The following is a 72089-nucleotide window of genomic DNA, read 5'->3' as shown; positions in this document are numbered from 1 at the left end:
GGTCTGGCCTCAAATGGTAAAAGTCGCACAAAAGCAAACACTACCTTTTTCAGAAAGTACGACGAGTTACTGTGTAGGAGTGAGTGAGAACCGTGCAAGCAGCTTGTTAATTTATCCATCCCTGCCTCGGAATTCGTGATGATTCACCCCTTGCCTAATAATGTATCCTTCCACTGTGTGTTTACACACATGCAGTCTCTTCTATAGAGTAACAATATGCATGCCCTAGTCGGAAAGGAAGAGTAATCAAGTGACTGATATATACATGTCCTCTTATCTATATACTGATCACCGCAGTTGAAGTTGTTGTCAAGATTACTGGGCACACGGGGAAATCCAAGTTCTTCCCCTGTGCCAGAGTGACACTCCGCATGCATGTTGCTAAAGCACAAGGGGAACACAAAATTGTACCTTGTGTTTTATCATTCAGTGGATAGCGAAAATTCACTCAAAATTTATTTTTTTAAACTAATGACAAACTAAAACCCATGTGTATATATTTATATGAATCTACATATATGCATATATGTATATATATATAGGTATATATATTTATATATCGAGCTAAGTATATCAAATTCACCTCAAATTCAAATTTTTGAAATTAAAAACCATGCATTTAGATTGAGCGTATGCATTTCTAGTTGTATTGGTCTTTTTGGTTCTTTGAGTGTTGATTTGAATCTGAATATTCTTCAAATTCAAATCAAATCCCTATCCTAAACCCTAATCAATTCCCATTCAAATTCAAATCTAAAACTCAGATCCAATTCCACAAAATTCAAAACCAAAAATTGAATCAATTCTTAAATATATTCCCTTCTCTCATTTTCCCTCGGGCCAAGTCCCTTTTCTAATCTAACCCAACCCAATCTCTCTCGCTCTCCCTTCTTCCTATACTACTAACCCAACCGACCAGCTGCCTTAGGCCTCCGTGAAGCGACGACAGCCTAGTAGGCCCGATTCTGCCACCCATTGGCTCTCCTTATGCTGTGATGCTCCCCCCCCCCCCCAAGGCCCTTCTGGCGTGAGGCCGCACCGACCCGGTGCATGCCCTCATCTTTAACCCCGCGCCTCCCCCAAATTAGCCATCAAATCTTATCCCGCAAGGCGGTTGCAGCCATTCACGTGAGTGCTTGTTCCTGTGGCCCCATGACCACCTCAAGTTCCCCCTCCTCTCTCACTATTGCACCTCGACTACCGCTCCGCTACCACCTTAGGGAGAAGCAATTCAAATCTTGCCCACCCAAGATCTACCACCGCTTGTGCTCAAGTCAAGATCCCAAACCCTAGCATGACCTCTGTTGGGTAACGGGTAGGCTACGCTAGCACAAAATAAATTTTCTCTACTGCATTCAACCAGGAAGCCATGCGAGTACGGGATCATGAATCGTTACCACTTGACGAGCAGTGCAGCGGAAGAAGAGTTGGAGCAGACCAATCCAACGTCGTGCGCGTCAAGTAGTCGATCGTCAACCTCGTCTCGAGCACGTCCCGAGCACCTTCCGAGTACTCGCGAGTACGTCCCGAGTACTCCGAGCATATCCCGAGTACCCCCGAGCAGGACCCGAGTACCCCCGAGCACGTCCCGAGTACCCCCGAGCACGACCCGAGTACCCCCGAGTATGTCCCGAGTACCCCGAGCACGACCCGAGCACCCCCGAGCACGTCCCGAGTACCCCGAGCACGTCCCGAGTACTCCCGAGCAGATCAGCACCGCAATAGTAGCAGCGCCTCTATGGTATCCACACGTACAAGGATGGAATCGCCGTGCGCCGGTGTGCTAGCACCGCGCGCCCGGCTAGGGTTTCGAAGGGAGTTCGGGAATAGGAGGCGGCCAGGGTTTTTGGTGGCAAGATCAGTTTTTCGGAAAAACTCAATGCGCCTTGGCCCCTGCCTATTCTTATATAGAGCACGCTAATGGGCCTTTAATCAACATTAAAGCCTATTATGACTCTAAACTCTAATAGACCTTTAATCAACATTAAAGCCCATTAGCAGATCCAATCCGTAAACTCGATCGCCTCTAGGGCATATCACCAACAACCTCACCCTCCATAAATGGGGGACTAGCTCGTTCTGCTCTCCTTCCCATCAAATCCCCACTCTAGATGCCTTAGATCCAAAATGAAAACCACCTCCCTCCTCTTACCTCGGTGAACGTCATTGCCCATGGTCTTCACCAAGGGTAGCAGGAAGGGAAGAAGGATGCCAGTCGGGTAGATCACCAACCCACCTCTTATATGCATCCCTCCACCTCTTTGCAAAGGAGAAATTGGGAGAATCTCGAGGTCAAAACTCGAGGAGAAGTTGCCACCACCGCTCGTCTGCTTCATCGTTGGTAGCACTTCTTCTCCTTCCAAGCGTCGGTACAATTTCCCCCTACTTCCTTCTACCGTTCTAGAGAGCTAGCAAGCTTTCACTCTCTCTACTTCGCATGTTTCACCACTAAGAACATGTTATGTGTTGTTGTATAAGTTCTCCCTACCGTCCATCCTCATTGGCTTCATGAGGTTGTAGAAAGCTTAGTAGAGTGCCAAGGACTGCGTAGGATCCATCTCATATGGAAATTGGGCTCAGGTGGTGTTGCATGTGTGTTGAGCCGTCTCCACCACCATCAACCCCTCCAATGATGATCTGGTGCTACTCTGGCAAGCTACCGACAATGTGGACCCCTTAAGCAAGTTTGTCTTCTTCTGCAGATCACGGGCATGGGCTCCTTGTCGAAGTCTAGCCACGCTTGCGTTATTCTAGCAAACAACTATCAAATCGCTGCCATGGGTGAAGCCCTTTTAGTATTGTGCTGCATCTTGCCTCCGATCATCCTACGTGGCTGCCACGTGTGTGCCATGCGACTACCACATCGATGTGACCGTTGACACGGCACAAGCCGACCCACATTAGGACAGCATAGTAAGTTAGTCGGTTGTGAGCTCTCGGTCCACTCTAGGTCAGGCCTTTTGGCTAGGACCGCTTTGTCCCATAGACCTTAGTCTATGATGGGCTGGGATTGATCCACAGGCTGGTTTGACCGGATTTGTGACTGTGAGTCGTTAATCCTTATTCAGCCCAATTAAACCTTCGACCCAGACCTAGCCTAAATTCATTTTAGCCCATGTTGACTTAGTAAACTCTGACATTTTACCGATTAGTGAGACCCAAATGTAAGTCAACTTTGACCATTGACTTTGACCAGTGAGTGGGACTCACATGTCAATCAACCCTCGCATTGACTAGTCAACTTTGGCTGTTGACCTAGTCCCACATGTCAGACAGACACTACTTTTTTCCTTTTTTAAAATTAAATTAAATCCAAGGAATATTCCTCCCCCTTTCAATTTCCTGATTAATATCCCGATCGATATTCCAGAAGCCATAACTTCATCATTTCAACTTTGATTTCAACAATTATTTCACCTAAATTCATCTAAAATTGATCTATCTCCATGTACTAGTTTGGTTTTTTATTTGGTGTTATTTTGGTTCTTCCTTAGTTTAGGCCCGCTTATCGTTGTTAATTGTGCTTTGTAGAGGAAGAAGAGTTTGCAAAGTAAACCGAAGACTCGAACTACGAAGAAGGACATGAGGACATTGAAGAATGCAAGTCATAATTACTTGACCATGATGGACCTAAATTTCAAAAATTAAAACATCGAAGCTAAAACATGATATATTCCTACACACTTTATACTAGTTTTGATTCAAATACTTGTGATAGTTATTACCTATCTTGCTACACCATGTCTTGATTACTTGCTTACCGTGTTCTATGTTAGCCCTAGCTTACTTTCATTATTAGTTATAATAATGTTGTATGATGCATTGCCAATTAGTATGCTTAGGATGATTATATCTCTTTTTGGAGGTGATTGCCCATGATCAATAATTCAATATCTGTTATCTTTCATGAAATTGAAATTGTACAAAATGAAGTGTGAATCTTGTTGGCGTGTGTGTGTGGGAAAGGAGGGATGATGTGATGAAAGTTGTGAAAACTTGTTTTGATGGGGGTGAGTAATGTAGTCTTTCGGGGAGGGTGCCTTTTGGGAGCACGGTGCGTGTGTATTCTATAAATATGTGTATGTGTTTGTGATTGTAATGCCTACTTGTATTAGAATAAAATTAGCTATTTCGGATGAAATGGCGCAAAAGCATATATATAGACAAATTCCACGTGTGTCTGTACTCAATTGCACACGAGAAACATTTCCTGAAAATGATGCCATTTCATTCCACGTGGCAGCTTTTCCTGTGTGTTGTTTTCTTATAGCACACGGGAAATTAGAAGTAACCTTTGTAGGTTGGGCTTCTCCGTGTGTTATCAACCCGGTGTGTTTTGAACAGCACAAGGGAATGCAAATCCTCCGTGTGTTTCTCTTTTTGCACATGGTGAAATCTGCCTTCCCCATGTAAAGGACCTATTTACCTATTCATATGTGTTCGTAGAACTAACACACGGAGGATATCTTCTCCGTGTGTATTTTTGTCCTCCCCGTATGTTTTTGACACACGAGAAATTTACCTTCCTGTCCTACAATGTTGCTGTCAAGCTATATCTTTGACGAACAATGCTGGTAATCCCAGCGTAAGTCATTTATTGTATGTTCATTAAGCTTTCTATAAAAACCAGGCCAAAGTCTTTGGTCTAATCTTTGACCAATTAAATCTCTACGAATGTTTAGATATACAATTCATCTAAATTCGACATGTGTCTTAAAAAAGTACGTTATATACAGTAGTATTTTCAGTTTATAGTATGATAGAAATTTATGGGCAAATATTATAACACTCAAGACAACACTTTGGACCTGATGAAGTACAGAGTGCAGAATGCTTGATAGTCGTGAAAGGTCAACAACATGAGTCTATATTGATCAACTTGGACCATTTGGGTGACACCTGTAGTACAAATACGTCCTTTCATATTGAATTTTGCACGGTTATCGCTGCATTTTAAATTGGCTTCACCCACATATCAAGAATATACCTGCACGAGGCAAGATACGGTGTTTGTGCTGTACTAGATCTTGACTTGAAATTAATCTTTTAGAGAGAACTTTTTTGTTCTCTTTAGAAATGCAAGGATTTTATCGGAAATTTGTAGTGATTTCACACGAAAGTGTTTACCATATAGGACAATTTCCGTTGTGTTTATGCAACAATTATGCGGCTCAATATATAACAGTCAAATAGAATGACTAATGTCAAAATTTGTAATGTTGATTATGCAAATATTTATTTAAAGTAGGTATATTTGGTCATCAACTGTACGCATCGAAGAGTAGGACATGAGATTTTATACATGTTCATATCTCTCATAGATCTACATCTTGTTTCGTCTTGCTTAATCATAAGAAAAGATAATCACAATGGAGATGTGTCTAGATCTAATCCTAATGAACTCTTATGTTCTAAATCATGAAGTCCTTATCAAATGAATCTAATCGTAGTATAACTCTATTGTAAATCTCAATGGATTGTTTTTTCTCATATCCGACAAGGTTTGCTCCGTCTTGGTTGTACGGCTTTGGGCTTCAAATCCCCTTTTCCTTGGATGCATCCCCTCCTTATATATTCGGGTCGAGGAGACGTAACTTACTCGGAGTTTCCAAGCGTAATCTTCTCGAACTGCGTAAATTAGTTCATAATATCTGAAAACCTTCTTCCTAATCAGGAGATGGTTTCCGTGTAGAACATAACGAATTGACTCGAATATTGGGCATATATCTTATATTTACCTCGTGACGGTTATAAAACTCACCGTATCACGGTAAGGATATATGTGCAATAAATACCTTTTCAAAGAATATACCTTATTTATAGCAAGTATATATTATTAATTACTTATATTATTAAATACTATCACGAGCGGGTAACCTTTTGGACATCGTATGCTATCTCCAAATTGCAAATTTTGCTCCTGATTTCAGTTGTAATGTAATAAAAAGAAATTGTGATAATATAAAATATTTTGAAGACAAGAATCTACCACTACTGGAAACCGGAATAACCATAACGGCCAGCTACATTTTTTACGGGCCACAAGACACCCTCAAGAAAGTTCAATTTAATTATTTTTTCACGATGTGCATGTCTCATATTTGGTACCCTATAAATATTTTGAAGTAAGATTTCATACGTATGCATGTCTATGGTACAATTAATTCGTCATGATACTGAATGTTTGTAAACTTTGACTCTGTTTGTATCTTTTGATTGAATTTGAATATCCACATAATTGAATTTGTGCAACAGAACATAATAATTACTTGCTTAAGTAGGATCGAAAGTGACGATTAGAGAGGGTGAATAGACGTATCAATAAATTTCTTACAAAATTAATGATCTTGTCCTATTCAATCACTCAACATACCTCTACAAGAGAATCAATAGAACACAATACAAATATGCAGCAGAAAAATTACACCTAACCAGAAAGTTCGGAGACTCCGGAGAAAGATCAAAAACCAAACTTGAAGATTCAACAAAAAGTGGGTCTCATGGTTAGAATCGAACACTAGCTTCTATAGTAAACCAATCCATGACTCATCCTCACACAAAGGTTAAATCTTGAGAAAAGATCACTCTGAGATGAACACCAGGTGAAGAAGATCTCTAAGATGATGGTCTAAAGGCAAGGGAATTCAAGACCCTATCACATATGTATGTGTATGTGAATTTTATACCTTTAGCATCAAGAAGAACAACCTCCCAAGGTGTTAAAATTTCAGCTGAAAAAGAAAAATAAAAATCAATATCGAAGAGGAAAAACTTGCACACAAGACAAGAGAACTAAGAGAAGGAAACTAGAAGAAGGGGAATTCAAGTATATGTAACAAAACAAACTTCATTACTCAAAGAGATCAGCCTATTTTATGTGGATTACAAAGATTTTCTTCTCAAAACTCTCACTTATTATATAGGCTAAGCACTCATCCTACTCTCCTCTAAAACCCCAAGTTTCCTAGATTTTCCTAAAATACTACTCTCCTGTGTACACTCATACCCCCGAGGGTATTTTGATTCATTTCATTTTCCATTCATCGGACGGCCTTGGCCCCTTCACGACTTGGCTTTGCCTCGACCAAGCTTTACGATGGTAACACGTACTCCTCCAATCCTCCTATGGTTTTGATGCCAAACCATGAAACCGTAGCATACTTCTCAAAGCGTGACTAGCTGCCACTTACTTCCACTTGAAGCAAGTGCTCTGATGATGACGCGTGTTCTCCGTCTTGCGATTTGACCGTCAGTAAGTCTCTCCCACTCCCGATCCATCGAGCTACCTTGTCACTTGCATTGCATCCCTTTTACTTAACTTTGTCAACACACAGTCTTCATCCTCTGTTTTATGCTTTGTTTTACCTTCATGTGTAGAATCACCTTTGACTCCGTCCGGCCCTCCTTGATCATCTGGCACCAAGCACCTGTTTAGCCCCGATCACCCGTTATCGACCGTCAAGTTGCATCCGTCACCTGCACACCTTAAAATAAGCAAACACATTTCTTCACACTCCAAACTATCTCTAGGTTAGCACAAAAATAAAAACTTCAACTTAGAGCGCATCCTGTAGAAAATGTGAATACCGAATGTTCCGGTATGTTCTGCTCCTAAACACCAAACCATTTTATGTGTGCAACACTATCTATTTCAGAAAAAAATTTGCTCTATGCAAGAAAAGGTTCAGTAAAACCTTCTGGTAATCTCATGTCCATCACCGGATAATCTGGCATGTGTCAATCCACCGAACTACCTTTCTGCAACCTCTCTACAATAAAAGGTCCGGTGCATTCTGCGGTGTTCACAACTCAACACCGGATTAGCTAGCGTGCATAATCAAACTTGGCGCCAAAAATCTCCTCTCTGCAGAAAATACTCCGATGCTCTTTAAGTCCATCATCAAACCATCTGGTGTTTGCTTCTATTTCTGCTTTAGCATCGCAAATGCTCCGGTACACACTTCACCATAACATCGGGCTATCCGATGTGGTCAAAAACTCACACATCGGATATTCCAGTGAGATATAATTTTCTAGACTCTGAAATATTTTGCTCCAATTCGAACTTTTGTTAGCCATAAACAAAATCACATAAAAACAAGCTCATGTCAATCAAAATCATTTCAAATTGAACACTATCAGTGACTCATCACATGCAAACCAACACAAATTTCATTTTGGTTTCTCAACTTATGTCCTCATCTCACATGCAACATAAGAATTGAAGTCATTTCAATATCTATGCATCATTTCAATATCTATGCATCATTTCAATATATATATATATATATATAGCTAAGATTAATGAATAAAAACATAGGTATATCATGCAGTTAAATTTGAACATGGATAACATTTATGTTGGTAAAAACAAGACACATTTGCATTTTTGTTTCTTTTTCGAGAAAAGGTCTCCCCCATTTTATTAAGAATAAAACGAAAACGTCTTTAGTTCAAACATTTAGAGCCTACGCATATTCCAGGTGCGCCCGCCAAAGTGCATTCCCAACAACACCAAAATACCAAGGTTTTCAAAACAGGAAACTATGAAACTAGTACACTGCTCTCATCACCGCGGTTCACCTCCCTATGAACGAGCACCGCATGGTCTGAGATGGATTCCTGCCTTTCCAGTCTTGGCGGTTCCCTATACCATGCTTCGAGAGCTCGCACACAGCCGTCTAAACGACTCATTTCGGTTTCCTTGAACAACAGCCTCCATTTCTTTAAAGAGCTCGCCAACTTGCCCACCAGCAACTTCATTCCCAACCAGCTTTGTCCCTGAAAACAAAGAGCATTTCTTAGTTTCCAAATGCACCAAAGAGCAGCTGCACAGCAGGAATTCATTACATTATGCTTCTTATTGCTTACCCACCAACGGGCAATAGATTCATAATCAGTTCCTAATTGAATATTGAACAACTCAGATAAGAAATGCCAAACCAACTTAGAAATACAACAATCAAAGAAGAGGTGGTGAACTGATTCTGTTTCTGAGCAAAAAAGACAGGTTAAATCGACCACATTCCTTCTTTTAGCTAAATTATCTCTAGTCAACAACCGATTAATAGCTAACAACCACAGAAAGATGTGAATTCTGGGAGGAACAGTTAACTGCCAAACTAATGGAATAAAGACAGGACACACTCCTCTAAAATTGATAACAGCATATAAAGACTAAACAGAGTAAACACCCAAAGAGTTATACTGCCAGATGATAGAGTCACAATCATCAGTAAACTCAATAGACTCTGCAATACTAATCAGCTCCTCCCACATACTCATACCAGCATTAGAAACAGTCCTTCTGAAAGTGAATTTTAGATTCACACCATCCCAAACCTCAGCTATATTGTTCCCCTTCTCATTCACAATATCATATAATTGCCAATACTGAATAGCTAAACTAGAAGTTCCTATCCAAATGTCCTCCCAGAATCTAATAGATTTACCATTACCCACTTTCCAAACATAACCTAAAAAGGCTGCCTTACTAGCCCATAAGACCCCTTTCCAAAAGGGAGATGCCCCAATGGCTGGACAACAAAATAGATTGGGGTCTTTAGTATTGTACTTCTGGTCGATAATCTTCTTCTAAACCCCCTCACCACTTAAGTGATATCTTGAAATCCAAGAGGCTAACAAGCACATATTCAAGTTTTTAAGATCAGGAATCCCCAAACCACCAAACTCTTTCTTTTGAGCAATCATTTGCCAGCTAGCTAAGTGATACTTATGCTTATTTTCCTGGTCATTCCAGAAGAAATTAGACATTTGGGAGTTAATGGCTTCAACAGCCCATCTAGGGAATTTTATAATCGACATCAAATAAATAGGGATACTAGCTAAACAAGCTTTCAATAGAGTTAATCTTCCACCATAGGACAAAAGCCTACCTCTCCAACCCGAAACTTTCTTAATAACCTTGTCTACTACTGGTTGAATATCCTCCCTTTTTAAATTGGCATAATGGAGAGGCACACCCAAATACTTAAAAGGGAACTTACCTATCTTGCAACAGAAAAGCCTAGCAAACTGATTAGCTCTTTCCTCATCTAAGCCTAAAGCTATTAGGTCACTCTTACAATAATTGATCCTCATACCAGAGAGCTGCTCAAAACAGGACAGTAACCATTTAAAATTTGTGGCCTTGTCCAGATCATTAGCAAGAAAAAGAAGGGTATCATCAGCATACTGGAGGCTTATAATTCCTCCAGGGTTTATATTTGTCATTAGACCTTGAATAGAACCACAACCTGCTGCCCTAGAGAGCATTCTAGTAAAGACATCCACTACCAAGTTAAACAGCAAGGGAGATAAAGGGTCTCCTTGTCTAAGGCCTTTACCAGGTTTAAAATATCCACTATTTTCCTCATTCATCCTCACACAAATAGAACCACCTTGAACAGTTGCCATAATCCACCTAATCCACCTTTTACCAAAACCCCTGGAAGAAAGCATTTCCTCCAAAAAACTCCAATCGACTCTATCATAAGCCTTCTCATAATCCAGCTTTAAAATAATGCCATTTTCCTTGTTAGTCATAACATCATGAATAATTTCATGAGCCGCTACTACTTTCTCAAGAATGAATCTGCCTTTAATAAAAGCAGTTTGATTAGAAGAGATCAACCTATCACAGATCTTGACAAGCCTATTATTCATAGCTTTGGTAAAAATCTTAAAACTACAGTTAATTAAACTGAACGGTCTAAATTTTTTTAAGACCTTAGCATCATCCTCTTTTGGGACCAAGGTAAGAATAACATAGTTAAGTCTAGCTATATTGAGCTCACCTTTCTCAAAACACCTAAACAGGGACAAAAAGTCTTGTTTAATAAGACTCCAGAACTTTTGGTAAAACAGAAAAGGAAAGCCATCTGGGCTAGGAGCACCATCAGCATAAGACCCAAAAACCGCCTCTCTAATCTCTTCCTCAGAAAAAGGAGCCTCTAACAACTCATTCTCTCCATTAGAAACTTTTTCATCCATATTCCAGAAATTATCCTCTAAGTGCAGATGTAGCCTCTCTTCATAGCCAAAAAGGTTTTTATAATAATCAAAAGCTAGATTCAACATATCTACATTATTATTGACTACACCATCAGGACCTTCTAACATGATAATAGCTTTCTTTCTTTTTCTCTGATTAGCAACTGCCTGAAAATGGGCAGTGTTTTTATCTCCTTCTTTAATATCTCTTTCCCTAGCTCTCTGTCTAGCTTTTATCTCTTCTATCTTCCAAATATTATCTAGCTCTAAGGCAATTTCTTTCATCCTAAAATGCTCAGCATCAGTTAACTGTTGCTGTTCAGATAGGATATCAAGAAAGTCATACTCCCCAATCAGAATATGTTTCTTTTTCCTAATCTCAGCATCTATATTTAAAGCCCAACCTTTAGCCTTTTTCCTAAGAAGCCTAATTTTAGACTGCCAGACCTCCAAAGGCTCAATTACATTCAGAGGAGTGTTCCATACTTGTTCAACAAGCTTATAGAAATCCTCCCTTTCTAACCACCACTTCTCAAAACGAAAAAGCTTAGGTTTCCTTACACAATTTAAACCAAAGTCTAAAGCTAAAGGAACATGATCACTACAAGGCTTAGGTAAAGATCTCACACTAGCCATAGGATACTTACCCTCAAAATTGGTAGAAACAAACATTCTATCCAGGGTAGCCATAATCGGCTGAATATGGTTATTTATCCAAGTAAAAGATCTAGTTGGGTTTTTAATCTCCACTAGACCCCATTTATTGATCCAATCATTATAAAGATAAGACCAATGCGGATTGATAACACCATTGTTTTTATCCCTCTGATCTCTAACTAAATTAAAGTCTCCTCCAATCACAGTTGGCCCATCCCAATAACCCATAACATCATGCAGTTCATCAATGAACTCCTGTTTACCTTCCTCATAACGGGAACCATACACTACCACTAATCTCCAAACAAAATTATCAATCACATTTTTTATATTAGCAATCAAACAAAACTGTTTCAATTGCCAGCTAAGAACATCAAACTTACTAGCTCTAAAACCTACTAAAATACCACCTCAGGAGCCCTTAGCAGGTAAGTAGTTCCATATAAAATTCCTATTAGCAGAGTGCATAAAAGACTCACTAATATAATCTTTTTTTGTTTCTTGGAGACCAACAAAGTCCAAATTATTATTATTAATAAAGTCAGCAACACATATAAGCCTACCAGCCTTGTTAAGGCCTCTAATATTCCAGAATCCTCCTATCATTGGAAACTTTGTCAAATTTATTTGTACCTCTATTTTTCCTAACCACTTGAGACCATGTTTGATTATCCTCCTCAGCAACCTTTGTAACTAAAGATTTGCCAAGATGAGGATTCCCTTCTTGAACAAGGGAGGTCTCCTTCATAATCATCTCTACATCTAAATTCTCAAGTAGAGTTAATTCGAGGTTTTCAGCTTCAAAAGCTAACCCTCTATCTACTTCACTATTTTTTATAGCTTCTATATTATTCAACATATTTTGGGTATCCACACCCAAAGATATGTTAGCATGCCTAGCCAATTGAGTTAAATACTCATTGTCCAGGGCAGCAAATGAATTACCAGTCTGTTTGTCAGATCCAATTTCCAGATTCTTGAGTTTCTTGTATTCTTGTGCTCTTTGCAAAACAGTTTTCCCATCTTGAGGGCGCCTCTTGGACTTTCTTTCACACAGTACAGGGCCCCAGGCCATCTTCTTTGTCTGCAGACCAATATCAGGAACAGATTTATCATCAAGTTTATTTTGCTCTTTTGCACCCACCTCCATCTCAAGCAACAAATTCCTATTACCCAGACAAACTTCCTCCCTCTCAGTCTCTGCTGTCACCCCTCCATTAGACTCCATACCAGCTTCAGATTCTCCCTCAGATTCTTCTAGTTCCATTTCTTGCAACAGTCTGGAGTAACCTTTTGTAGCTAGCTCTTCTTGAGCACCTTGCTGAAATTCTATCCAATGCTTTATCTGCTACTCACTGAAGTTAATCTTGTTCTCCTCATTTGTATTCCTGTTAATTCCAGAGACACTACCATCTTTTTTGGAAAACTCCATCATTATTTCTTGGGTCTTGTTCACACTTTCCTTAATTGTTCCACATAGCTGACCTCTCGTGTCTCCTGACTGCTCCATGTCAGCAATCAACTGAGCCACTTGGTCTACCTACCAAGAACCTTCACCTTTGACATTAACCTTTTTCCCATGTTGATTGCCTTTGTTAATCTGCCTTGTTTCTGGAGTCTTGACGCTCCCATGTGCTGGTGGATTAGTTCTCTCAGATTCCATATGATCTTTGCTATTTGTGTCATCCTCCAAATCATCTGCATCGTCGTCATTTCCATTGTCATGTCCATCCTCATCATCAGGAGCAAAACCATCTGTCATCCGTTGGGTGAGACCCTCAACTGAGAAGAATATCAAATATCGTTTTCCTTCCATCTCATATAGCCTTTCAAAAGGGATTTTACATGGATCCTTACAAGAAATCTTGATTCTGATCACCTCATAGAAAGACTTGAACAAAGTAGACCAATCCACTTCAGTCATCACACCAAAACTAGAGGCAATTTGGGCAAAAACCCTCCAGTCACACCACTTTGGTGGAATACCCCTAATCTGGACCCAAGCTTCCTGTAGTTCTCCAAAAGGTTCTAAATCTCCAAACCATTCAAGCACCTCTACCTCTACACCTTCCTTTCTCAGGTTAAAAGAAGGGTAGTTTTTAATATCAGCTACCTTCCTATGAGGGGGAAACCTTACTAAAAATTTCTCAGTATCTAACTCTCTTATCTGCCAAGGCCAATCCTTGCAATAGATTGCAGCCAATTCCTTCTCCAACTCTATCACAGTTATCACTCCTTTCTTTACCTTCACCACACCACAATTCTTGAAATTGAGCCATTGGTTAGTCTCAGCATCAGGAACATCTACATGATAAAAGCCTAGCCCAACACCCGCACTGCCTAGATAAGTAGCTGACGGTTGAGATTTCTTCCAATTTGGGCAAGAATTCATGTGGTGGCCCGGGATAGCACAGATAAAGCAGATCTTTGGTTTGCTACAAATTCCTACAAAGTGACCCGGCTCTCCACAATTGAAGCAAGTTAGGTCACGATACCTGGGGTCAATAATAGGGTGCTTCTCTTGAACTTCTGGAGATTGTTGTTGTCGCCCAGCTTTGGATTGCGATTGGGGAGGCTTCTGCCTAGGGGGAAGCGGCCTCTGAACATGATGAGCCTGAATAGAATCCTGAATCCCTTGCTGACCTTGCCGCTGCGGACGCATCGTAGGTTATTGATGCTGCATATGTGCTGGAGGCGGACGATAAAAGGCCCTTTGCTGCTGATGATGCTGCAAAGGTCCTCGAAACTGACCACCAGAAGGATTTCTTGGCGCCCGCTGCTGAGGATTCGGCAGATCAGACTGCCAAATCCAGCGCCCACGCTCCTGACCCTCCGCCATCTACCTCCTCTTCACCACCTCAGAGTAGGTCACTTGCCTATGGTTCTTTGCCCAGAGATCTCTCGAGAAGCTAATCTTGGTTGGTGGAGTTGCAAAGTGATCAGATCTTCTCACCGGAAAACAATCCCCAGCCTTGAAACTCAGAGATTGCACAAGCTCTCGACGAATCCAGACTAGAGACTCTCTATCGCTTGCCGCAGTCAGAGTCCTAGCTTTCACAGGAGATTTTGGGATAGCCCAGAGTTGGCCAAAGAATTCCTCGATCTCATCTTCCTCAAAGTGAATCGGGTTCTCCGACACCCGCTTTCCCCCAAACCGCTCCAAAACCACCTCCTCCGTGTGATCTCCATGTGTCATTTGGTGGTTGGAAACAGCAGATAGAGGAAGCCCACTGACCTGTGGGGAAGCCTAGGCCGGTGTCCCCACGCGCGAGGTTGTAGACCCCATCCATGGCGGATCTCCGGGGGACGGCACCATTGAGAAAAAGCCCTGTTCTTTTTCCCTTCCTCCCTCGAGGCGCCGCCGCCGCCGCACACACTGCTGATGATATAGTTTTTAGACTGATGCCAGACTAAATGGTGGTTTTCCCCGAGGACACTTTCAGTGATCCATCATAGTCTTGATTTCGTCGAAGCTGAGCACCCCGTCTCCGTTGAGGCCGAACCTGCAGATCATGGCCTGGCACTCGTCAACGTCCTGGTGCGCGGCGAGCTTGCTGAGCATCCGCTCACATTTTTTTTTCTTTGCCCGATACAATATATATTCGAATCATTAAGAAACCATTAATTATCCGGATGGCCGGATTAAACCATATGCCACGTCTCTCTATACGAATTTTGAATAGAATAGCTTGTGCCCAGCCCATGATCAAATACATTTGAGACGATTGATCAGCTCGCAGCCAACAGAGCGTGAACATACATGAGCCAACCGTGCAACCACTTGAAAGCAATGATTGGGTCCAGCCAGCTACCAATTAACTGATCAATCAGCCAGTCTGGAACGAAGTGGATCAATCGCAGGGAGACAAGCCGGAAAAGATGTGACCATATGTATGCAGCAATCGTCCTTGAACACGATTACACGAGAGATTTAATCGTCCTTGAACACGATTATCAGGGTCCGGACTGCGCGGGCATGAGTGACAACGCCGAGGGACAAACCGTCCAAAGCGAAGAACAACGCCATCATCACCTACCTAGCAACTTCTCCCTTTATTTTGTTGATCAACACATTAAATATATTTAGGTGAGTAGTAAGCTAACGCACCTAAATCTATTTCGGCGGTAGATTTGGTTTCAGGATTTATTTTTTCCTTTTGAGATTTCGAGGAAGACGCCGCACGCACCGCTGTGCTAGTCATGTCTTTTTCGTTCGTATAATTAATAAATATTCAAGGCAGCAATTAATATTCAAGGAACACTCATTAATTGGCTGCATATGCATTACTGTCAAAGACAAGATATGTCAGCGCATATAAGTTTTTTCAAGTTAGTGTGATTTTTTCACACTTGCACCTAGGCTAAGCCTGAACTCGAATTTATATTAGTCAAGTACCAAATTAATTAGGAAAAAATACAAAAATACTCTCAAAAGTCACTCGCACCCTGTACTGGAATATGCAACAGAGTGACTTTTGGCAGTGCTTTTTGCAATTTTGCCAAGTAACTATTTTCTTTGCACTTGGCTTCCTTTTTGAAACTTCTTTTTATCCTTTGTAAAATAAATTGCCTGTGCATGCATTCAGAGATATTAACGAAAATGATATATGTGGGAGACAGATCAGGTGTACCAAATTGCTGTCCAAATTAGCTGCATGCCTAATTACACTTGTGATATGTGTTTGATTTTATTTTATTTTTTTGGTGGTTGTCGTCTAGGCGTCTACAGCCGGAGCACGTATCGCTTTTAGAGTGACACGGAGCCGACGTGATCTTAAACAATCTAGTCTTTGCCAAAAGGTGTATCCACGTTGCTCCAAAGCTTGTCGGAAGAACATGCACGAGTGGAATCTTTTGCTCGAAAGTGTAAATATATATATTTGCCAATAAATTTGACTTTTGGGCTGCGGTGAGGAACTGATTAAAAGAGAAGCTCATATATACCTGCATGCAAACTCAAGTGGATTTATGCAATTCTTTCTCTAAAAAAATGGATTAATTTATATATGCACTGTATGGTCCATTGTCTTTTCCCTTGTTTTAGGACACTTGTTGATGAGGTTTCTTGTCGATATACAGGCTCAGCATCAAGTTAAAAAAATAATATGAACGGATTTTCTCTCAGAAAACTAGAAAATTGTGGCCACACTATGTGAAAACAGAAAAAAAAAATCTGAAATTAGTAACGGATCATAATATGATCTGTAATTTATGATAATAGTGATGAGTTGTTCTAGGTCAGTTATTAGTGAACGAGTCAAGTTATGATCCATCACTAATAACTAATACATCAGTAACAGACCATTTTAGGTCAGTCATTAGTGACAGTACTTGAGTAAAAGATTTTTAAAGTAGTTACAAATCTTGATCTAAACATTTTTTATAATATTATATTGGCCATACATATGTTGATGATTAATTCCACCTTTCATGTTGCAAAAGCAAGATGTGGAGTGGAGTGCTGCCCCTAGACAGCAAAAGCCAAATTCTCATAGAAAGAAAAAATTAAAGGTATAATATATATATATATATATATATATATATATATATATATATATATATTGTATGCATGATTAGGATGAGAAAACTCAGTTTGTTCATACCCCATCAATCAAAGTATATGTGCTTAATTCTCCGAATTTCAAGTGCAAGAACAAGCTTGATATATTTTTCATTTATTTTTATCTTATTTTTCCTCACCTCAGCAATACTAGAACAGGAATCAGTGTACATTTTTGCACAAGTTTGATATAAGGGGTGACGGCTATAGACACAAACACACGTTCCGAAAATGGTGCAGAAACTTCATGAAGCGAAAACACAATCTTCCAAGTGGAATTTGGCCTCGAAAAAAATTTCCGAACCATACAAAGTAAGGAGAAATTGATGTAACTTTTTCTATAGATATCCGTATAGCAAAAAAACATTAAAATCAGAGTTGGTATGCAAAAGTTATGCTCATTTTACCGAAAGCACTTCGAATCACCTATCAAATTACGATCGTTTGCGCGAAGAAATATTAATACAAATTCGATAAAGAAAAATTTTATATAGAAATTATAACTAGTCACATATCAAATTTTATATATAAATATTAATAAAAAATTATATGTAAATATTAATACAAATTTTATATGTAAAATAAAAAATCAGTCATTAGTAGGGTCAAGATTATAACACGTCACTAATAATTCATAAGTGATAGGTAAAATTCTGACTCGTTACTTATGACCTTCAGTAAATAAGCTAAAATGATAAAATATCTAATATTTATCACAAGCACGGGATAGATGAGATGGTATGGGGATACACGCGCGGTAGAAAATTGCGGGTTCGATACCCCTATAGAAGTCAAAGACTAAGAATAGTGCTAAAAAATAGGAAGTGATCCGTAGCGAGTTGCGATGGCTCGAGTGCAAAAATATATTTTTTAGTTTTTTTCACGTCCAAAAACCTGAAAAGCGTTCATCAGTCATTATTGACAGGTCAAGATTGTGATCTGTCACTTATGGTAAGTTTTAAGTGACGGGTCACGATTATGACCCGTTACTGATGACCTCGTAAGTAACGAGTTGTACCTATTACTAATGACTAGTTATCAGTGATGTATTCAAGGTGACATGTACGAGACCCATCACATGTAACAGTTATTACCTGTTACTGAAAAGCTTTTTTCACATAGTGCCAGCGTGGTGTGCTCTGCGGCCCCCGGCGACGTGGAGGATTGCTCAAGCTCATATACGTATCTGATCACCTCTCTACCGAGTTCCTGTTCGACTTCATATCCAGGACCCGACCCCATGTTTGAAACTTGAACTTGTCCAAACTTCTGCCGAAATGTGCACGACACATTTGATTTCAATCCTTGGAAATTGCAATGGTTCAGGCATGATACTGTACCTCTTTTGACACATTAATTAATTAAGGCCCTATTTGGGATGTGGGAAAAAATCTCCAGTTCTGCAGAAATTTTAACTGTTTTTTGAAACTCCTGTGTTCCAAACAACCCTAACCTTTTGAAACTTTAAAGCTCTGTGAAACATGCATGAACTTGTGTGAAAACTAATATGAATCTTTGAAACTCACGTTTTCAACTTGAAATTTCCATTTTTATACATGGAAGTTATACCTGGAACTTGCATGATTTTTCTTTCTAAAACTTAAACTCACATTTCATATTTGAAACCATGTCTAAAACTTTAGGTTTCAATTTGAAAAAAGGACCTTCAACATTGAAATATGTTATCCCAGATACCGACACTACTACAAAATAGGTTATAAGTAGCGCATCATCAGTGTCGGTTCGAGCGTAACCGGTACTGTTGACGTATCAGTGTCGGTTCTTAAATTCCCACACACGAGCTATAATTAAGGTGCCAAGAACCAACACTGATAGTCACTATCAATGCCGGTTGGAATTAGAACCGGCACCGATACCTGTGTTATATTTATATCCAGCACTTAACTGCTCCCCTCGTTTACTCCATTCAGCCTGACGCCGCTCGTCCTCCCCGACCGCCGCCTCCTCCCCATCCGCAGCCTCCTCGTCGCGCGTCGTCTCATCGCCTCCTCGTCCTCGTCCTCGTCGCGCGCCGACTGCCGCCTCCTCCTCCTCATCGTGCGCCAGTCCACCGCCGCCTCCTCGTCGCCTCCTTGACATCCCCATAGCGAGCAACAACGACAGTGGAGGTGGAGGGCGTAGATCTAGGCAACGTGGAGGTGGCCGCTCTATCCTATCCGGCCGCCCGGGTCTGGGTGACCACCCTTTTACTCCTGGCCTCCAAATCCTCAACATTGTATCCCCTTCATACCCGAAAGGGTCACAAAACACCTGGGTTAGTTCTCAAATTCAAGTTAGCAAATTCTAGCTAGCAAAATGTAGTTAGCCAATTTAGGTCCTGAAATTAGATGTATTTTAGTTCAAAATATGTTAGCTTATTATTAGATGTGTATCGCTATATCAGTGTTTTAGATGTTATCATCACTTCCTAGTGAGTAACTAGTTTGTTACTTCCTTGTTCTGCAATTGATGACTTGACATAATTGTGAGATTATCCACATGTGTCGATTGATATGGTACATCTGCATTGATAATAAGGTTAGTTAATATTACAGTTTACAGTTAATAAATTTAGAAACTAACATGCCGATTGATGTAGATGCTTCCTTATCTACAATGGCTATATGACATTATTGCGGATCTTAGTGGCACACCACCTGTGGTGACGAGCATATTGGTTGATAACATAAAATGAAGATCACTATCTCATTTAACATTGCTTTTCCTAAAGAAGGATATATCACTTTAATAGCATCCAAGCTCCGAAACATACCAAAGATTTATGGTTGAAAAATCTGTTGTTCATGCACTTCTACAATCGGTTAACCTGCAACTTGGATATATGTTTCCGGACTACAGTTATTCCAAATTGAAAGTGCTTGAATAGAATGAGGATGTGCTTGCAATGACTCCTAAGCTCTCGCGGTTACGTGCAACTGAAACGGTTGGTGACACAAACCTGTAGTTTGTAGTTAGGATTATTTCAATAATATTAATTTTTTTCTCTATATTATTGCTCTTTGTCTATAGGATTTTTACTGGAACACTCGGATGCAGATGGATCATAGTTTAACTTTAATTTTACGTCTTCTTGTCCAGTAGTGGGGGTACACATTACTTGATCCTCAATTCAGGAAGGTCTGGGAAGGAAAGTATCAGTCAAACCTTAAGTTTCAGTGTGATAGTAACAGTTTCATTATTTACAGAAGTCCAATGTAACTTCCATTTGAAGCAATAGCTAGTGTGCTCATTTATGCACTGAATCATTTTGATGTAATATTTGGAGTTAAAATTTTAGATATCAACTATGCATGTAATGGTATTTGATGTAATTTTAGAAATACATGTAGTTTGAATTAATGTATTACATGTTTATTGTGACTTAAATATTAGAAGAACGGATGCATGTGCATGTGATGTATTTTGGATTGTGCAATTTTTTTTACTGTCGAGATCTATCAGTGCCGATTCTATTTTAGAATTGACACTAATAATCAGTATCAGTGTCGGTTCCTAACAGTGAACCTACACTGATAATTCATTATCAGTGCCGGTTTGTGGATAGAACCTACACTGATAGTGATTTTTAGTGCAGGTTCCGTACCCGACACTGATAATCACTGACTATCAGTGCCGAGTAATCAGTGTTGGTTTAAAACCCGCCACTGATGATAATTTTAAACCAACACTGATGAAGTATTCTGCAGTAGTACGACTCTAGAATCATACTCATTGTCTATATGACACTCAGATAACACGATGTCAAAAAACAAAAATCTGTTGGTGCAAATCCAATTACTCCCTCCATTAAAAAAAGACAAAATTTACTTAGGACACTCTTAGGTATGGCTTCTGCTGTAAGACATGATTCTTTTTAGTTGTTGTCGGTCACTCCAAAACCGTGGCTATTTGTTAGAACACGCCGAGCCCAACAAAATAACGATTTCCGGCTGATGAGAAGAGAGAATGTGGTGAAATGTCTGTTTTGCCCCATGGACGTGAGCTCACTTGTCGGTGTCTTCAAGCCTCTGCACCCTCCAACTCTCGCTCTCCTCTCCCATCGCACTGCCCCCAAATCGAGTTCCTAACCTCTCGTCGCTGCAAAATCGAGCTGCACTACCCCAAATCGAGCTCATGGCCACCTAATCGAGGTCAAATCGAGCTCCAGACTTCTCATCGCTGCAACAGAAGCCTTCGCGCATTGCCGCGTTGATCTCCTCCTCTGTGTCACGGCCGATGACCCCGCGGCGGGCACACTTGAGGAAATGAGGTACATATATACATCCAAATTGTTTTGTAAAAAGTTGAGTATTATTATATGTAATAGCTATAGATATCAGTAGTTATTAAAATTTTATAATTACGTATTGTATTTTGACTTAACCGATCATTCATATTGTTTTAGATCTTTTGTCGATACTGCACTCCACTGTCTCTAAGCCCAATTAACTTTAAGAAAACAGATCGGATTTGAACGGATAATGATTTTACTATATTCGTATCCATTTCTTGTTGAATTTATAGTAGGAGTAGATATTGCACGTATATAGATTGTTTCAAAGTCAAACAGAGTAAAGTGGGACCGAAGATGGACTAAAATAGTCGGATATTACGTGCACACATGGTCATCAAGCAACAAGTAGCATGATAGCAATCATGCCTGTTAGTGTTAGGATTATGTGAGTTTCGTTTGCATTTGGAGTTGTCCATCATCTTCACTGCCATAAGCTTTTGAGAGTACGTAGATTCATATGGATAGCTAAAATCTCATTCAAAGTACTGTCATCAGCCACCACCACTTTTTCAGGAAGTGGTGAAGGGCTAAAGGAGTAAAAAAATTAGACAAGTAGATATAAAACAAGATATGCATATCATATAATTCGTTACAAGGAAAAAAACCGAGTGTTATTTCTATTTCTTCCACATGGTAAGAGGCATGCACGCTAGCATATAAAAATACTATATATTTCGTCAAATGAGCATAATATATCGAGCAATAGCTAAAAGCATAATTTAAAATATTACATCATATAGACAGATAGAATTCATACTCTATTCCATAGATAGAAGCTAGTATTAGTCTGGGCCGGAGGCAATATGTCCAGTAAAATATGGATATTCTGATCTAAAAATCTAATAATATATATATTCGTCATATTTTTATAATACTATATTTGTATACATATGAAACTATCTATATCTATATTTGCATCTGTACAGATATCTAAAAAAGCTTACCATACTCGTATTTATATAAGCATGGATCGAATCGGAAACTATCTATTCCGCTTTTATCCCTATCTCCTGGTGGCCTAACCTATTATTAAAAGGTTAGGCCCGCTGGCTACCCCTCGCTGCCCTCACGCCACCCTCACTATCGGTGATCTCTGTCGCCAGTCTCCTCTCAGTGTTGCCCTACCTGGTCTAACAGCGGAGACGCGAATGATGGAGGAGAGGTAGCGATAGGCCGAAGACAGATCTGTCGTCTCTAAGCGCACCCCTCCACGGCGTGTAGGCCCTCACCCACCTCATCAGCAAGCATGCCCTCACCCACCTCCGCCTTGACTTTGTAGACCAAGCTGGCCCCATCATCCAACTCATGGCATGTCGTCGTCGAGGCGTAGAAGGAATGTAGGGGCTAGGGCTATCGAGGAAGAGGGGGGACTTTGAGGCCAACTTCCGCACTTCGTGTGGAGATGCGAACGGTGAACAGTGGAGAAGAGATGGTTGACGGAGGCAGGCGGTAGGCCGAAGACATCGGAGGAAGAGGAAAAGATGAAGAACATCACTTTTGTCATTTTCGCTTATTTATCTCTTCTATTCAGCATAATATCATATTTTAATGGGTATGATGTCTTCTAGAAAATAATCAGTTTTGGGAATGTCCTGCAGCAAAGTTTAAAAAACCTTGTGTCCTGTGACAAAAGCCAGAGAATGTCCATGAGCGATTTTTTCCTAAAATGTGTCCTTTTGATATCGACGTAGTCTTCAAATTGTAACTTTTACCAGTAATTTTAATTACAATATATTTATAAAATATAATAAAATTTTGATGTTACAGGACTACTTTCTCAATCGAACTACATATATTATTTTTTATTATGTTCAAATCAAATACTTAAAAAAAATTGATGACCAAACTTTAAATATTTTGACTTGACACAAACATTCAAACCTTTTGTTTTTCAAAATGGATAAAATCTAAGCCAGACATTTACAATATTGTTGTTTTCAGAAGTCTATAAAATTTGGAAACCACCTCTTAGTGTAGTAGTTGAGGTGTGAGAGTATGACTTGATTCACGATTTACACACATACGAGTACTTTTAATAGTTTATTTATAGACGTGTGATACAAGATGCACTCACGGGTGTACGGATGCAATGTACGCATGTGATGGTGTCTGTGCGCATGAGTAGTCATCTTTGTAATTGAAAAGAGAAGTCTATACAATTTCGCCGCAAAAAAGAAGTCCATAAAATTTGATCCGTCCGCTTGAGAAAACACACATAATGAATGGGCTATAGGAGAGCGTCGTGAAAGCTGTAATTGTGGCACAAGGTGGGCCTAAAGTGCAAGCTTGGGCTTACCTGAAAGGAGTTTGAAAAGTGGGCTCACGTGGGCTCCATTTGGTCATTATCTTATTTTTTAGAACCGGGTTATTAGCTGCTTCGTGCTGGGCTTGATTTCATTGGACCTGTCCCGCGGCCTCGAACACACAACTAGAAAGATGGAGCGGCGCCTGATGACCTGTGAGTGCATATTAATTAATTCTTATTATAGTAGATTACACAATAACATTAGAAACAAGCTTGGATAGGTTGAATATCTGAATTCAAATATCTTGATCGAAAGGGCAAGAACTGGGTAGCAGATGTTGTCTCCATAATGAGATATATTTACATACATATCGTATCAAAATCACAGGCTAGCTGCATGGTGCTTGCATGCACGCTCTTTGACCATGATCTTTCGATTCGATCTCCAGGCACTACTGTCAGTAGCTGGCCAGATCCAGCTAGAAGGCAGGCATCAAAATCAGAGCGAAGACAATTTTTGCCATCCCATTCAATGGAAGCATGTGCCATTTACAATAGAATTCAAAAGAAATAAGAATGATATTTAAATAGATACTGTTTGTTTATTTTACAGTCAAATGGAAGTATATATGGAAAAGGAGTGTTTCATTCTAAGAATTTATAAAGTATACCTGGGTTGTCATTGATATCACTTGGGTATCCATCATGTCCACTGTCAGTTATTATCTATCTAAACTTGTATCAGGAGGAGAGCGAAACAGGCTATTCACAAGGAAGTAGTGTCAGCACAATTGGGAAATATTTGTAGCATATGCATTATTTCCAAAGTTTCAATTGGATGAGTTCAGATATTCAATTATGGTAACTGCTTCATTAAAGTTCATATTGCTAGTTTCAAGAAGATACCATAGCCAGAAAAATTACGCAGTAAAGAACTTCACTTGCTCATACACAATATACTCAAAGCTGATAAGAAAATGCTTGACTTTATAAAAACTATTGGAAGTTATAAATTATCAAGAGCAGAGGTTCAAACAAATAATCTGATCATAATAGCAATTAATTTTGAATACATGTGAGTAGAAGTTTACGTAGATATACCTTATTCTATTGCAGTATTATAGTGTATTATAGTGTATTAACAATGATGAAAAAACTGATTGTAATGATGGGCCGGTGATAGCAAGTAAAGGTAAGTCCAAAGTTCGAAGTTGTCAAAACAAAAAGAAGAAGCAAAATACACGTCATGTTCAGTATGTCAAATGTACCTAGATGAAGCATATAAAGTATGTTTATTTTGGAAAATGAAAATTACAAGCTAATATTTGAGTATGGCTAACCTACAGAAGGGTATTGGCATTAATCTCAAAACTAATCAGATTTCTTTTATTTTGGTGAATAAGAAAGACAAAATGGAAAATTCATTCTGGACTTTTACTTAGCACTTAGCAGACTTTCACATGGAAGATGTACATTCTATTGCAGTGCAATGAGACAGCATCATTATTTACGCATAAATGGGATTCAAGTTACTTTAGGGTTCCAACACATTGTGTGTGTATACAAAAATGTTACCAACGAGCACTGCTGTCAGGTGCACTTGGATCATAATTTACTAAGTGAGTCAAACACTTCTATGCACAGAATCTTTTAAATTACTGAATGCATCAAACAGCAAAAAGAGAAACAATGTTGCAGACAATTCATGTGCTTAGCAGATATACAAATATATAGTCCAGGAGATCATGATTCTATACTAAACGCAGATTACAAAATGCTTCCTTAACTGCTAGAGAATCAAACTGGTAGCGCATCATGAGAAATAAATAGAACATCCATCATGCTAGTGTCCATAATTTTGATGGCCGTAGCAATGGCAAGGGGGAAAATACTTGGCCACTGCTGACTTGCTCATCATTGGAAATCACAAATAGACATCAAGCAAGCAAAACCAGGGGGTGGTAGGGAAAGGAGGAAAATACCTAAGACTTGCTCAGCATTGGCAATCAAGAATAGACACTTTGCAAGCAAAACCAGGAGATCGTAGAAATGCAATCGCCAAGCATAGATATCACATTACTCTCAAGTATGAACATCTTTTTTGGCTTTTGGTTCAAGTCATGTCCAGCCCTTACTCCTGGTTCCTTACAAAGAACATATTGATCACAAATGATCTGCGATAGCAAAACTGACAATCACCCACCCAATCCTCCTCATGCAAAGAGAAAGGCAGTGGACTATAATATACCTCCTTGCTAATATTTGGTCAATAAATCAGGTGACTATTATAATATATTTTCAGTTACATGCCAACGGGGATGAGGAATTAAGATGCATCACATTTGACCTGAAAAAAGGAAAAAAAAAATAGTCGAATGTCAGCCGTCTACTTCTCAGACCGATGGCAAAAATAGTAATGATTGTGACCAATCAAAGAGTGAGAACGTACACACTTGAATTTAATTTGATATCCCGGAGTAACCAAACAGTCACTCAATTGCTAGCTGCATTAGGCACGGGACGAACGCAATGTAATGAAATCAAATGAATGCGACTTTTTCAATGTAACCATACAAGCTTGATTCGTCAGATTATTCTGAATGTCATGTTCTCTCTGCAAAATGAGATCAAATCCTCCTTACTCTAAAATTAACTCCAAATTCAGCATCCACGTTATATTATGTCACATCACCTTTAAAATTAGAACTATTAGACCAAACTTACATAAATTATAAACCGTCAAATTTGAAATAACTAGGAGACATAAAGGACAGATGCCTTTAGAAGCCAGTGATGCTTTTGCAGACGGCTGTCCTAAACTCATTCGTATCGTTTCCCCATATGTTCAATGTTGCCGAAAGGAACACTTCGGACGAGAATGATAATACCACGTTAGAAAGTAAGCTGTTGTCTTTTTTTTTTTACCGGCCTATGCATGCATGAATTTTTTTATCTTATTTTTTTATAATGTAATAAAATCATCCAAGCGGTTGCATCAACGAGGGATGCACAAAGCCGGCCGGCATGAACTTTTTCATCTAACTCCAACAAAATCCAAAAGATCAGGTTGCATCAACGACTGTGTCTTCTTCCAAAACCTCAGAAGTCATACTCTTGACATCAGAAAACTGATTATATTTGCTCCTTTCAAATTTTCCAATGCACCAAGTGGGGCACGTAGTCAGACTATCTCGGAAGTTATTCTCGGGAATATAACGATTTCTTCATCTTCAAATAAAAGAGAAATCAAAGTTTTATCTGACAGCAGTAATGCGACCAGCACAACGAGCACTCGACAGAAAAGCTGTCGTCAACGTACAATTAATTAGTGGTATGATAACATCAAGTTGCTTCTAGTACTCAAAGGAGTAATTGATTTTGCTCAACGACTTCCACATTATAATGTTGCTTGTTGCTACTCAAAGGATAATTTTAATGTGACCGAAAGCGACGCCATACAGGAAGAATGAAAACCTACTCTTCTCCATTAGATCTCTGCAAACAAGTGGACAAGTTATTACAATTCGTACGGGTGCAGATATGCAATAATTTTATAACATTTTCCAATAAGAACTTATTGCTAGAAGTGTTGTAATGAAATATTTTGCTAATCGGAAAGGGAGGCTCTGTACGGTGAACGGTCATCACCCTCTCAAAATTTCTGGAAATTAGCATAGACTGGAACATTAAATTTCAATAATTATTTGTTATGCTGCTGAACAAGTTGCAACGAATGATGTTGCCATTAGCAAACGTTTCAGCATTACGAAACTGGTAATGGCAGTGTTCCTTGACGTTAGACTCAATACCACGGAATCAGTGAAAGCAGATAGAATGTCACAGACAGTTTTTATAACCCATCACTAGCAAAATATCCACAGACGGTTGCTAAGACAAACGTGTCTATAACATGATCATCGTTTGGGTGTGTTAGAATTCACATACAGTTTTTACAAATTCGTCTATTTCGATCATACAGACACAGATGGTGTTTAAAGAAATCCGTCTGTGATATTGTCACTTAGGGTTCTAGTAAGATCCATCTGTGTCTGTAAGATAGGTACAAAGATTTTCTGAAAAACTGTTTGTAGTTAAAGACCCGGGTACTATTTTAAATTTGACCTCTCGCTCTTTGGCTTCCTGCTACCCCCATAAAAACAAATCGTCCGTCTCCCCTTGCTCAATGAAGCTAAAGCTATGAGAAGTTCATCTCCCTCTCTCTCTTCGTTGCCATCCAAGCCCCTTCCTCAAAGGTTAGCTAGGGTTTGTTTCCGCAACGGAAGGGCGAGATCTGGGCGCCGAATCCCCTTCCTTGCACTGAGGTGAGTAGGGTTTTCATCGCAGTTTTATTAGGGTTTGCTTCGATCTGGTGTACTGAAGGTAATGTGTTGTTTGTGTGTCTTAGATCTGTAATGTATTTGTTCATTGCTATCAAACGCTGAGATGATGGGGTTGTTCCTATGACTACTTCCATGATTCGGATGCTCTGCGTCAATTTCGGTTATGTGGAATATGTGTTCTTTGTTGCTGTGAAGGGTATCACCGTAGACCTAGTTTTTTTTTCTGTGAATCATGTTCTATTGTCTGTTATTCTAAATAGAAATTTCTCTATTGTTGTTTATCACAAGTGAGACATTTTTGTCAACTGCAAAACTAGTTTGAACTGTCATCTCTTACTTAACAAAGGCTGGAGATTTGGTAGCAATGCAGTTTGATTCTAGCACATGGCTGAGTTAGTTAGGATGGAGCCTGATCTGGATAACAGCGAGATGATGCTTCGGTTCACATTGTGGTGAAACACAGGCAGCTGAAATGATGTCAATCATCTCATCCTTCTGGAAGATGGCATGGTCAATGATGTCAATCATCTCATCCTTCTAGAAAATGACATCGTCAATTATGTCAATCATCTCATTCTTCTAGAAGATGACGTCTCCAACCATCGCATCCTTTTGGAAGACGTTGTCAATGATGCCAATCATCTCATCCTTCTGGAAGACCACACGAGATACAATTAGGGATTGTGTATAGCTAGTAGGTTTGTGTCATGAACAATATGTGCTACTTCTGTGTATAGAACAATGTGTTCTGATGTGTTATATATATGTGTTCTTATGTGTATATATATTCGTGTGATGCAATTATGTATATATTTGTGATGTTCTTATTTGTGATACGTAAATGACTGTGATGTTTTTATGTATATTATGAGAGCAGTCAGGAAGCAAAATAGTTTCTTAGGGGGAAATGGTCACACAAACGGTTTAAAAAAATTGACTGTAACACTTTATACAGATGGGTTTTAACAAAAATCGTATGTGACCCTTAATACGTATAGATAGTTTTTTCAGAAAATCCATCTATGTATAGCTATATTACAGACATAGGTCTTATTTAGATCCGTCTGTGTGTAGCTCTATTACAGACAGAATTGTAACCGTCTGTAACAAGATTGATATCACAGATACTTTTATAGAGACAAAACCCATAACCATCTGTGATAACCCGTTATGGAGTAGTAACTGGATAATTTAGTCGCTTCTTCAGAAATCAAGAGGGCACTAAAATCATAATTTGTACAATAAACGTAGTGCTTACTCAGCAGATCGGAACACCTTAGAGCATGTATCAATGAGATAGAAAAGATTTATATCATCACATAACATGCATGGTTTTAATTGTAAAATTCAAACGAACATTATGTAAACTCCGTCCTTCGCTCGAAGACGAGAGTATCTCAGAAAACTATAGGACAAGCCAATTTCCACTTTCAAAGCTATGCATGCATCAACTAACATAGCAATTCATAAGTTCACCCTGGATGATCTTATTGTACCATATCGACTTAGCTGCTTTCTCCCATAGTTCCACAGCAGCAGCGAGACAAACTCTCTTGGGGTGCTCGTACCCTTGGTTTGCTAACACAACATCCATTCTATTCCGAGAGATGATAAATTCAATGCAAGCATCTTTGAGACTGATACAGCAATGCTGGGCAGCTAAAGCTAAAGTGGATGCGACACTCTCAACATCAAATCCCTTGCAAAGGATGCTCTCGCATACCGACTTCATCCTTTCCATGCCATACCTGTCCGTAGCTACAAGAAAATGCTTAACCATGTCTTCTTTCTCATCATGATCAAGATCATCCATGACGGGAAACGAATCAGTATATATGAAGTGAAGCAATGCCTCGAAAACAACAGGATCCATACATTCGATTGTTTTGTTCTCCATACCTCCTGTGTCTCTCTTCGGCTCGTAGAGTTCCACTTTAAAGACTGGAGAGCGCATTGTGAGCACAATCTTGTGGGCATGGAAAACCTCACCTTCTACCTCGAATGTCACATCAGTTTCCTCCTTTAACTCTAGCAATCTTCTACGGTCGTCCGATAAGTCTGAGGGTGGGACTTGAATATCGAAGTTGGAGGCGAGAGCCGTCTCTTTCACCAGTGATTCTTTGATTACTATGACATCACACTCTATCAGGAGGCAGTCGTCTTGCACGAAATCCACTGTCAACAAGTCTAGTTTGGTCTTCCTCATGAACGTGGTGATACCCGATGTCAGATTTTCACTGTTGAACACAATCGGCCAGGAGTATTAGATGATGATGACCGCTCGGAGACTGGGTTGACCATCCTAAATTCGAAGAGTGCCCTCACCTCGACAAGCTCGCTCGTGAGCTCAAGAAAGATTGAGACAAATTCTTCTTGGGGACCCTCTCTGTCTGAGTTGTAACGGATGCGCCAGTCGTGGCCGCCGACGGTGAAGTTGGCAGAGCAGAAGGACGACTTGTTGATGCTGAGCTGCCTGTGCAGGCTGTAGCGGGTGATCTTGAACGAGTCTGTGCCCTACACCGTCTCCACAGTGGACACCGACATCATCCTCATCCTTGGCCTCCGGGATGCCATTGCTGGCGTTTTTTTGCAGAGGGAAGTTGGCAGGGGCAACGGTGGTGAGAAAAGGAATAGAGGCGGCGAAGAGGGCTTTGGCCTTTGGCTCCATACAAAATGTGCGTGGAGGTAGCCTCGCAACACCGACCAAGATAAATTGGCTCACCAAACAAACCCGAGAGGTGGTTGACCATGCAATGCAAATTCCTTGTGGCACTCAGCAAAGCAAGAATCGCTCGCACGGTGGCCTAGTCAGCCCCATGCATCGACTCTGATTCTCCAGGTACGGTGCAACTAAAAATTTATTTAATATGCAACGGAAGCTACCAATATAGCATTACAAAGAAACTAATTTTGTTTTACCATATAACCTAGTGTTAGAAATAAATTTAGAAATTAGTCTATCACATAAGAAGAATATTAGTGATTTTTTTAGATTTTTAAGATTTTATTTGAGGCCCTAACAATGTTAAAAGTTGTAAAAATAGCCTCTTTTTTTAAAGAATTTTAGTTTAAATTCTACAGAGACTTTTTAGGTAAATCCAATTAAAATAGGTTGTACATGAATTATGAAACAATATAAAAAAAATTTAGAATTTTTGAAGAAACAAAATACTACTGCACCCATAAACAGTACCAGTAAAAAGTGAATTTCAAGATGTAGGCAAAAAGTGGTGTTTGTGAAACTACTGTAGCAAGTAGTGGATTTGTGAGACAAATATCCTAAGTATTGGTGGGAATGCAAAATAGGTATAAAAATAGTGGATTTGTGGCAGTTTGCCTCAGGTATTGGTGGGTTTGTAAAATTTACTCTTTTTCAAATGCACTGCTCATCATCCGGCAATACAAGGAACAGTCCGATGCTCTGCTGTGTTCGGAAATTGTCCAATTCTTCCTCTCCTTTCTCTGACTCATTACCCTCACAGCTTAGTGAGATTTGCAATCTGCTCGTGCGCAGGGACGCAGTTTTGATTGGCTGCAAACCAGTTGCCACTTGACAAATTTCATTCCCTGCACCTGCACAGTCAACAGAACATCAATCTTAATCACCAAAAGAAAGAAAAGGGAACACAAATCTGGAGAACTTTTAGCACCCATGATCCACACTGTAGACTGTAGTTTTCTCCCTCATAGTGCAAATCAGTTCAGGGAAGACAAGCATATAACAGAACAATCATTGGCTACCAACGGACAGAATCATGCTGAACACCAACTCAGTCGTGCTACCTCACAGCTATTCAAGGTTTTAAAAGCAGCAGTTCATCGGATTACAGAGAAGTCAAAGAGACCAGTGTATCAGGAAGACATAACGCGTTCAATGACTGAAGTTCTTTAGGGGATTCATCTTTACATTACACAAAGCATAATTAATCAGAATATACCTCATCGATCTAAGCCAGATTGCATTCAGAATTTCAGATATGAGCCCAATTTTAAAAGTATATATACTGAGAATTTAATTTGAACAACATACCATATCAAGAATATCACCAAGACAGAATTTCAGGTTGCATTCAGATCTGTGTCTTGATCTATTAGAACTTTCAGGGTAAGGACTGTATCAGTGTTGCTAGAGCTACCATCCGGCCAACAAGATTACGTGCGGTTGAACATGCAAAGCTCATCCAATATTTTGCGCTTACCTATGCTATGTACGTCAACAGCTGCGGGGGATGCAGCCCTAGAAATCTTCCCAGCTGCAGAGGGCAATCTAGAGGGACAGAGAAATATCAGTTGTAAACATTGCACAATTAAAGAAATATCAGTTGTAAACATTGCACAATTAAAGAGAAACATATACCGGAAGAATTCTAAATGAAAAGATTAAGACTTTATATATAGAACAAATGGCTATTAACATTAGTGCACTCCATAGTCATTAGACTCTCAACATCAAAAAGGAAATTCATCAGACCACAGCGACAGTCCCCACTCTACAGCTTTTCATCATGATATCTTTGCTTTCCATATGCAGAATACTCCATTTTAATCAAGTAACACTCACATTTTTTTTAGAAAATGGAAAAGAGTTCCAGCCTTCTGCATTATGTGATGCATACAACTCTTGTTCATTATTACACTATCTCAGCTCATAACTGAATGTTGAAAGGAAATGGAAGCGTAAAAGACCACATGAATATAAATGATTGATCACATAGTCTAGTACTAAACAACCACCTATTCTTGACGAAGAACTCCATGGCTATCACCTCCAAAACTTGGCACACCATGCTTATATTTTGCCTCTCACTTTTCTACTGTATGAATCTCCAGAATCTCAGCCAGTAAGTACCCTTGAAAACTGCTTGCATAAAAAAAATTATTTTTTCTTATCAAAGGCAATATTATTATGGCATAGCCAAATTGCCCAAAAAAGTGCAGCCACCCCAACCAAGATTATTTTTCTTTGACTTGCTTCTAAGTCACTTAGCCAACTCCCCATTATATGGAGCATATCTCTAGGTTTGTTAATGCCTAGAGACTATTCTGACTATCTGCCATGAGTTAGCAAAGTGACACTCAAAAAAGAGATGTTAAATATTTTCATTGTTGTTGCAAAAACTGCATTTGAGGCTACCATTCTAGTTTCTTTTGGCCAGGTTATAAGTAACACTCACATGAATCACTCAATGACATTTCTTCGCTTTATTTCAGCAGTGAAATTGTGCAGGCATGAAGCATGATCTCAGAATTATTCCTTAACCACACTACGTCCACGGAACCTTATACCTACTCAACCAGCGAAATGAGGACCAGGCATCTGTCAATATATATAGGGTAAAGTATCATCCTCCTGAGCACATTCATGGATTCACCAAGGACCACCGCTTAACAATATTATGACTAGACATGCTACATTAGCTCGAATCTTATGGGCTCATGGATGTGCCTGCAAGGCTGCACCTAACACATTGTTCATAACTAAGTATAGAGGACTCAAACAATCGTACAAATGAACATGTGTGAATGTTAGGTTAGTAATGAAAAATAATTCAAGTCCCCAAGTCTGCTTGAAAAGAGGAAGCAAAGACAGCATGGTACTCAGTACTCACCCAATGGCAGATGAAAGAACAAGTGAAACTGTATTTCTTATTTGACTTTGATCTCTCACAGATGTTTAAGCCACTGTCACAGTAAATTTACAATTATATGATAGGTATGATAAAACTTCCTATCTTGATTTACATTGACTGAATTTCATCCTGTATGAGAACAATATGTTAAGTTTGTGAACATCTGTAGCATGTGTAGAACAATCAGCTACACTCTTTTGTACAGTAGCAAGTATGTACTCAATTGGAACTTGCAGACAATAATAAGAGTTGGATTATTTTCAAACAAAACTCGAATGCTTCAGGTACATTATGCTCGAGTTCCACATCCTACAACTCCTGTTTGCTTCATCCAGAGAGACCATTTAACAGCTTCGAGGAAATTTTCATTCCTTTGTAGAGCAGCAATGAGGTTAGTGTATGTCACTCGATCAGGGCTGATACCTTTAATCCTCATCTCTTGCATCAGTTTGACAGCATCTTCAGGCATTCTCGCTATCCCATATGCCTTTATCAAGGTATTGTAACTGTACAAATCTGGTTCAACACCTCGGCTCTTTAGTTCAAGAAGAACATTTGCAACATCTTCGATCCATCCCCTTCTCCCATATATATTGATCATTATATTGTAAGTGTAGTGATCAAAGTTACATTTTGCTCTCTTCATTTTCTGCAAAACAGCAGCAAACTCCTCCAATTGCCCTGCTTTTCCGTAAGCATTCAGCATGCAGTTGTATGCCTCCAGAGAAACAGGAAACCCTGCATCCTGCATCCTTTGGACGAAATAAGTCATGCTACGAAAATTGCCACTTTGCGCGTATGCTGCAATAATGGTATTGTATGATATGATATCCGTCAGTCCCTGCTTGCGAGCCATGAGAAATACCTTTTGAGCCCTATTAAATAGTCCAGCTTTTCCATATATATCTAGCAATACATTGAGGGTAACAGTGTTGGCCAAGTGTCCATGTTCAACCATTTCGTCAAAAATTCTTGACAGCTCATCAACAGGTATGGCCCGCCCACAGCAGTTAATAATGCAGTTATACATGGCTTCGTCACATTCAACTTGACTCTTAAGTATCCAGTAATATGTATCAGTTAACTTCTCGAGCAGGCCACATTTTTGGTAAGTCCGAAGCATGTCAAGGAAAAGGAACTTATCAGGAACTATTTCTTTTTGTTTCTCCATTTCTTCCAAAATTGAACAAGCATCATCTAGTCTCCCAGCTTTAATGTACATCCTCACAATTACACTGTAAGCGATCATATCCAGTACACAAGACGAAGCTTTCAGTTCAAGGTATACAGCTTCAGCATCAGCAAATCTCTCCATCATGCTGAAAACATCAATCATACTGCAAGAAATACGGAGATTTGGATGTGTTTCAGACTTAGGCATTTGATTGAATATCCTAACAGCATCATTGTAACTGCCAGCCTCTTTGCAAGAACATATCAAGATATGATATAAATTGTCCTCGAAATCAGAATCTTTCCACTTCTTTTCATGCATAATGCCCAAAGCTTCTTCTAGTAAAGAATTTTTAACAAATGTTGTTACTAAAATAGAGCAAGAGGTGGCATCAAACAAAATCTTCTTGTAGAAACAAGCTTTTAGAATTGGAAGAACCTTATGTACTCTTCCTACTGTTAAATATGCCCGAACAAGAACAGTAACAATTGATGAACACTGGCAGCTTGCTGCCCTCATGTCCTCCAGAATTTCAGCTGCACCTTCATTGTCATCATGTCTTGCTAGTAAGTTGATCATAGTGTAAAAGTTGGACGCATTTGGTCGAAAGCCAGAACTCTTCAGCTTCCTGTAGTACGAAATTGCCTCTTCGTATTTGTCTGCTCTACCGAAACCTTCTATCATTGATCTGTAGGTGGTTTCATCAGGAGCTAAACCTGCACTCCCAAGGCTGCCAAACACTTTCTTTGCCTTCTGCATGTCAGAAATTTTTCCATATCCTGTAATTAAAGTATTGTATGCCACAACATTCAGGGTGAATCCTTCATCCACCATGGAATGTAATACCAATTCGGCCTCCTCCATCTTACCCTGTTGACTGTACACATTCAACCGCACCAACCAATTTTCCATGTTTGGAAATACTCCATCATGTTTCATCAGATTTATAACATCCTCGGACTTGGCAAACAGGCCTAAACGTGTATACAAAGTAATCATAGCTGAGTAAGCATTAACACACTTAATCTTGAAATTCCGCATTTTTGCGAAAGTGAATTCAGCCTCTGATAGGTTCCCGGTCTTCTGGTAAAGGCCCATAAGCATACCAACAGTAGACACATTCGGCTGCACTTCTCTCTCAAGCATCATGTGAAACCACTTTGTTCCCCAATCACCAAGCCTCCTTTTCGCACAAACATATATCAGCCCATTAAATGCTCGAGCATCCAATGTACAATCCGAATCGGCAACCATCTCATGGAGCAACAGTTCAGCTGTCTTCCAGTCCTCCTTCCAGGCAATGGCTTGAAGAGCTAGGTGATATGCATCAGCATTCCCCTTTAGCTTCCCATTAGCCTTCATCCAATCAAAGAAATTGAGAGCCTTCTCATCACTGTGCTTCTCGAGATGGATCAGGACAGAATTGCACTCCTCAATGCTAGACTCCTGGGTAATACAAGAAAAAATTGCATTGACATCATCATTGTTCACTACAGATTTGTGACCATGCCTGTCTTTTCCAGTGCCATGCTTCGGAGCTCGACACCTCACCAACTTCTTGCCACCCGGCAATCTCCTCCATAATTTCCCCCCATTCTTCCTTCCTGCAGAACTTCTTCGATTACCAGTTATACCTTTTACCACATTTTGACTCAAACCCGTTGGAACGTCACCAGTGAAACTTGAAGTTTCAGATGGAACAGATACACATAACGTAGACTCCCCGCCACCATTAACCTCCAAAGAGCAAACCACGCCCTTCTTCAAAATTGCCCTCTGATGGCTCTTCATCCTCCCATTGTCAAGAAAGAACCCGTGGCAAGTGAAAGATGTGCTGCCGGCGTCAGGAGCGGATCTGCCACCCCGGCGAGCTCTGGCGGCCGCCAGAGGTGGCCGGCGGCGGAGCAACAACGACCCCCCTCCGGTGGCAGATCTACGACCCCGAGCGAAGCAACGGCGAGTGAGAAAACCATGAGAAACGCAGTCTCCCTCGATCAGCATTAGGGGGCATAGAAGGGGAGCGCTAACATACCGTTGCGATGGGAAGGCCGCGTGCGGAAGGCAGAAGCCGAGACCGAGAGCTCCTTCCATCGAATGGGCGACGCTTGCGGCAGGAAGAAGGCAGAAGCCGTGAGCCCGTGACCGAGATAGGAATTATGCCATGGGATTATGCCCAAAAATCTAGGGCCTCATAAATATGAACTAAATCAATTTTTTCTTATAGATAAAAATACATGAACCATAGAAATAGAGATAAAGAGAAAGGAGATTTTTTTTCAAATCCATATCTCTCTGATTCATTTCTTACAAAGAAAAGAGCTTTTCTTATTAAAATGCAAATTATCATTTATTTTTAGGATAAAAAATCGCAACATACTAGTTATGTCACTCTAACGGCTAGTATATGATTTATCTATTTATTTATCTATTTCTTAGAGTATGACAGATAGATAGAATCTTCTTATAGTTCTATTTAAAAATAGGTATGTTATATCTAGCAAAATTATAGTTCAATTGGTCAGAGCATTGTCCTATCAAGCTGGAAGCTACAGGTTCGAGTTCCGTCACTCCCAAACTAAGAATTAATGAATGTTAAATTCATCTTTCCTTTTCTTCGTAAAAAGTATCTTGAAATAAGGGAGGACAGGAGGCAAAATCAAATATCTATAGAGCATACTTACTTCACTTTTTTTATTTCTCATTTCTTATTAAAAAGAGAGCAGTATAGGAATTTTTTCACTACTTCCGGTTCGCATTTCTTAGTAAAAGATTAATTAATCAATCATACAAAATTTTAATTTTAGTTTGTTAGAACCATGTAAACCCATACACGGAACTTCGATAAAGAAAAAAATAGAACTACATGCCGTGTACAAATTAAACTTAGTACCTAAATACAGATATCTCCCCCCTCACATGGATAAAAGTAAGTAAACATGAATTAATCCTAACTTCCACAGTCCCACATGATAAAAAAGTAAAAGGTCTCATGTAGAAAATAATCTTATTTGACCGCTATACATCGCTAGTATCAGGAAATAGAATAATCGTGAATTCTGGGTAATTGGTCAAAACGCTAAAGTAGTTAAAGTAGTGATAAATCCTATAAAAAAATAGATCCTAATGAAAGTCCATCTATTACTAATCTCCGGTGGAAATAAAAACATTTATCCATTTAGAGTCCTCCTTTAATTAGATTAAAGGATCCTCCAATTAGAAATGATAACAAAATGCATAAGTCATTTGAAGGAATTTTAATAAACAAATAGATATAGTATACCACCTAACAATTTTATTTCCTTTATGAGGTAAAAAGAAAATTATTGAACATGCAAATATCAGAAAAACAACAAGTATTGTTAAACAAGAAAAATAACTCATGATAAAGTAATAAAGACAACATATGTTTTGACCAGAAAAGCCTATGCTCGATTATTTCAAGCACATGCTTCTTCAGTAAAGAGGAATCAAACTATTTAAGTGGAGTTTTTTTTTAACGTATCAACAAGATAGAGTCAGTCTGGGTTATTTCAGACCCTAAATAAACATGGCCATATAAAAAATCTGCTAGGCAGGCAAATTCGCATCTCTTACAACCCACACAATCTTCAGTTCTCGGCACATAAACAATTTGCTTGGCTTTACATCCATCTCAAGATATCATTTCTAATACACATGTTGGACAAGCTCATACACATTGAGTTCATCATATACAAATATCATAAACTTTTACAAAATATGACATTGGATCTATAAATTTTCCTTTTCAACATAAATTTTTTGATCAAGTAAAAATAAAATTAGTACTATCTAAGTTATATATATTGTAGACACCAGACTAAGCTTTATCCAAACTTTAACAGATGATTATTAATTTATTTGTGAGAAAGGTAAAAAGAGCTAACATACTTGAATTTAAGACCTCAACAGTCATAATTATACAATCGGTGATAGCCCATCCCATTTTTTGAGTGATCGAGTTGCTGACCATGGACCAGGTATGTCAATGCATTAGCTGATTGATCCCTAAATGCAATGCAATGCATGTATGCGTAAGTTTAGTTCTAATGGACTTTAATTAATTAATATAATATTTGTGGATGCAGCTGCTGCTTAACAAAAAATATAACTATAACGATTGATCATTTCTTCATTACCGCGTAATTAAGACAATAAGGAGACACATATAGTCAGTATAAACAATTAAATTAAAAATATATGCATAGATCAACGAGATGACACGTTTAGCCTGGAATTGAAAGACACGCGTCACGTGCCACATGACTATGTAGTAATTGCAAGTTGCAGTCTATGGCTATGCAGCAATACAGTCTAGTCAACGGCCTACTTAAGTTGACTATATTGACAAGTCAATGTTAAGCTAGTTACTGGTATTACGGATATCTCATCTCTATCAGCCAAGCCCAAATGGGCTAGCTGGTTGGATGCAGACAGCCAAATACAAGCAAGGTTGTCGTTCGTGCAAACCAAACTGTGATACATAATTAGTATTAATTAATAGTTAATTATATATATGACCCTTCACACGCACGTGTTGCAATTCTGATATGGTGTTGTCCCAAGTGGTGTCAAGTCTATGTTGGAACTAGTGTAAAAATTTTAGGCTTTGCTTGGCACCGACGCCCGCTGATGTATCGCGCTAGTGCTTATCGCTGAAACATTCCCATTTTCTCTTGTCCAGCTCCAATGCTACATAGGTAGCTAGGGCAGCTGCCGCACCCTTTCGTAGGGGGTGATCTGTCATAGTATGTATTTCTGACAAGTAGTACAACTTAAATTACAATCCATGTAATTCTTCTTTTCCTTAAATACTCATGGTCATTTAAAAAATAACAAAATAGTGCAACCTATAATTTAGGTTGCAAAGCATAATTAGCACTTGCTAGATATCAAGAACTTCACTAATTACTTCATTTCATTAATTAAGTAGTGGATCATTGACATGCACGTACGCAGGTCAATGCAAGTCCACATGGATTTGTGGACATGTGGCTTATTTCAACGGTCTATCTATCCGACTTAATACCCATACATCCATTGATTTTTCTCACCTACCCCATGATTCTTTCCACCTACCTCTCCAGCACACATTTCAAAGCAAACGAATGGTCCTGATAAGCCATGTGCGCAAGAGCGAGTAAAAATCTCGCATTCCACATACACACTGATATAATGGCTTTGCTATTCTTTAGACACTTGAAACCAGTCGATCTCCCGGTGTTGATCCATTCTGACTCACTATTGTCATCTTCCTCTCCCGATATAGGCTTCAAATTTGACTTTCTTTTTACCCATCATGCGTTTTATAGTATACATGAAACATAATATATATACAATGCGAATTGCTAGACTTCTCCCTACACTTCATTGGATCTTATATTTCCTTAGAATGTACTAGAGATAGTTTTGTCGTGGCAATGTGCCATCATCTACTAGATAAATATTTGTAGGGAAATTTATAGGTCATGATATTTGTAAGATAGTATGACAAGTGGCAAGCATTTCATAGCCTAGAATTTCATAACTTTTGTATGCCTATAAGAAGGAAGGTGGAGAGGGTTACACAGGGTGGAGGAGAGCGTGAAGATTGCGATCTTTAGTTTGTATACAAATAGCTAATGCGTTTAGTACTTATTGAGTCATAAATATTTGATGTTTTGGAAAATATCCGGTTAAACATTGAAAATGCTTATATGAGAAATATAGAAATCATATGTGTATATTTTTTATTATTTTTTAATAATTTGTGTATAGAATCCAAGGAATTATAAGATCATGAAATTATTTTTAAGACAAACTATGTAATGTCTAAACGTCATGTATTTTTTATTGAAGAAAGTATCATAGACCAACGCCTCCACCGTAGGTTAATTTTAGTCCTAGATCCGCCACTGTCTGACGTGCTTGCGGTCAACAACGTACCTGACACCGATTGGCAACATTGAAGAACGAAACCTAATCAAATCCAGCCCTAGCTAGATAGGGTTGCCCGCAAGACCGCGCCCTCTAGGTTCTGGAGGGCTGGTCGAGGCATGAATCCTCAAGAAAGCCATTCAGTTTCGCAGAATGAGCCACAGCAGAGTGTGCCGGCGCTAGAATATGGGGAGAGCACACACTAGGGAGTGGCAAAAACCCTATCCGATGCCCTAACATGTTTTGAGTGGCGAAGGGCCTCCTGCCACCTTCAGCCAACCAATGAAGAATAGATGGCAGAGATTAGTTCAATGTAAAGGTTTTGTATATCTTGCAACATATCTTCTGCTTTATTATAAACTGAGCTAGATGAGTTTCTCTTCTTTTTTGTGAGGAGCCAGATGAGTTACGCAGTACTACAATGAGTATCGGTGATTCAACATGTTCATGCAATCAAAAGCTCAAAATTGATCCTATCCTTGAATTTTAGGACATGTTTCCAACGCAGAAATGTGAAACATAATAATGGGAAAACCCACATAAACAAGATGGAGTGAAAAATAGAAAGCTACAAGATTCCAAAACATAGCGATGAAAAATTTAGATCCTCATCCCTATGAATTGCAGGAAACTTATGGATCTTCATATTTCCCCATGAAACAAAGTAGTTGTTGACCCGATGCGAGATCGTGAGAGTCAAGACGCAAGGGCACCACACTCATGACCCAGGTTCAATCCTCAGCGTGAGCAAGGGACTTTTCCCCGTTTTAAAAAAAAAGAACAAAGTAGCCATTGTGGCATTCTAGCATGTTGCTTGCGTGCCTCGTCCCTTGCTATGTACACAAAAACATGCTAGTGGCAGCAACCACTAGTTCATTCTTTAGCTCTTGAGTTAGGTACTAGCGGTCAATTGTCCCATCTAGGTACTAGCAACCATTTGTTAGATGGTAATTAAGGGCTTTCTTTCTATGGATCTAAACTACCGCCGGATCACAAAATGACAAATTCATTTTCTTTGTCTTCTCTATATTAGAAGAAGGTAGTTCATCTTAATCGTCTAAAAAAGAAAGCATACACACATCTATTCAAAATGGAACCACATTTATTAATGAATTTCTAATGGAACATGAGACCCTATGGAAAAGGCGGTTCCATATATGGAGAGAGAGAGAGAGAGAGAGAGAGAGAGAGAGAGAGAGAGAGAGAGAGATTGTTCGAGCTCTGGTACAAAGATCGTGTGACAATAGCCTTCTTGTTGATTCAAGGTATGCATATGTGGAAGACCAATTAGCTATATTATATTGATTTATGCAATATCAAATAATGCAACCAATCGAACATTGCAATATTAATTTGGAGAAACAATTAGACTCACTTCGAGCAATGATCAATACGCTTACTCAACTCACATGCAGCGATATACGGCTACCTTCTCTGCACCCGTTGCTCCTTAAGGCAATCTAAATTTGCTCCATACATCTAGTAATCATTTTTTATTTGTATCATAGAAATAAGATCTTATTGGTGCTTTTGATATTTATGATAGCACCAATATATGCAGAATTGTATTAGTGCTATTGACTAGGAATGACAATCCTACCTATGGGTTTGGGTACGCGCGGGTGTCGCCCCAATGGGCACGGACATGGGTTTGTCTTTTTTTATTGCCCACTGGTGCACCAGGTTGGGTATCTGTGATAGAATGGGTCGGGCATGGGTCTACTTTTCCATTTGCAGGTACCCATGGGTCCACCCAGGATCAGGAAATAACCTAGCCCAATGCAACATTTAATAGTCCATTAGCCCAATAGCCTAGGCCCAGATAGTACCTTACCCACTCCACCCATCCATTCCTGATTCCCCACTCGGACACTCCCACTCCCCTGTCACACGCCGCCTCTCCCCCAGTTGGCACACCGAACACTGCACTCCCCCTCCGGCCACTTGCGCATCTCATGTTGACATGACTGCACCCTGAAGGATAGGCTGATAGGGTGGCAGATCCGCTTGGCTACTTCCTACCACGCTTGCCACCGCACCCCCCCCCCCGGCACCCTTGCCAACACCACACTACATCCCTTGCCCACGCTTGCTACTACACGTCGTGCCTCGCGTGGTGCACTTGCTGCCACTACCCAGGAGACAGAGTATTTCAGTGTGACGATGAGCGTATCCCATAGCTACAGGCCGCTTGTTCCCATGTCGGACAGCTTGTCCCCAAGGTCGAACGGGGGACCGAGGTGGAGGGAGCAACCGGTGAGGGGGATCAACAACGAGGAGGTCACGAGGAAGAGATGAAAATCATGAGTTTGTAGTAAGGTGAGCTCCACTGCTCCACAACTCTCCTATAATTTTGTTCCTTTCTTCTATGTTAGCTAGTAGTGATGGTGAATTTGTGACGTCGATGAGCATGCTATCTATTTTTGAACTTTCATATGCATATATCAAATGGGATGCTTGAATTGATCTATGGGAGAGGTTTTCTGGCTGACTTGGAAAACTTGCAGGTGACTCATGGGTTTTGGGTGTCTGACGAGCATGGGCACGGGTTTGAATTTTCACCCGTTAGCCTCGACGGGTGCAAGTCGGGTAACAACGTTCAAGTAGTGGGTTGGGCACAAATCTACTCCACCTGTAGCTGACCCGACCCATTGACACTATTGAAGGCACTCACATTCATTGGACAATTCCCTCGGACAACAAGCACTACACCACGATATAGTTTCATCGACAAAGCATCGATCGACAAAAAGTTTTACAGGCTGAACATATTAGTTGTTTAAAGTCCCATCAGCTAAAGTTATTTCTGATGGACTTATTTTTGTTGACCAACTGTTACCATCCATCTTTGTCGATAGATGATTTATTGCTGATAGTCAATTTTTACTTACTAATGTCTAACAACAATATTGTACCTTGATTAGTGAAGAACCATATAGAAATAGAAAGCAAGGTTTGTCACAGAATGTGGTGGAGGAGGAGAGGAAGGAGGGGCCAAGGGGTAGAGTGACATTTTGTAATGCAATCTCTCTCTCTCTCTCTCTCTCTCTCTCTCTCTCTCTCTCTCTCTCTCTAAGTAGTGTAGTATTTGTGTGTGTCGGACAAAATTGGAATATGGCCACTACTACATACAGAATAGGTCAATGCAAATGTCTAAAAAGGTACAAAATAGACGGTTCCTCAATTGTCTGCGGGAAAGTGTGAAGCATCTAGGCCTCTAATTTTTATTTTGTTAATTTATGACAACGTTTATTTGTGGAATAACTTGTCATATTTGAGATATAAGGAAGGTTAGTCCTTGAATTGATGATGAGGTAGAAAGAGATATACAAAAGATATGAATATGGCTATCTCAATGTAAAGGTATAATATGTAGGGCATATTTTTTTCTTTTGCTAGTCAAATGTGATTAGAAAAGATAAATAACCAGATTGATAAGATAGATGCCATATTTTTATTTGAGGTATGTATAGTTGCTACTTTGCTCAAACATGCTATGCATTCATGAGAAACACTAGTTTTAGAGATTGAAAAGTCTTTCCCTAAGAAATTCCAAGTTGTATTGTGGTCTGACTGTGGGGAACAAAGGGACTCATAGACCTCTGGGGACATAGGGACTCGTAGACCTTTGTGTAACAGCTAGTCGGCTACTTTTCGATGTGTAGCCTATAAATAGTCCCGAAATAAGTGCAAGGGGACTCTCTTGGCCATTTGGATTGCATATTTGAGAATCTTGAGTTCCTCTGTCCCTCCCAATGCTTAGTTGTATATTCTTTTTGGGAGTGGGAGCATTCAAGTGCTTTAAATCAAGAGTTTGAGCTTTGTGGCACTAGTGACCCTTCAAGCAAATATCATCAACTTGTTACTCTTGGGGGTTGCCGCCTCCTAGATGACTTGAAGGTGGTGGAATTGGTGAGCCCTTTAAGAAGCTTGTGAATGTTCCCCGGTTATAATTATGAGAGACCTTGTGCACGCCTCACTGGAGCGGTCAAGTGTAACTCTGGTGAAATTGAGATGTTGATGGTTCATTGGACTAATCCAGCTCAAAGATCAAGTCCATCTATTTGTGAGAATCGATGGCTTGGTAGAGGAGTGGTTAGGGGCTTGAACCCACCTCAACATGGATTAGAGGTGCTCGTCAAGTTATCGATACCATGGGAAAACAAATCTTTGTCTCCTTGTGTGGTATTTGTAAAGCTCAATTCATATTTATGTAATTTATATTCTTACTTTTACATTATTAGAAACTAAATTGTTGTACGCACTCTAGGATTTGGCTTGTATCAACTTAGCTGTAGCCATATGTATCTTGCTTAGTGATCAATTCATACAATTTTGCAATTTGAATTGATCGTTTAACAATTAGTTTTAAAATCGTCTTATTCTACCATCCTATAGTCAGTATCCTAGATCCTACAAGTGGTATCAGATCATAGGACTCCCTCTTAATACGGATTTAACCATCTAGGAGTAAGATTATGGCTAGTGACGCTCATATCAATATGAACAATCTACCCCTTTGATGTCTCAAATTATGCATGTTGGAGGGGCTAGAATGCATGTTTATCTTAAGGCTATTGGTGAAAAGTTATGGTATATTATTGATGAAGGTTTTGTTATTATTGATCCCATAGATATTACCGATGATGATAAAGAGCATACTCTTACTAACACTCGAGCTATGAATGTACTTTATGGTGTTTTGGATCTCAATGAGCTCAACTACATTTGCAAGCTTGAGTCTGCTCATGAAATTTGAGAAAGTCTCAAGGAGATTTGTGAAGGGACGACAATGATTAAGGATGCCAAGCTTTTCATCTATAAAGGGCAACTTGAGAAGTTTATTATGTTGCCAAATGAAAGTATTTTTGAAATATTCAATCATTTGAACAATATAATAAACGAGCTCAAGGAGCTTGTATGAATGCATTCGATATTGATTGTTCTTATAAATTTTTTTAGGGCTTTACCTAATAAATATGACACTATTATGATTTTGCTTGTGAGATCAAACTTGACGAATACAATACCTATGAAAATTTTGAGTGAAGTTCTTACTCATGACATTTCCAAGAAGTCACAAGAAGAACTTCATCTTAAGACCACTGAAGCAAAGAAGAAAAATATTGCATTCAAGGTCCAAGCATGAAGAGATGAAAGTGATCATAATGATAGTGATGATGATGACACCAATGAAGAGATGGCTTTATTTGTGAGAAAATTCACGAGATTTATAAAGAGAAAGAGATATTAAGATGGATATAGCAAAAAAAGGGGCAATCATCCAAAAGAAACCCCTTTGAAGAAAGATAGTGCTATGAGTGCATTGAAAAGGAACACATTGCTGCAAATTGAAGGAACAAGGATGAAGACAAGTCTACCAAGAATAAGAAAGAGAAGGAAAATGATGGCAAAAAAAAGTCAATCAGGAAAAACTGCAAGAAGAAGAAGGATGTGCAGGCATGCTATGGAGAGTGGGATTTAGATGTTAGCTCCGATTCCGACTCCGATGATAAGAGGCCTTCACACATGGGCCTTGCTAGTGTTGTCATCAAGGATGCTCCTTCACTTCTCTTCACACCTTTTGTCTTATGGCTAAAGGTGATTTGAATGTATAGTATGATGAAGAAGGATATTCATATGATGATTTTGTTAAATTAATAAATGGTTTTGATGACTACATGAGTAAAGAGAAATCAAAATTTAAGGAATTGAAGAGAAAATAGATTTCTCTTAAAAAAATCCCATAATGAGCTAAAGACATCTCATGAGAATCAAAAATAAACTCATGAGAAGTTTAAGTAAGCTCATGATTCTCTCATTGCTTGGAATAGCCCTATATCCAAAGTTTTTATATAGGGTCTGGCCCCCTGATGGATCAGAGTAATTGCCCTATGTCATGTTCTTTACTATGATCAGATTGTCTTACAGCAGGGGTGCCAAGAGAACCGGTCTAAAGATTCTGCTGGCGATGGATCTATAGTCTAAGCCTAGAATTCTATTTCCTTGCTGCATGGTATCTAGTTGGACTCATTTTAGATATCCCTAAGCATGGTTTAAGCCATACCCTGAATCCTAGAGTAGGATCCTTATTAGAACCCTTGTCACCCGAGGGAAGATCAATTAAGTTGATAAAGGTTGAGTCGAATGCTTTCAAAGCATCCGCATGATTTTGATACCTCCTAAAGCAAGAACTCAAGTAACCATTAACCTGTTCATGGCATTTGAGCCAAGTTGAGTAAATCCCAAGCTTTCAGTCATAAAGTACAACATACCACGCCATTGACATATTCATATATGCAATGTATGACTCAGTTGAGCAAATATGTTTTCAACATCAATATTTGTCAATATGTGGTCTCGTATCAATGGCCCATTTAAAATTAATCCTATTTATCATTTGCAAAAAAAATTATAATATAAGAAAATATATTCAATTGTTTTACCATTTGCATCAGAATGTGGATACACCTATGGGTGAGAGCAAGTTTAATTGGGAAAGTTCAGTTTTTTTTTTTGTGCAAATGAATAGAAAGAACATTTCTTGGAAAAAGAAATATCTCAATTATGTTCTTGAATGTAGATGATCAACCGGTCAGTTCATTGGTCTAAACCAATAAACTATGCATATTTTGTAACTAAATGCATATAATGCGTACACTATTGGAATAAATGGTGTGAAAACCAAAAAAATCAACTCACAAATCTTCACACAAGTAAAAGCAAATTTTGATGCCTATATAGCAAAAGGTTTCCATGGGTATTAAAAATTCTTGACGGTTTCCAAAAAAGCTGTTGGCTAAAAGGGTATTGCAAACGGGTCATTTCAGCATAGATGATTGTGATTCACAATGCCAACGGTTTATTTTCACAACCGTCGTCACCAAGAACCATAAGGCTTAAGGTTATTGTAGCATCCTGCAAATAAACAAGCCTGATATCTTCATTATTACAATACAATAACATCATAAATAAATAGAAATAAGCAAAGAAATATCGTCTCAAATGTGTACCAGAATGTTGATGATCAACTAGTTTGGTCTATCAATTTGTCATGCAATAGGATACATTTAAACATAAACCAATACACTTCTCATATTTTCTCACCAAATGCATATAATACGTACACTATTGGAATAAATGGTTTGAAAACCCCAAAAATGAACTCAGAAAACTTCAAATAACCAAAATTTGAAACCTAAATAGCAGATGGTTTCTAATTGGAACCACCGGTTTAATCTCTCCTGACGATTTATCAACAAATCCGTCAATGACAGTCATAATGCAAACGGTGTTGTACCAAAGTCTATTTTGTTGAAGTGTTAAGATTCAGTTTTCCACTGACTAGTTTTTCAAATGTGTGTATATATATATATATATATATATATATATATATATATATATATATATATAATCACCATCGATGTTCCTGTTATTGCACACGTTAAGAATCAGTGTATCTTACATACTAAATTGTATAGTAAATTGGCACACGGGAACCCAGAGACGGGTCTAGACGTGTACTTCTACTTCTCCTCCTCCTTGTATAAGCAAGTGGGGCACGTGTATGTCTTGACCCTTGACAAGTCAATTGTTTCGCTGTCGTTGCTATGCTCAAATTAACCGAGGGCCAGCCATATATAAGGTCTTGGATGCTCGGCTCAAGCTGTAGATATCAAATTGCCATTCCCACGGGGTTTGGATCGGAGGAGATAGATTGTTTAATTTTGGCGACGATGGCGGTGGAGGAGTGTCATCAGGAGACACAGGTGGGCGACCTCCCGGAGGTCTGCCTGGTGCACGCCATCGCGCTCACCTCCCCGCGCGACGCCTGCCGCTGCGCCGCCGTCTCCCTGGCCTTCCATGCCGCCGCCGAGTCCGACCACGTCTGGTGCAACTTCCTCCCCAAGCTAGACCGCCAAGACACCATCATCCTCCAGACACCCGGCCAAGAGCACCAAGAAGGACGCCTATCTCGGCCTCTGCGACGCCGGTGCCCTCGTCGACCACGGCGGCTGCAGGGTGTGGCTGGAGAAGGCGAGCGGCGCCGAGTGCTACTCGCGGTCGGCCAGGAGGCTCAGCATGCCGTGGGACGACGGCAAGTTCTGCTGGAAATGGTAGCCCCAGCCGCTCTCCAGGTTCACCACTTCTTCCCAATTGTTCCGTTTGCGACCTTGCAAATTCCTTCGAGAATACAACTGTTCTCTGCGAAATTCGCCGCAAGCAGCCTGGTTCCAATCAAACTATAACTCGTAAGCTTTTCAACCAAGCCGAAGGAAACCGCGTGTAGAAACTGCAGGCATTGCCGCCCGGCGCCCGGGTGAATTCAGCGAGTGGCCGGCAGGCAGCCTCAGCTTCATGATCAGGATCAAATCAGCTTCCCAGAACGATATATGCTCTGCAACAGCGACCTCACTTGATACCAATAGTTCGTACTAGTCATCTGATTTTTCTTTAACATGTCACTGTTCATTGAAAAAAGCTGGCTTTTCAATATTCCATCGTCCTCGCGTGTCGCGTCGGCATCAAACATCGATGCTTCAATGCCTTTTTTTTCTGCATTCGCGTGGATCACACAAATCAGTCAACAATCTCATCCCGTCACTCGTAGTTTGCTAGCTACGGCTTAAGGCCAACTCCAGCGGTTCCACTTTCCAGTGCTACAGTACCCCGCAAAATATTGTAGCACTGAAAAATCGATCTCCTTCCACTACCTCAGCCAGTGCTACAGTGCTGCATAGTGTTGCGGAGAGGGTTGGCCCGCATTTTTGTGGAGCACTGTAGCAGTACGCATACTGTAGCAGCACTGTTTACAGTGTCTGCCGGTGGATCCAGGGACCGAGAAACAACGTTTGGATACTGTAGTAGTACTGTTTATAGAGGCTGACAGCGGGACCGGAGAGAGAAAAAGAGAAGTAGAAGATAGAAAATGGGGTAGCTGCTGGAGATGATAAAATAAGGGATGTTGTAATAGTGATAGGGGATACTGTAATAGTATTTTTGAGGATGAAAAATTGAGATAGCTGCTGGAAATGGTCTAATAATTGTAAAACTTAATTATATAAGTCTTTGTTTTGAGTTTGAAATCTAAGTGGCTTAATTAAGTGAAATCCAAGTGGCTTAATTATTTATTCGCCTTAGATCAGGAGGAAGGTAAAATTGAAAATGAATCTGAAATTAAGAAATACATCATGAAGTTCTATAAAAATACTCTTTGGTCCGCCGGGATAAATAATTTCTCCCTGCTGGAATCTCAACAGGATGATATCCCTTAGGTTTTGGACATTGAAAATGAAATTCTAATGGCTCTGTTCATAGAGAAGAAAGTGCGGGATGCAATGTTCCAGATGGAATATAATAAAGCACTGGACTGAATGTATTCCTGGCAGAGTTCTATCAGGAATTCTAGAATGTCATAAAAAATGATATGATGACGTTATTTCAGGAGCTACATGATGGAATTTTACCGAACCATAGACTTAACTTCGCTATTCTCACCCTGCTACCCAAAATCAAAGATGTTGCTCATATTCAGCAATATAGGCCCATTTGCTTACTAAGTGTTAGCTTCAAGATTTTGACAAAAATAGTAACCAACCTTATAAATGGGGTAGCAGATCGGATAATCTGACCCACTCAGACCACGTTTATGATAGACAGAAATATCGTTGAAGGAGTCATAATCCTATATGAAACTATTCATGAGTTGCACTGTAAAAAGATGAGTGTGGTCTAACTAAAACTTGACTTTAAAATTGCGTATGATAAAGTCAAGTAGCTTTTCTTACTACAATCACTGTGAATGAAAGAATTCTCACCCAAATGATGTTCTTAGATACAATCTTTCGTTTTGGGTGGTAGTGTAGCAGTGAAGGTCAATAACATCATCGGTAAATTTTTCCAAACAAAAAAGGCATCCATCAAGCAAATCCACTCTCTCTGATACTATCTAATATAGTGTGATACTACACCGTCATTGTGGTCCAAGAATAGAATGGTGTGATACTACACCGTCAATTCGCCCTTCTCTTTTGGCTCTCCTGATGATTTGAAAACTTTACTCTATGCCTTCGAGCAGCTTTTTGGCCTAAAAATCAACTTCCACAAAAACGAATTATTCTGTTTTGGCATAGCCCAGGAAAATATGGCCAAATATATTGACCTTTTCGGGTGCACGATGGGAGAGCTAACCTGCGCTACCTGGAAATTCCTATCCACTATCGTAAGTCAAAGAAATCGAATTGGTTTGGGGTCATGGAACGGATCAAGAAAAGACTTACCAGGTGGTCGAGTAAATACTTGTCTGCAAGTGGACGCCTTGTTCTACTCAATGCAGTTCTAAGAAGTTTACCTACTTTCCTGATGTCCTTCCTCCTCATGCCGAGAGAGGTTCTAAAGCAAATTAACTACTTCCATTCCATATTCTTCTGGCAAGGAAATAGTTATAAGAAAAAGTACTGTCTAACCAAATAGAGTGGCATGTGGTAAAAAAAAAGGGTGGTTTAGGGATTAGGGATCTTGATGCTCATAACTTGGTCATGCTTTGTAAATGGCTTTTTAACTTAGAAATCGAAGAAGGGAATTGGCAAGATTTATTGCGGAATAAATATCTTGGATCCAAACCTTTGTCACGGGTTACCTAGAAACCAGGTGACTCCTATTTTTTATTCTTTTGTAATCGAAGATGGTTCCCAAATCAGATTTTGGGAGGATTAATGGCTGGAAAATGCTCCACTTTGTAAGCAGTATCCTAGTTTGTATAATATTACACGAAACAAGGAGGACACAGTCGCATCATGCTACACTCAAACCCACCTAAAATATCCTTTTGGAGGAGCTTTGTTGGCCCAAAAATGCACGCTTGGTTCGAGCTAACTCAACAACTCAACCACATTTCCCTATCACAGGGGCGTGATGAGTTCAAGTGGAATCTCTCGCATGATGAAATATTCCGAGTAAATGCCTTATATCATACACTAATTCATCACTATATGCCAACTAGGAATAGGCAACTATGAAAATTGAAGGTTACCCTAAAAATTAAAGTCTTCCTCTGGTACTTGCGCAAAAGAGTATTGTTAACAAAGGATAACCTTTCTAAAATACAATGGTAAGGTAGCTAAAAGTGTTACTTTTGTCTCCAGATTAGACAATTAAGCACCTCTTCTGACCGTTGTTTTGCCTCTTCAATATGGTTTATAGTCCAAATGGCCACCAATATTTACCCACCACGTAGCACAAATAATATGTTTGGTAATTGGCTCAGTGGTCTAAGTAAATAATGGAAAGTCAATCTAATGGTGGTGGTTGCCGCCTTTTGTTGGTCTATATAACTAAAAAGAAATGATATTATCTTTAATAAAAAAAATGGTGTTTATCTCCTTTGCAAGCTATCTTTTATTGTATACAATGGCTCTGTACGTGGTCTATTCTGCAGCGTCAGGCGCAATGATTTTCGGTGGCTATAATGTGTGCGCACTTGGATCCAGTGTGTAGACCACCACCACACCATGATTTTGCACTTCTCTATTAAACTATCAGGTGTTCCTCTAGTGTTAACACTGAACCTATCATCCGGTGTGTAGAACAGCTCTAGCACTAAAAATGTGCATCTCTGTTAAATGCTTGGGTGTTGAAAGCCTCTTAACACCGGACCTTCCAGCGAGTAGACCGCCCTGGACGTCCATTTTCAGCACCTCTATTAAATACTCCGGCGCTGTCCCCAAGTGCTCACCGGATCATCCGGTGTGTACAAATTACTACACACCAGACCATCCGGTGAGTGCAATTTTTTCTGGACTTTGACAGAACTATGCCAACTTCATTTCCTTTAGTTTTAGTTGGTCATGATTATAATTTCAACACATATACATGCTTATGCAATCAAAATATCATCAAACCAAAGCAACACTTTATCAATTACTCATCACATGTAAACCAAGACTCATTTCAATTTGGTTTCTCAGATACAACCATGTGTACGCAATTAAAACACAGAATGCACTCTTCTGCATGTGAAAATGTGATACTAGTATTTAACTATGTGGGTGAAGTAATATCCCCATGGCCATCACTCATTGAGAGGTGGTTTCCCCAACAAATGCTTATTTACTACATAGTTTTTTTCCTCACGTTCACTAAATCAGCACTTTTGCTATCATACCCCAGCTGCATCCATTAATGATACTGAGACATATTTGTTTGCACTCTAAAAACTATAATATCCTAGGATATATACTTAGGGTGTCTCCAACAATATATGTCAACTAGCTATAAGTCTTGTCCATATCAGATTTTTGTCTATGTGGAGGAGATACTAATGAGGAAAGACAAAAGTTAGACTACTAACTAGTATACAGTCTACTCATTTAATTCATTAATCTTAAAGTTTATTGCATATGGGCCAACATTAATTTATATATAGTGCTACAATTAAGCTATTATAGAGGTTGTCTGTTGTAACATATATAACTCTTAAAGATAACAACTATACAACTCTTAAAGATAACAACTATCTGTATTGTTGGAGATGATCTTATGGTGCCTCAAATAATATACTCCCTCCAGTCACAAATACATGATGTTTTGGACAAGACACGGTTTTCAATGCATAGCTTTAACCACTATTGGGGTTTGTTTATAAAATCAAATACATTTTTGATACTATAAAAGCAGCTTTCAAGACAAATCTACATTAATGATTTTGATGTTTCCAAAAATAAATATTTTGAAAGCTATTGTTAGTCAAAATTTTAAAAGTTTACCCCAACCTTGTCCAAAACGTCATGTTTTTATGACCAGACTGTTGTCGACGTTAGATTTTTGTTTATGTGGAAGGGAGAGTAATGAGGAGAGAAAAAAGTTATACTAATAACTAGAAGATAATTAACTCAATAATATATTAATCTTGCACTCTATACCATCTGGGGCTACATTAATTTTATAGAGAGTGCTGCATTTAAGCTATTAGAGAGGTTATCTATAGTATTATCTATTAGTCACATGCACAAATTTTATAGATAGCAATTATCTATATTGTTGAAGATGCTCTTAATAGCTATTCTTATTTACCACTTGCATAGTAAATACCAAGTTGTTGCTCACTGAGGCGAACAATTGGTGGTGGTACGGAGTGGCAACAACGTTTGGGAGGCGAAGTAGTCGTGCTTTGGTCAGTAGGGGTGGGGTGTGTTTAGTTCTCCGCATCTCCCCCATCCTGGCTCAACGGATGCGTATATAATCTTGAAATTAAGCCTATTTGGTTGCCTGCATCCACAGCTGTAGCCTGGCCCGGCAGGTGCAAATATATAATCTCATTCTGGCCCGGGAGTGAAGCTCGATTTGAGCTTCACTTTGCAGCCTGGCCTAGCAGATGCAAGCTTTGCATCTGCTCATGCACTAATTGTCAGTGTCACAAAATCATCTTCATACGAGTAACCAATCATAATCTCAACTCTTGCATCCGCTCATGTGGCCTCAGATTCAGTTAACACTGCTACAGAAAATATCATCATTGCTGGTTCAAAACTAGCATCACTGCCGATTTTTGAACTGGCAGTGAATTAGAAGCAATAATAAATTATCACTACCAGCTCATGGATCCGCAATGATGGTAAGTATCACTGCCGGTTTTAGCCTTAAATCGGTAATGATAATCGATCCACATGTGCAAAAATACTCTACCACGAATTCTTCGGCATGGGTATCTATCTTAAATTTGATCTCAAAATTGAGACAGAAGCCCCATACCGAAATATTCATGATAGAGTATTTTATATCTTAATCTACATTCGCAATGACAAATAGGAATGAATATTGCGAAGCTACTGTACCAGAAGCGCCTCGATGTTCCAAGTAAAAGAGCCCCTGATACAGCAGCCCTTCACCATCAATTTTACATCTTATGCTATCCAAGTGACAATAGTAAATATAAACAAATGGCGAAAACACAATCATCTTCAAGCGAATGTGTTTTTTGCTATTTGTTTAGATCTACCTATTGTTGACAGGATTGGTAGACGGCAAGGTCGACGATGGGCTCGAAGACAGCGAGGTCAGCGATGGGCTCAGAGATGGCGAGGTCGCCGACGGGCTCATAGACGGAAAAGGCTGGGGGGATAGGTCGACGACGGGCTCAGAGATGGCGAGGTCAGTGACAGGCTCAAAGACAGCGAGGTTGAAGGTTTATCTAGTCCCTAAGTGTGGTTTTGGTAATTAATGGTAATATCTATGGACAAGCAATTGTGTTGAGAATTGTTAGTAGGTTGTTCTATATGTGATTCATGGAGAATTGAGAATGGATTCATTGAGGAATGCCACAAAGATCAAGAGAGATGCATTGAGATAAATGAGCTCTAGGTGATGCTCACGAGATAAAGGAGAAGGTTGACAATAAGCATGAAGACTAAGTTACTTGTGGAGATCAAGTAACTAAAGATATGAGGTTGTCAATTGAAGTTTATGGTGCTATGTGCTTGAGAGTGAGTGGGGTTAGGTTCTATATAAAGATTGTCAATAAGAGTGAAGTCCAAGTTACTTGTGAAGATTAAGTGACTTAAGGTATAAAGTTGTTAATTAGGTTTTATGGACTAACTCATGTGCTTTGTGCTTGAGAGTGAGTTAGGGTTAGGTTCCATAAGAATGCTGTAGGAAACATGCCCTTAGATTGATTGCCTAAATTACATAAGGGCATGTATGTGATTTTGGTGATTAATGACAATATAGTCAATAAGACTAACATGTTTGTCGAGTATATACTTTAGTAGGTCTCATGGATGCAACAAAAGAGAAGTCACCGAAGCCGGAACAAAGAAAGGAATGAATTGGACTTGTTCCATGAATTTTGATATGATCAAATGGGTTGGATTTCTGTATAATTTTGTAGAGTTCTTCACAAGCTTTCAATAGAGCCCAAGATCATCAAAATCGGAGTTCGGAGCGAAAAGTTATGCCCAAAATACAAAACGCAGTTGTGCTGAAATTTGCCTCACCGGATTATCCGGTGCTCACAATGAATTTTGATGTGATCAAATGGGTTGGATTTTTATATAATCTTGTAGATCTATTCACAAGCTTTCAATAGAGCCCAAGATCATCAAAATCGGAGTTCGGAGCGAAAAGTTATGCCCAAAATACAGTTGTGCTGAAATTTGCCTCACAGGATAATCCGGTGCTCAAAATCAACATAACTCCAGTGCTTCAGAGGAATATCCGGTGCTCAAATCAACATAACTCCGGTGCTCAAATCAACATAAGTCCGGTGCCTCACAGGATAATCCGGTGCTCACAAAATGAACTCACCGGACTAATTTTTGCAGAGAGCTCCAAAATGAACTTATGGGCATAGGATAATCCGGTGCTCACAGTTGAGTTTGAGTGGGTTCCAACGGCTAGTTTCTCTGATGTACTCACAGGATAATCCGGTGCTTGTACTACTATCATCACATGATTATCCGGTGCTCACAATTTTCTGAGCCGTTGGGGCAACGGCTAGTTGGCGGGTTTGAGGCTATAAATACTCCTCCACTCAGTCATTTGAAGGGGCTGGAGTCCAGAGAAGTTCATGTACACTTGAGAAGACATCCAAGCCGCCAAAGTGCTTAAGTGATCAAATCCAAGGCGATTAAACACACCATTAGAGAGTGATTAGTGCTTGTAGGCCTAGAGAGAGTGTAGCTAGTTGATAGCTGCATAGAGAGTGGATCAAGGAGTGATCCTAACTTGTACCAAGTGGTACGTCGGCACCTTGGAGTCTTGGTGACTCGCCGGTAAGCTTGTTGACCCTCCGACTTGGTGTGGAGAGGCGGCAAGGTATTTGTGCGGGGACGCGGAGACCCTTGCCTTTGTGGCTCAAGCTCCGAAGTGATCACGGCGGCGAGGAACCGGAAGAGAGGCTAGTGGTGAGACCTTGCCTTGGTGGTTTGGTGGCTCATCCGGGTAGAGGCCTTGTCTTTGTGACTTGGTGGTTCAAAGGCCGTGACCGGGTGCCGACCGGGAGCCGACCGGGAGCATATTCTTTGTGGAGCTCCAACGTGGACTAGGGGTGGCATTCATGCCATCGAAACCACGGGATAAAAATCCTTGTGCCGAGTTTGTTCTCTCTACCCTCTTTACACTTCCGCATTTACATTCTTGCAATTTACCTTACTATATAGGTTGCAAGTTTCCTTAATCGGTAGAGTAGACACGCTAGATAAACTTAGAGCATATTTAGATAGAAATTGATATAGGTTTATCTTGTGTTATTTTTTGAGCCGGTTTAGTTCTAAGTGTCCTAATTCACCCCCCCCCCCCTCTTAGGACGTCACCGATCCTTACAAATGCATGAGTTGAATTGAGATATTCAATATGCCAAGTTGGAAGAGCAAGATTAAGATAAACTTTGTGGATAATTTATATGCTTGATGCTTGTGGTTCATGCCTAAGTGGTGAACCGAATGAAGATGATGAAAAGAGAGAAGTCTTTCATGCTCGATGCATGGGAAGCAATCAAGTGTGCTTCATCGAGCTTCCTGAGATCAAGTGAAGATCAAAGTAGGAAGCAAGGATGATCATCGTCATCAAGATGAAGAGAAGTGACGACAAGCCTTGAAGAGCTATGAGAAGCATCAGAGCTAAGATGATGTGTTTGTCAAGTTTAATGTGATTGCTCAAGGCAAAGGTATAACTAGAATAAGTTTTCTAGTTTTGCCGGTCTTAAGGATTTCGGTGTGAGACCGGGTTATAGGATCGATAGCCGTACTATCAAGAGGGGCTACCAAAAGCGTTGCTCAATTGATGTGTCGAGTGCTCAAATCATGCTTAGTGCGGGATGGGTTTGTGTTAAGAGTTGTTTTAGGAATCCGGGGTATCTAAAAGGTGTTTTAGATTTAACACTTTGTGTTGTCGGCCTTAGTGGTGAAAGGTGATTGTAGCTAAGCCTTAGTGGTGTTTGGCATGTTCCATGTGGTTCCTAGTTTAATCTTGAAGGACTAAGCTTTGAAAAATTGGATAAAGTGTCTAAATCGGTCTTCTAAGTATTCCTACCTTTGATCAAAAGTATTTGAGATGATGAATTCAATAGGAATGTGTAGCTCTCTAAATAAGCTTTCCGTAGAATTTAAAATCGACAAAATTGGATATCGAATTATAAAGTTATAGCCATTTTAACTAAGCAAACCTGGAAGTTCCGAGTTAACCCGGAAGTTCAGGGTTGGCTGGTGTTCTGGATTAAATCTGGCCAAGGGTCCCCTGTGGTGAACTAATACTTCAACCTGGAAGTACTTGTTTTAGACCGAAAGTTCTGAGTTAATCAGTAGTTCCGGGTTCAACCCGGAAGGAAGCTCTCGGTTTTGGTTTTCTTATGGAACCGGAAGTTCTAGTTTTGGACCGGAAGTTCAATTAATCATTGAATAGAAGTTCAGTTGTAACGGTAACTTTTCGATCAAAGTCAAAAGTTCCGGGTTAGGTCAGAATCTATCCAACAACTAGTTTTTTAGAGTGGGGTACAAATACCCATTTGCCTCCTTGCAGGGGTAGAGCTTTGAAGTCATTTTTGCTGCCTCTATGGTGCTTGTGAGAGGTGTTAGAACTTGATGTTTTACTTTTGAGTGCTCCCCTCCCCTCTTTATCAAGAATTTATGAAAATCAAGTATTTGTGGCTTAATGAGGATAGAGTGAGGTGTGTGGAGCTTAAGTTGCTCGCACGTGTCGCATTAGTTGCTTGTGTTTGAGCACTCAGTGCTGATCGTGTGCGAGTTCGGGAGTTTGTTACTCTTGGACACCACCATCTCTTAGACAGCTCGATGGTGGATTGCCGATGATCTCCTCAAGTGAAGATTGTGAGGAGGTCCGAAAGTGGTTGCGAAACTCACCATCTTCGAAATGGAGGAAAATATGGTCATAGTGGAGATGAGATGTGCATGTGTGCAACCTCATAAGAAAAAGGGTTGAAAAAGACTTGACTCAAGTGTGACCGAACTTCCTCAACAGAGACGTAGGAACCTCATTGGAGGGGTCTAAACTTCGGTAACAAATCATTTGTCTCTGTATTTCCTTACTCTTGTGCATTACTTTGATATACATGCTTGTATGCTTATTTGTATGTGCATTAAGTTAATTTCGTGATATTCAAATATGTTTTTCTAAGCTGATCGGAAGTTCTGATAAATAGTACCAGAACTTCCAATAAACAGTATTAGAACTTCCAATGAACAGTAATTTTAGAACTTTCGATTAGAATTTTCTTGCGTATCTTACTAGATTTGAATAGTTTTTATCACACCCTAGATTGTGACATTCATACATATTTAGGGTGTTTGTGCACTAGTTGAGCCTAGCATATTTAGGTTTTTCAATTATGAAAAATCCGTTAGTTTATTTCTACTGCAAGTCTAGGCTAAATAGTAAAAGAGGTCAAAATTTGGTAAAAACACGTATTCACCTCCCTCTAGGCGACATCATTATCCTTTCAGAGGTGAATACGGGTTCGGAGATGGCGAGGTGGCTATGTAGAAGGTGAGCACAAGGGGTAGAGGCGACCGCAGTTGCGACGGTGACCATCACTCCACTTTGACCGCTACTACCCCTCGAGAGCGGCTTCTTGAGATATGAAATGAAGTGAGATAAGGCGCGGATGAGGGAAACGGGCTCGATTTATAGAAGAATTGTCATTGTCAGTTTGGAATACGAGCCAACAGTGATAATAATTAACATTGCCGGTTCGTCTTTACTCAATTATTGCTCCGTCAGTGAGAATATGAACCAGCAATGATAAATCTTATCACTATCTGGTTGGAATACGAGTGGCAAAGATAAGTATTATCACTACCTATTTGTGTTGGCTCAATTATTATTCTGTCGGTTAGCTTTTGAACCGATAGTGAAGTATCACTGCCGGTTTATAGCTAGAACCGGCACTATCGGTTATTTTTAAACCAGCATTAAAAGGGGAGCAGGGATGACCCTTTCTATAGTAGTGCAACCAAACAGAAACTTAGCTTAGCCTGTTCAAACAAATACAACCAACTAAGCACTTTTCTTTTTAACAAATATGACTCCGCTCAGCCAACTTATATGATGCAGGTCTATGAAACCTAGTTCGGGAAACCAAATACACGCTAGAGGACCGGTGATGCTAGGACAGTTGAACTATTGCCAACAAGTGTTAAGGATGGGCGGGAAAAGAGGGAGTGATGACGGGAAGCAGTAGTGCCTCAATGTGTCGATATCACTGCTAACTTTCAGTTCAATTCAAAGCCATTCTCAGCCCAAACACTACCTTTCCTATAGGCCCAAGCCTTGGAAGCTAGCCGACAGATGCTTTGCTAATTTTCTTCTACGTTCTTCTCTTGATTTCTAGCCCTGATATGCTGATTCTCATCTGAAAGAAGTTTCTCAAAGTTCAAGTTATTGAAAAATTATTTGAGGTCAACTATGTCACAAGAAAGATTAAATAGTTTGGTTATATGCTGCATTAAGAAGAATGTCTTGGACAATATTAATCTCGATACTATCCTAAATGTTGCATCAAGAAATACCTGAAAGAGTTATTTTTTATGAGAGACAATGAATGTTTGTGGTCTCCTCTTTTGCGAAGTGGTGTCAATAGAGTCGTCCGAGTCTGGTTTTTATTCAAGGTAATCATATTAGTTTCATTTTACTGCTCTTTTAGTATTTCTATTGTATTATTGACATTGTTCTTTAGTGAGCGAGAACTAAGAACATGGCGTTGGAAGTTGACTCTGATTATTTGATTTATGTTATCAATGTTCATTTTTTTCATCATCAATGGATGAATTATTTAAAAAGTGTACTTTGCAAGTAAAAAATATATATAGCCTTTAAGGCCCATGGTATCAAGTTCGTCCAAGGACCTCGAAACTGTAGGGCCGGCCTGATGACAGCGCACAAACTGCTGCTTCGTTTGATATGATGTATAAAAGGACCTTTAGATCATATTTCTTTCCATATATAATAATATATCTATAATTCAAGCTAAGAAATTGTGTTGGACGTACGGTGCATATAAGTCCTACGTACAACCAGCACGCGGGCTGGAAGTCAATGGGAGTCCAGTGGGTCCCACATCCCAACTTGGTGGGAGCCACCATGCACCGTCCATCTTTCCTAGCCCGGCTACCATCCAAATGCTTGCAGTGGATTCTTTCCCTGTCCACCTTTTCCCATGCGCTTCCAAAGTTCCATGGGAATCCAAGGCCAACCACAACACCTCCAATTCAACATCTACGCTCCCTTTACTTTTGAGCTCGAACGTACAACAATAATTGTGGGGTTTGGATTAATAAAAAGGCAAAATTGTAAGGGTTTATACACAATGAGCTCCCCAAAATCCCAAATCTTTTGTCCTCCAGCACGAGAGGTACATCGAAAACCGAAAGTAGTGGAGCCTCCCACCACTTCATTGCACAAATTATGCATGATAGCTTAATCATGGGTCACAATTTTTTTGACAAATTTGTGTCATATTTTAAAATTGACCTTTGCTTAAAATATTCTTTTCTAATAAAAAACTGAACCGTAAGATGAAGTCATGGCAATATCGTCTCCTGGGATTTCACCTATATTCTGCACAGATTCTCCCTATTTTGTTTCCCCTTCTTGAATTGTGGATAGATGAGGCTGAAGTCTCACCCCTAGTCCAGACCTGCCTACCGAATCTGCAAGTGTAGACTAGGCGGCTAGGAATATTTGGCAATTAACGATATTATATTATGATGGGATGTAGATTACAATATCTTACCTTATCTAAAATCTAAAGATGCCTTTATTTTTAGCCTCTTTTAAGAAAAGGAAATGAAGAAGATAAAAAGTTTACGACGTAACCCCTCTGGTCATAAACGCTTGACGCTTTAACCAAAATTTGATCAAATTTTTAAAACTTTAAAAACTTTGACCCTCAATAACTCCAAAATATTTAGTTTAGAAACATAAAAATTATACGTGTAGATTTATCTTGAAAAATACTTTTATAATATTATATTTTTATTATATATTACAATTATACTCTAATAGAAAAGGATAGTCAAAATTGCACGTCAAAAACTATAAAAATAAAAAACATCATGTATTTTTTGACAAAGAGGCAGCGCTCCAGCTTTGGCAGCAGGCTCATTCTAATATAAAGATGATTGCCGAATAACCATACCAACTAAATTTTGTTTAGCATTTCATATTTTGGGTTCACGTTAGCTTTTGATACCGAGTCTGCACTATCCAACACTAGCAGAGATATTGATAATTATGCGATCAATGTGTAGTGTGTTGTGTGAGTGAAGGGGGAGAAAGCAAACGTTGTGCCGGTGATGACACATCAGGATTGAGGCCTTCTAACGAATTGATAAATGCATTGGACTCTTCTGATTTGAATATCGCTAATGTGAGAGGTCAAGTCTATGACAATGGTTCTAATATGAGGAAAAACACCAAGATATTCAGAAACGTTTGCTTGAAATTAATCCAAGAGCATTATATATGTCATGTGCATGTCATAGTCTAAATCTCACTCTTTGTGATATGGTGAAATCTTGCAGCAAAGCTATTTCATTCTTTAGTGTTATACAGTAGATATATGCATTATTTTTATGTTCTACTAAAAGGTGAAAGATTTTGCTTGATAATATTTCAAAACTAACTGCTAAATCTTTATCTAATACTCGTTTGGAGAGTCAAATAAAAAGTGTGCAAGCTATCAGGTACCAAACTCTCCAAATAAGATCAGCTTTGTTGTAACTGGAGAGATCTTCTATTGATGATCCAAAAGCAGTGAGTGATGCTCAATCTTTGGTAACTGCACTTGAGAATTTTGAATTTTTAGTTGGTATGGTTATTTGGCATAACGTTTTATTTTCTTTAAATATGATGAGCAAGAAGTTGGAGTCTAAGATTCTGTGCATGGATTTCTGTGCATGGATGCTACTCTCAAACAAATCGAAGAGTTCATCTCATTTTTTAAGAGGTACCAAAATGATGGCTTCACTTCGAGTATTGATATTGCAAAAGCCATTGCATCTGAATTGGATATAGAGCCAAAATTTCCTACAAAACGTCAAGGTAAAAGAAAGAAGCATTTTGATGAAAAAATAACCAAAATGAAGAAACACAGTTAGCTATGAAATCTTTCAGAATTAATTACTTTATAATCATGATTGATGGTGCAATTGTTCCATTAACTACTCAATTTGAGCAGTTGAATGCATTTGAAAATCTGTTTGGCTTCTTATTCAACTCAAAAAATCTAAAGTCCTGGGATGATACTGATTTACGGAAATATTGCACTACTTTTGTAGAAGCTTTTTCTCATAATAACTCATCTGATGTTGAGTTAAATGATTTTTTATATGAATTAAAAGTGTTGCAAGTAATTTCGCCAGATGATTTGATGTCAACACCTGATATTCTTCAGTTCGTTATAGTTGCAGATTGCCATCCAAATATCTTTGTTGCCTATCAGATCCTTTTAACTGTACTTGTGACTGTAGCCTCAGCTAAAATAAGTTTATCAAAATTTAAATTACTGAAAAACTATTTGAGGTCAACCATGTCACAGGAAAGATTAAATGGTTTGGCTATGTGTGCTACTTTGAGAAAAATGTATTGGACAACATTGATTTTAATATTGTTCTTAATGATTTTGCACCAAGAAATGCTCGAAGAAGTTGTTTTTTATAAGAGACATTGATGTTTGTCCTCTCCTCTTTTGTGAAGCATTGTCAATAGAGTTGTTGGAGTTTGGTTCTTATTTGAGATAATCATACTAGTTTTATTTTATTGTTCTTTTAGTTTTTCTATTGTAGTATCGATATTATTCATGGAGAATTAAAAATATATTAAAAGTTAACTATTACTTAGTTACTATTTAGTTTATTATGTTAATAATATTTATTTATGTCAACTTAGAGGATAAATAATTTATAAACTATATAAGTGAAAAAAATATTTAGTTTTAAGAACTTATAGTATTGAGTTCGTCCTTAAAACCCTCAAAACTCTAGAGTCACCCTGCTCCTGATTTAAGAATGAGATGGTTTTATGGCAGTTGCCAATACCGTGTGAATTTGCAAACGAGGCTTCACCTGATGGAAAATACAGATTGAGATCTTTGCCTAAGATTTTTTTATTTTCGAGTTACTCTCCATGGAAAAACAATTTCAAAAAGAATGGAGAGACAAACACCTTATTTACAGGTAGCCCCCTGAACCCACTCGAATTCCAAACAACCCCTCACCCTGCACCTTTCTTCTTCTTCTTCTCCGTCGCGTCGCTTATAAGTACCCCTCCCTCGTTTCCTTCCCATTTGCTCTCCCATTAATTTCCTCCTCTTCGGCTCCCTTTCTCCACCAAATAAACCCCCGAAAAGGAGGAGAGAGGCGAGCCCCGGAGGAAGCTAGGGTTAGGGTTCCCGCTCCGCCGTCGCTTGGGCGAGTGGCGAGATGGCTGCCCCTGCCGGCGCCCCCTCCCCCTCCCCGTCGCCGTTCCTGGAGTTCGTCAAGGGCCCCTCCGGCCTCGAGAAGGTCCTGCTCCGCGGCGCGCGCAACTGCTCTGCCGAGGTACCCGATTCGGCCTCCCCCACCTCCTGCTCCTCTCTCTCGTTGTGTGTGTGTGCGCGCGTGTGAACTTTGTTGGGGTGCGTGGGCGCGGGGTTGCGATTCGTTTGGATTTGGGTGCCGTTTGCGCAGATCCGGCGTGAATTCCGCTGATCCGCGCGGGGTTTGAGCGGAATTGATGAGGTTTTCGGTGTTCGGGTGTGCGATTTCGTCTGTTTTTGTCCCGTTTTGATAAGATCATTTTTGGCGCATTGCATGATCCGAGTATCACGGACTTGGAATTCTCGGCTTCAGGTTTTCTCGCAGTTTTAACCGTTTGACATTGCGCTTCGGAAGCACAGTATAGCGCGGGAAGGTCTTGTTGTGATGGTTAGTGACGCTGCGCGTGATCAAAGTAGGTAGCGCCCTCTGCTGTTTCACAGCAATCATTGGGTTTTGTAGGTTGTGGTCCAAGTGATGCGGTATGATTTGTAGGTTGTGGCGATGTGGCTGTGAAAGACTTGTTTAGTTATAACACCCCTGTTTGTATCAGTGATGTAATTCGTGAAATAAGCACTCTCTGCAGTCTGTTCTGTCGTAGGATGCTTGATGCTGAGGTTGGATTTTTGTTCGATTGTATGTTTGGTAGCCAGGGGGAATCCTATTCTTGTTTGAATGATTCTGGATGTATCCTTTGCTCGTTTGTATGTTTGGTATCCAGGGGCAATCCTATTCTTGTTTGAATGATTTTGGATGTATCCTCTTTGTTTGTATCTTAACAGTTTGTTCCTTGTGCCCTTCATTTACTACAGCTAGTTCTCAGAAGAAGGTAATGCCAAGTAGTGGGAGATTTGATTTCATCATGCTAATTAGTGGAGCTTCCAGTCCTGCCCATCTCTTTTGAGTTTTGATACGAGAGTGGTCAAATTTTATTAACTGATGGTAGTTTGTATCTCCTTCAGCACATCATCTGTACCGTTACATGCTGGGTTTTTCCACGTAGATGCTTATATGACACTTCCCACTCTGTGTCAGCTTAATCAAATTGTCCATCCATGCAGTACTTCATTGACAGAATTAATCACATATTTTGTTGTCGTTTGTCAACAAACTATTTTTTTCTGAATCTTCTATGTTCCAGATGTGACATAGTCTATGATTTCTAATTGTTCACCCGTGTTGTACTTTATTGGTGGAAGTACTCACATATGTTGTTGGGTTGAGAAACTAATTTTCTGAATCTTGTATATTTCAGATGTAACATAGTTTATAATTCAACTTCTGAACCCTGTAAAATTAGCATCATAGACTAGTTGTTTATATGCTTAGTTAAATTGACTAAGACAAAGCTATATGATCTGTCTATGGTATGAACTTTATTTTCAATATATATTGCAAAAGGGTGATAGGCAACAGCGAGTAACTACTCCAGTCATTGTGTACAACATGTAACTGGTGCTAGCCTACTATTTGAGTAACATCCGCATCCAGTTTTTTTATTGTTACTACTTCCTTTTTGATCTGACTGTAGTAACTCTACATAAATAAATCTCTTACTGTGTATTCTTCTAAGGTCTGTCTTTATGGAGGTCAAGTAACTTCTTGGAAGAATGACCATGGGGAAGAGTTGCTTTTTGTCAGCAGCAAGGTACACAATCCTTTCTATGGTCGTAGATGACATCATTGGTCAGTACTTGTATGAATAAAATTGTACAGGTGCATGTGTCGTATAAACATCATAATCTGTTTAAGCCATCCTGCTCCTACCACATGTCTTGTTAACATCTTATTTTGTGGCCTGTCATTGTCATGTCATGTTCCTGCCACATATTTAATGCATGAATATTTGAGTTATAGCGGTATTTTTCTGCCTCATATTTGAACATGATTAACTTCTTTATCCTATTAAAGTTTGAACCAGACAATTTGTTTGCTTCATTAGCTTTAGTGTTAGTTTTGCTATGTATTGCTACCGCAATGTGAAATGTATGTTCATATTTATATGACATCATTACTGCCTCATGAAGTTTGAAAAGAAATTAATATTTTGCAGGCTATTTTCAAACCTCCAAAGGCCATTCGTGGTGGTATACCCATTTGTTTTCCCCAAGTATGGTAACTTTCATCTGTAATGACTTTATTCATCTTCAAAGATTGCCTGCTTCTCACCAAAATGCACCCTATTAATGCAGTTTGGAACACATGGAAATCTTGAACAACATGGATTTGCAAGGAATCGATTTTGGACTATTGATAAAAATCCACCTCCTTTACCAGTAAACCCTGCTATTAAAGCTTTTGTTGATCTGATTCTGAAGCCTTCCGAAGAGGATTTGAAGATCTGGCCTCACAGGTTTGTTTCACATCACAGGGTGATCATTTGTTTTTTGTCCCTTAATGTCATATATAGCATGCATACCTCATTGTACTCACAACCTATTTCATGTTTACAGTTTTGAGTTTCGCTTGAGAGTTGCTCTTGGACCTGCTGGAGATTTGAGTCTGACATCTCGAATCAGGAATACTAACACTGATGGAAGACCTTTCTCTTTTACATTTGCATACCGCACATACTTCTCTGTCTCTGACATAAGGTATTTGCTTGGTGTTTTTCATTTTCCTTTGTTCTCAGCTTTATTTTTAAATATTTTGTTTACTTATGAACTTTTCCATTTCCTGCTTTAGCATTGGAAGTTTGGAATGTTAATTTGTGCATGATCTTTGTGGTGTAAATCATGTTTTGTACATGTCAGGTAAATGTATTCCATGGATCCATGAGTGTTTCCATCTGTATTGGATGGAAGCCTGTTAGATGCCAACATTATTCCTATGAGGAGTTTAGACAAGACGGATATATCTTTGTTTGGCTCTGATAGTGTAAATATACTTTGTTAGAGGATTGCATTGTGTTCTTGCATTGCACATGTTCCCATATATGAGTATGGGTTGTTCGAAAAATTTTGTCCTGCGTGAAAATAGTTGTAACAAACCAAGTCTCTGCTAATGTAATTCACCTTGAAAAGCAAGGTTCTGCTTGGTTTAGAGATGCATATCATATTAATTTGTGATATAGTACTACTCGTAACCTTGGTTAGTGCATGAAAAACAATGGTTTAAAATCAAACTATAGATTAGTTTCATTACGAGTCAGAATTACTGCAAGTTCCATTTTACATCACGACACATTTCCATTCATTTGGGGTGCTAAATTCTCCACATCAGTGCTACAGCAGACAAAAAAAGAGGATTATGTTAGTGTACCCACAAAGTGAGTGGATTTGAGGAATAATTTTCTAGTAACTTTAAATTAATTTGCAGGTTAAAATGCTAGTGTGCCTAGTTAATATGATTGCTTTGATAACAGTGTTGTTTTTACTAATGTTATGGTAGGAAATTATTTTCATGGATGTTTCTATCTGAGGCTGCTTGCAGTGGTTATCTTATTTCTTACCGGACCTTAATGTTTTGATCAGTGAGGTGCGTGTTGAAGGGCTGGAAACAATGGACTACCTTGACAATTTGAAGGCGAAGGAGCGTTTCACAGAGCAAGGGGATGCTATTGTATTTGAATCAGAAGTAAGCATATTAGGTGATGTTAAATATCTAATATTTTACACTACTTACCGGGCTGTTTTTGACTATTCATTTTCAAGGTTGATAAAGTATATCTTGCCGCACCCCCAAAAATTGCAATCATTGATCATGAGAAGAAGAGGACATTTGTCTTGACAAAAGAAGGGCTTCCAGATGCTGGTAAGCATGATTTATGGCAAATATTTTTATGTGGAACCTATTCAGTATTGTTGCTGCTTAGTGCATCATTCTCTTCTTTGTTATTGTGCTGTCTTACGTAGTTGTTTGGAATCCTTGGGATAAGAAGGCAAAAGCTATGCAAGATTTTGGGGATGGAGAGTACAAGTACATGCTGTGCGTGGAGCCTGCAGCTGTTGAGAAGCCTATTACCCTGAAGCCTGGTGAAGAGTGGAAAGGAAGACTGGTGCTCTCAGCTGTTCCTTCCAGTTACTGTAGCGGGCAGTTAGATCCATTAAAGGTCCTTCATGGTTGAGAATCCTTACTTCCTGCGTCTTGTACAGGTGATGTTTTACTCTTGCTATGTGATTAGCTGGATGCATTCCATATGCTGAAAGTTCTGCTCTTATGAATTCCACTTGCCACCTGTTAGATTATGTTTTGTTGATTAGAGGTAGACATTATTAGGACTACTTGGTGCATGTGAATCTTATTTATTACCCATATTATTATTATTATTATTATTATTATTATACTTGGTGCATGATAAGGCCAAATACAATTTGAGTTGAAGTTTGGCGTGACCCCTATAAGAGTTAAGTTGCACACAGAGATGATCACACTGCATTATTTAATGTGTAAAAGCTCAGTTAAAATTTAGTAGTTTGGAAAAGTCGGATAGCAACATTTTTGGTTGTGAAAAAAAGTTTGTTTGGCTTTGGAACAATAAGCTTAGTGGTGCCTGAATATTTGGTTTTGGCATGAGGTGTACAGCAGCCTTTTTGAGATGGTGCTTCTTGCCTAACTCATCCAACAACAAATCTCCGTGGTATTTGACTGCTTAAGCTCGAAAGGACCTGAGAACTAAGGCTAGTCAGTTGGTTTTATAACTTGTAGATTGTAGTGCCCAAAAATTGTGTGAGCACCTAAATATCTATTTGGAATAGAACCATTTATGTATAGGCCTAGGGAAACCAATGAACTGCAAATACTGTTGATTGCATATGTTATGAACTGTAAATTGCATGTATCAGGTGTCAATCATGTCATGAAATGCTCTCCTTTGAATGGTCAATACTTGTTACTGCTTGAATTCTTGATGTTGCAACATCCTCCTTTCTGATCTATGTGGCTGGTTTGCTCTCTGCAGGAGAACTTCATTGCCCTTACTATTTGATGTTGGGCTGGCGTCAACGCCGCTTCGACCTTTCTTCTGTCACCATTTTCATCCTCCATATTTCTGTCTTTTTTTTGTATCTAGAATTGTGTGGTAGGTTTCTTCCGAATAACAGACCGTGCCGGCTGCTTTTGGACAAATACTAGCATCCGTGCTGTAGTTTCATGACTCGTCGGGCCATACTGAGAGATTATTGCCGTGCCGTGAAAATTCCTTACCGTTTGTTTGGTGCTGCCTTTACTGTTGATATGTAGCTGTGTTGGGAGCTGGGTACTCAACTTGCTTGTGGAAGACGGCATGGAGTAGAATCGTTTCTGGCTGTTCATGTCTTGACTCAGGATTTGATCGTGTTTTATGCTGCTGTTAGCACTATGAATATTCGTGAGAACAATTGTCTGAGTGATTTTCTGGGACAAAATTACCGCATCAGTTTGAGGAATTGCTCTGTTCCTCGCAAATTTCATGTTAGAAGATTTTCGACGGTGGTGGGTTGGGTTGTCGCAGGGGCGATAAGATAAGTTAGTGTGTGGTTCTTGAGACCGGTAGCCGAGGACTGTTATTTCATATATATCTATGCTTGTTTACTTAGAAGTGGTGCTGGTCCAATGGTACCAGCGAACAAGTGGCTATTTTCTTCCTTTTTTGTTTCTGGTGAGCCATGGAAGCGATTTGTGTTTTGGGCTCGGAACAATCTGCGGCTGCAATGGAGAGGACAGCCCGTGTCAGGAAATCACCAGCTGCGAGCCTGCTACTGCTGCCCACACGATACACTAAGCGAGCGACTACTTCTCGGCTGTTGCTATCGCATCGTGTTTTCTCATGCAAGCACTCGTCTTACCTTCTGGCTCGTTGCATATGGATTTCATTCTCTCTGGGCACCGAAGTTTTAACTCTGCCAACCAAGCTTCGAAGTTCGGAACACAACCCACTTTGAATTGAAACAGACAACTATAAACTCCCGAATGCAATCCGAATTACAGCTTTGAACAAATAAATCGTAAATGTCACATTTTAGCACGAAAAACAAATCACTTTGAACTAAAGCAAATTTAGACTTTGACGACGTAGCTATGCCCCTTTAAGTCGAATTTCAACTAAAAAACATATATTTCACCCTTATTAAGGTTTTGAGAAAGGAAACAAACATCAGAGGGAGGGACAAATGAGAAAAAACAGACGTCGAAACATGAGAAGTGTTGGAGGAGGACAAATGAGGACACGTACCCATTGTGAAAGTTTATTGAGAATAGAGACAGAGAGAGTGAAAAATTTTGTATTGATTTAATGAATTGTATATATATATATATATATATATATATATATATATATATATATATATATATATATATATATATATGATGAAGGTGTATCATTGAAGAGATATATCTATCTTCAATAGTAAAAGGGTCTGAAGTCTTTTCACCAAAGGACATGTCCCTTCGGTGAAGACATCTATTTGCTAATTGGTCATTAACTGTAATCAAATTTTAACACTCTCCCTTAATCAATTGTCTTATTGTAAATTTTCTGTTGAAGACTCCTCTAAAATCCTGTGAGAAAAAAGAGGAAAAAAATAATATATTGATATACCATTAAAACTCCTTTAAAATCCAATGAAAAATGTAAGGAGAGAATATGTTTCTATTACCTTATGTTATACTCATTTAGAATATCAAGTAATCACATAGAAGGTAATCACCAAATTAGTGTAGACCTCTAATTTAGTGATTTAACCTTTTGACAGTAGTCACAAATATGGTGTAGACTATATAGAAGTGGTATAACACTTTGACGTTAGTCACCAAAAAATGATGTAGACAACATAGTAGTAAACAAGTAATTTATTATTATGAGCATAATCTGCCAGTATTGTAGTAGATGCCATAATCTCACTACCTTGTGTTATTCTAAATAAAACATTTGAAAGAACACGTTGAAGGTAATCATTAAGTCAAGATGACAAAAATGTAGATCTCACAGTAATTGTAGATAATCTGCAATATGCATTAATCCATATTTTCATTACCTTGTGTTTCAAAAATATTAAATGGAGGTAATCACTGTAAATTTTGCATGAAAATCCGCTTTTAATTAAGTGCTTTGTGCTTCTGATTTTATACAAACATATAAATATGCAAAAAGTTGAGGGCTTTTCTGCAAAATGGCCTAAAGCATGCTGCATTTTGGCCTGGCCGAGTGGGCTAAGCCAATCTAGGATGCGGCCCAAGCTGCCTTTCCGACCCACTCGGCCCAGGCAGGATCCCCACACCTCGCCCCATATAAAAGAGGAAGGAAGCCAACAGTTAGGGTTACAAACCCTAACTACTCACTGTGTTGCCACCGCCGGTGGGTAGTTTGCATCACCGAGAGGGGCCTCCATTGGCCACGATGCCAGGGAGGTGGGAGCGCTAGATGGGAGCGGGCAGGTCAGGCGCCGGAGGGAGGTGTCAATGCGAGCCATAGCCGGCTCAGGCCCGAGCAGGCCACCATCGGGTCCACTGAGTCCGCTGACGTGCCAAGCAGCCAGATCTGGGCAGGCCAAGCCAGCTTCCTTGCATCTGAGGGAGATGCCAAGCAGCTGGAAGGAGGTGCATGCGGCGGGGAGATGGTGGGCACCACCCTGCACTTCAGTGTGACATGTAGTCATCCCTATTAGAGGAGAGGGAGCCACCAAAGTGCCTCGGCCTGAAGAGATCCAGACGGATCTATCAGGGCCAGACGCCAAAGCGATGCCATTGGGTGCTACCGCCTTGTGGTGTGTGCACCCTCTATGGGAGTAGGGATGTGCCGCCGAGGTGTACGATGCCGTTTGCG

At 39.5% G+C, this 72089-nt stretch overlaps 6 protein-coding genes across 6 annotated transcripts; 2 read left to right on the top strand and 4 right to left on the bottom strand.

The window, feature by feature from the left end:
* Window positions 1-13189: 13189 nt before the first annotated feature.
* On the bottom strand, window positions 13190-14311 carry LOC133895039 (uncharacterized). Its single transcript, XM_062335249.1, has one exon. It carries the CDS (start codon window positions 14309-14311, stop codon window positions 13190-13192), a length of 1122 nt encoding a protein of 373 aa, XP_062191233.1.
* A 15157-nt stretch (window positions 14312-29468) lies between these two features.
* On the bottom strand, window positions 29469-31003 carry LOC133896237 (BTB/POZ and MATH domain-containing protein 1-like). Its single transcript, XM_062336802.1, has one exon. It carries the CDS (start codon window positions 30292-30294, stop codon window positions 29536-29538), a length of 759 nt encoding a protein of 252 aa, XP_062192786.1. The 5' UTR covers window positions 30295-31003; the 3' UTR covers window positions 29469-29535.
* A 148-nt stretch (window positions 31004-31151) lies between these two features.
* LOC133895414 (uncharacterized) lies at window positions 31152-33687 on the bottom strand. Its single transcript, XM_062335715.1, has 3 exons — window positions 32823-33687; window positions 32288-32355; window positions 31152-31661 (listed from the first exon to the last, which is right to left on the bottom strand). Exons 1-3 carry the CDS (start codon window positions 32873-32875, stop codon window positions 31462-31464), a joined length of 321 nt encoding a protein of 106 aa, XP_062191699.1. The 5' UTR covers window positions 32876-33687; the 3' UTR covers window positions 31152-31461.
* Window positions 33688-33708: 21 nt separating this feature from the next.
* On the bottom strand, window positions 33709-37068 carry LOC133895413 (pentatricopeptide repeat-containing protein At4g30825, chloroplastic). The gene is made up of 2 exons (XM_062335714.1): window positions 36925-37068; window positions 33709-36825 (listed from the first exon to the last, which is right to left on the bottom strand). The coding sequence occupies exons 1-2, from the start codon at window positions 36981-36983 to the stop codon at window positions 34008-34010; spliced, it is 2877 nt and encodes a 958-aa protein (XP_062191698.1). The 5' UTR covers window positions 36984-37068; the 3' UTR covers window positions 33709-34007.
* An 11337-nt stretch (window positions 37069-48405) lies between these two features.
* Window positions 48406-55654, top strand: LOC133895929 (uncharacterized). Its single transcript, XM_062336458.1, has 2 exons — window positions 48406-48964; window positions 54836-55654. Exons 1-2 carry the CDS (start codon window positions 48437-48439, stop codon window positions 54842-54844), a joined length of 537 nt encoding a protein of 178 aa, XP_062192442.1. The 5' UTR covers window positions 48406-48436; the 3' UTR covers window positions 54845-55654.
* An 8446-nt stretch (window positions 55655-64100) lies between these two features.
* On the top strand, window positions 64101-69916 carry LOC133895928 (putative glucose-6-phosphate 1-epimerase). Its single transcript, XM_062336456.1, has 9 exons — window positions 64101-64372; window positions 65922-65996; window positions 66402-66458; window positions 66541-66701; window positions 66802-66942; window positions 67822-67924; window positions 68002-68101; window positions 68203-68442; window positions 69249-69916. The coding sequence occupies exons 1-8, from the start codon at window positions 64256-64258 to the stop codon at window positions 68412-68414; spliced, it is 966 nt and encodes a 321-aa protein (XP_062192440.1). The 5' UTR covers window positions 64101-64255; the 3' UTR covers window positions 68415-68442; window positions 69249-69916.
* Window positions 69917-72089: the final 2173 nt, after the last annotated feature.

This window comes from Phragmites australis, chromosome 16 (assembly GCF_958298935.1).
Source record: "Phragmites australis chromosome 16, lpPhrAust1.1, whole genome shotgun sequence".
NCBI classification, from domain to species: Eukaryota; Viridiplantae; Streptophyta; class Magnoliopsida; order Poales; family Poaceae; genus Phragmites; species Phragmites australis.
The sequence above is the reverse complement of the archived record's forward strand: the minus strand, read 5'-3'. Positions and strand labels throughout refer to the sequence as shown.

Coding starts and splice junctions, on each gene's coding strand:
- LOC133895039 (XM_062335249.1), bottom strand. CDS start 14,311: ATGCGTCCGCAGCGGCAAGGTCAGCAAGGGATTCAGGATTCTATTCAG.
- LOC133896237 (XM_062336802.1), bottom strand. CDS start 30,294: ATGAGGAAGACCAAACTAGACTTGTTGACAGTGGATTTCGTGCAAGAC.
- LOC133895414 (XM_062335715.1), bottom strand. CDS start 32,875: ATGGTGTGCCAAGTTTTGGAGGTGATAGCCATGGAGTTCTTCGTCAAG. Junction 32,356..32,822: donor GAGTTCTTCGTCAAGAATAG/GTGGTTGTTTAG, acceptor CTGTCCCTCTAG/ATTGCCCTCTGCAGCTGGGA. Junction 31,662..32,287: donor TGTTGACGTACATAGCATAG/GTAAGCGCAAAA, acceptor TTGACTGTGCAG/GTGCAGGGAATGAAATTTGT.
- LOC133895413 (XM_062335714.1), bottom strand. CDS start 36,983: ATGGAAGGAGCTCTCGGTCTCGGCTTCTGCCTTCCGCACGCGGCCTTC. Junction 36,826..36,924: donor GCGGCCTTCCCATCGCAACG/GTATGTTAGCGC, acceptor TCGGGGTCGTAG/ATCTGCCACCGGAGGGGGGT.
- LOC133895929 (XM_062336458.1), top strand. CDS start 48,437: ATGCTCAAATTAACCGAGGGCCAGCCATATATAAGGTCTTGGATGCTC.
- LOC133895928 (XM_062336456.1), top strand. CDS start 64,256: ATGGCTGCCCCTGCCGGCGCCCCCTCCCCCTCCCCGTCGCCGTTCCTG. Junction 66,943..67,821: donor TTCTCTGTCTCTGACATAAG/GTATTTGCTTGG, acceptor TGTTTTGATCAG/TGAGGTGCGTGTTGAAGGGC. Junction 67,925..68,001: donor CTATTGTATTTGAATCAGAA/GTAAGCATATTA, acceptor TTCATTTTCAAG/GTTGATAAAGTATATCTTGC.